The sequence below is a fragment of the Macrotis lagotis genome, chromosome 5, assembly GCF_037893015.1.
Source record: "Macrotis lagotis isolate mMagLag1 chromosome 5, bilby.v1.9.chrom.fasta, whole genome shotgun sequence".
NCBI lineage: Eukaryota > Metazoa > Chordata > Mammalia > Peramelemorphia > Peramelidae > Macrotis > Macrotis lagotis.
Window position 1 is genome coordinate 232,725,676 of NC_133662.1, and position 59,291 is coordinate 232,784,966.

At 40.0% G+C, this 59,291-nt stretch overlaps 3 protein-coding genes across 5 annotated transcripts in view; 1 reads left to right on the forward strand and 2 right to left on the reverse strand.

Annotated features, from left to right (window-relative positions):
- Window positions 1-485: 485 nt before the first annotated feature.
- Window positions 486-11,977, reverse strand: SLFN11 (schlafen family member 11). Its single transcript, XM_074190095.1, is given in 8 exon segments — window positions 486-1,183; window positions 1,185-1,593; window positions 2,346-3,072; window positions 8,129-8,257; window positions 10,782-11,351; window positions 11,354-11,675; window positions 11,677-11,804; window positions 11,965-11,977. Coding segments are annotated over 8 exon segments (2,712 nt in total). The 3' UTR covers window positions 486-769.
- A 10,582-nt stretch (window positions 11,978-22,559) lies between these two features.
- Window positions 22,560-51,169, reverse strand: UNC45B (unc-45 myosin chaperone B). Its single transcript, XM_074188916.1, has 20 exons — window positions 51,066-51,169; window positions 50,008-50,169; window positions 49,419-49,455; window positions 47,852-48,027; window positions 46,222-46,311; window positions 43,900-44,067; window positions 42,766-42,934; window positions 41,747-41,917; window positions 40,181-40,352; window positions 37,314-37,614; window positions 36,692-36,786; window positions 36,242-36,383; window positions 34,119-34,259; window positions 32,602-32,729; window positions 31,822-31,888; window positions 30,361-30,474; window positions 27,395-27,510; window positions 26,756-26,873; window positions 24,168-24,323; window positions 22,560-23,261 (listed from the first exon to the last, which is right to left on the reverse strand). The coding sequence occupies exons 2-20, from the start codon at window positions 50,167-50,169 to the stop codon at window positions 23,001-23,003; spliced, it is 2,784 nt and encodes a 927-aa protein (XP_074045017.1). The 5' UTR covers window positions 51,066-51,169; the 3' UTR covers window positions 22,560-23,000.
- An 8,061-nt stretch (window positions 51,170-59,230) lies between these two features.
- The window catches only part of NLE1 (notchless homolog 1), a 10,069-nt gene continuing 10,008 nt past the window's right edge, over window positions 59,231-59,291 (forward strand). For 2 of the 3 annotated variants that reach the window (XR_012468749.1, XM_074188917.1), the window contains exon 1: window positions 59,232-59,291. This exon is cut by the window's right edge and continues 27 nt beyond it. The gene's annotated coding sequence lies outside the window, so the exon portion shown is untranslated. The other variant, XR_012468750.1, reaches the window with a different exon arrangement.

Here is a 59,291-nt window from a genome sequence, read left to right on the forward strand (position 1 = left end):
CTGAGTGACCTTGGGTAAGTCACTTCACCAGATCACCTCACATCCAGGGCCATCTCCAGTCATCCTGATTCATATCTGGCCACTGGACCCAGATAATTCCAGAGGAAAAAGTGAGGCTGGTGATTCATCAGAGCCCCACCTCACCCAAATCCAATTCCTGGCATCACCTCCCTCATGTCATGGTCTTCTTTAAGAACAAAAAAGAAAACACGATCAGTAAATGATCTCCAGAATGGGACCAAATTCAGTCTATGGGAAAAATTGATGATACCTTTTGAGGATCCCATTTGCATCTTGGCATTCTATTGAAGTCATGAACTGGCCTTGATTCATTTGCAAGGGATTTCAAAATTATATCTTACTTTATTTTTCAATTAGGAAAAAAATCAACCTTTTCTCCTTAGCCTTCAGTAGGCATTTAATGAACAGTTGTTGGCTAACTGACTTTCTATTTCAGTTGAAAGGTGATTTCCTTATGGATATTCTTTTTATTTTCCTCCTTCTTATTTTGCTTAAACTTCTGTTGTTGTTTTTTTTTTGTTTCTTTTTGTTTTTTGCAAGGCAGTGGGGTTAGTGACTTGCCCAAGGTCACACAGCTAGGTGATTATTAAGTGTCTGAGTTCACATTTGAACTCAGCTCCTTCTGACTCCAGGGCTGATGCTCTATTCACTGCATCACCCAGATGTCCCAAGGTTCTGTGTTTATATGTTTCTCTTTATATAACATTGGAGAACTAAGCTCTATTGGACTTCTTGCGCAACACTGCATCTAATCCCACTCCATTAGGTCTTGCTCAACTACTGCATCGAATTTCATTCTATACAGTATATAGAGGTGTGTTACTGCTCTGGAGGCCAAACAGACCAAAAGATTGAGTGAAACATCTGGAAGGTTTGTAACAGGATGAAGTCCGAACACGATGTTCCTTTCTAATCCTGAAAAGCGCCTAATACTGTCAAGGATGATGCAACTGCCTTTTTCATTAGGATCAGTGCTGATCCTGAGTCCCCTGATTTTCTTAGTTGCTTGTTTTAATGGTTCTTTATAGTATTCTATATCCTTGCATGTGCTGACCAGAATGGCAATATCTTTGGAAGAATAACCCATTCGGAACAGTTTTTTGCGCTCTTCTGCCACATATGTCACAATCTCATCCACTGTCAAGTTCTCCCTAATCTCACAAGAAACCCTTAACCCCTGAAGACCAACATGCTTCATCCAGAATCTCCAAAAAGGCTGGATGGATACAAAATGGAGGATTTCTTTTGATCATTTCCATATTTTCTTTAATAAAGTCTGCTATAGGATCTGTGTTGCGGACTATTCTGGTGAGCTGTTCTCGGGGATACTGCTTAGAGATATTGGCAAGGCTGCTAAAATCTATATGACTAGTCTGAAAATAATCCAAGAAGATCCAAAGCATCCTGGGGGAACCCTCTCTTTCCTGAGTGATCATCTTGGCCTTCACATACCAGGACTCCTCTTTCTGGCAGAAATTCTGAGCTTCGTCAATGATAATGTGCTTAATTTTCTCAAACTTGGATGGGGACAGGAAAGCTTTTCTTGTCACAGCTTCACAGATGTTTTTTGCTCTGTGGAAAATAAAAAGCCAGAGGATAGGGGAATATGGAGCAAAATCAACTCTCATCCAAAATCTATCTTTCTTTTCCTTCATCCTCTGCTTGCTATGTCCACACATTGGCATAAATTCCATTATGTCCACCTATTGAAATCCCTTCTTTGAGATGTTAGGGCAGCTAGGTGGTTCAATGGCTAAAGCACCAGTTTAGGGGGATTCGGGTTCAAATCTGACCTCAGACCCTTATTAAGCCTGGTCACCCTGGACAAGTCACTTAACCCCAATTACCTCCCCCCCCAAAATGATGTAATTCATTTGCCACCTCCTTTCTTCTAACCCACTCCTAAGTGCTCTCTCTCCCTCTTGAAATTTTACCAACCCCTCTGTGACTATAGAGTCACTGAGTATCTGTGACCACAATGTCCTTAGGAGAACACATACCTCCCATCCTGGCCAGCTCTCTTCCAACAACTCTCCATCTGTGCTAATGAAAGGAAGTGATGTGGGTATCAAATATGCATAAGTGGACTCCTAACACCTTGAATTTCCTAAAGCTGTCACCTTAGACTAGTTTAATTCATCTCCTTTCTCTTTCCTGTACTTGAAACATTTCCAGAAAACAGATAACAGGAGGGGTAAAAGAAGAGAAATAAAGGGCACTGACAATTTAAAATGAAAGAATCAGGTTCTGAATTACCACAGTCACTGCCTGAAATAGATTTTTTTTTTAATCATAAGACACGAGCTCAAGACATAGTGACTCACCTCACAAAATCCCTTAGGGGCTGATTTTCACAGATGTAGAGGATATCTTTTCCTTCACAGTTGAACACATTCTTGATTTTCTCTATGATCTTCATGGCTATAATTGTCTTTCCTGTTCCAGGGAAGCCATGGACAAACAATTCTGGAGTCTTACGAAGATTCTTTGAAACCACATTATACTATTCGACTGTGAGTAGGTTTAAAACCTCATAGCCAAGCCGGTCACTTAAAAAGAACCGGAAACTCAACAAGACTATGACCAGCGACTGCAGCAGACCTGTCATGTCCTCATCAATCACTTTGTAAGATGAAGGATAAATAATGGGCCAGCCTGAGCTTTTGGAGACCTCTGTATCACTTCCAGAGTTCAGGATCAGAATCTTGGGAATAATACAAACTCTCTCAATGTAACCACCAATGTTCACCAACTTCTGTTTTAACATAAGGGCAGTATGAATGGAATAGTCCTCTCCATCAGGAGATAGCTCCCTGAAGACGGTATACAGAACTGGGAAGCTATTGGCAGCTATTAGAAGAGCATCACAAAGGACTCTTGGATCCTCCTGTAAACCAATATCAACGGCCCAGCTTCTAGAAAATATCAGTATTCCTGGGGAACACTCTTCCTTATACACTTGTTTATTCATGAATTCTTCCAGTCCTTCATGCTCTGAGAAAAGCTCCTTGCAGAGGGAATCTGGGTGGTGTTTTATCTCTTCTGATGGTACTAGACATGGAAACAATGAGAATAAAGAGAACCACTCAAGTGTTTCAAGAGAAACATCATATACTTAGAGAATCCTGAAAGATCATCTAAAAAACTTTTAGAAAAAATTAGCAACTTTAGCAAAGTCACAGGATATAAAATAAACCCTAATAAATCCTCAGCATTTCTATATATGACTAGCAAGATACAGCAGTAAGACCTGGAAAGAAAAATCCCCTTCAAAATAACTTCAGATAATATAAACTACTTAGGAGTCTACCTTTCAGAAACTCTAGGAAAACAATTACAAAACACTTCTCTAACAAATAAAATCAGATCTAAAAAACTGGGCAAGTATCAACTGCTCATAGATAGGATAAGCTAATACAATAAAAATGGCAATTCTACCTAAATTAAATTACTTAGTGCCCTATCAATCAAAATTCCAAAAAATTACTTTAATGAGTTAAAAAAATTGTAAGTAAATTCATATGGAGAAATAAAAAGTCAAGAATTTTCAGGAATTTAATGAAAAAAGTGCAAAGGAAGGTAACTTAGCCCTACCAGATCAAAAATTATATTATAAAGCGTCAGTCATCAAAACTGTCTGGTATAGGCTAAGAAATAGAGTGGTGGACCAGTGGAATAAACTAGGTGCATTAGCAGGAAGTGATTATAGTAATCACTATTTGATAAACCCAAAGAATCCAACTTTTGAGATTAAAAACCCTCTTTGATAAAAACTGTTGGGAAAATTGAAAGTCAGTATGGCAGAAATTTGGATTAGACCAACACCTCACACCCTCTACCAAAATAAGATCAAAATGGATACAGGATTTCGACATAAAAAGACAACATTATAAGCAAACTAGGAGATCAAGGAATAGTTTATCTGTCAGATCTTTGGAAAGTGAAGCAGTTTATGACCAAGGAAGAGATAAAGAATATCATTAAAAACAAACTAGATAATTTTGATTACATTAAATTAAAAAGCTTTTGCGCAGACAAAATCACTATAACCAAGAGCAAAAGAAATGTAGCAAATTGGGAAACAATTTTTACAATTAATATTTCTGAAAAAGGACTCATTTCTAAAATATACAGAGAATTGAGTCAAATTTATTTTTTAAAAAAGCCATTCTCCAATTGACAAATAGTCAAAGGATATGCAAAGGCAATTTACAGATGAGGAAATCAAAGCAACCCATAGTCATATGAAAAATTGCACTAAATCATTACTTATTAGAGAAATGCAAATTAAAGCATCTCTGAGGTACTACCTCACACCTCTCTGATTGGCCAATATGACTAGAAAAGACAATGATGAATGTTGGAAGGGATGTGGGAAATCTGGGACACTAAATACATTGTTGGTGGAGCTGTGAACTGATCCAACCTTTCTGGAGAGCAATTTAGAATTACATCCAAAGGGCAACAAAAATGTTAATACCCTTTGATCCAGCAATACCATTCCTGGGTCTATACCCTGAAGAGATCATGAAAAAGGGTAAGAACATCACCTGTACAAAAATATTCACAGCAAGCCCTGTTTGTGGTGGCAAAGAATTGGAATTGAGTGAATGTCCATCAATTGGGGAATGGCTTAACAAACTGTGGTATATGTATGTCATAGAACACTACTGTTCTATTAGAAACCAGGAGGGATGGGAATTCAGAGAAGCCTGAAAGGATTTGGATGAACTGATGCTGAGCAAGATGAGCAGAACCAGAAGAACATTGTATACCCTAACAGCAACATGGGGTTGATGATCAATCTTAATGGACTTGTTCATTTCATCAGTGCAACAATCAGGGACGATTTTGGGGTATCTGCGATGGAGAATACCATCTGCACCCAGAGAAAGAATTGTGGAGTTTGAACCAAAAACTATTGCCTCTAATTTAAAAAAATAACAACAAAACATTATCTTATTATGTAATATTGCTATCTCTCATATTTTATTTTTTTTCCCTTAAGGATATGATTTCTCGGGGTGGCTAGGTGGCACAGTGGATAAAGCACGGGCCCTGGAGTCAGGAGTACCTGGGTTCAAATCTGGTCTCAGACACTTAATAATTACCTAGCTGTATGGCCTTGGGCAGGCCACTTAACCCCATCTGCCTTGCAAAAATTAAAAAAAAAAAAAGACTAACAGACTGCCTTCTATGGAAGGTGGGGGGAGGGAAGCGAGATTGGGGGGACATTTTAAAATTCAAAAATAAATAAATAAATAAATAAATAGAAATTTAACAAAAGAGAGAAACCTCAACATTTGAATCTTTTTCCAGTATCTTTCCTCAATGAGAACAGTGTCACGAATTGTATAAATAATTTCACCCTTCCCTCTCATTACTCTTTAGCTAGAAGGGATCCCTGAAGTCATTTCATTCAACCCCCTCATTTTATAGATGAGGAACTGAGCCCAAAGAGGTTGAGGAGTTTGCACAAAATTACCCAAGCAATAAGAGGAGCCAGAATTTGAACCTGTTAATTTCTGATACAGTACACTTGTGATTGTATCGCTCTCAGCATTGCCCAATTTCTAGCAAATGGAAAATGGGGTGGGAAGATCACCAGTGACCTTCTACTGCCCAATCTAATTTGAGGCAATGACTTAGGCTGACATTTTAATTATGTTTGAGGAAAATGTTAAAGTGTGTAAAGTTCTTTAAATTATAAGCTATACAGAGGTAATACTATGCAATGGGAAGAGTCCTGAGGCTGGAAAGAGACAACTTGAATTTGAGTCCTACTTTGGCCAATAGTTATGGGAAAACCATTTAGCCATTCTGGGTTTCAGTTTGTTCATCAGAAAAATGATAGGGTGGGGGGCAATTAGTAGTGCATTGGATGGAGCACCAGTCCTGGAGTCAGGAGGACCTGAGTTCGAATTCAACCTCAGACACTTACTAATTACCTAGCTGTGTGGCCTTGGGCAAGTCTCTTAACCCCATTGCCTTGCAAAAAAAAATGGTGGGGTGGCAGGAAGAAATAAACATTTATTAAGTACCCACCATGTGGCAGATACTTCACAAATACTATCTCATTTTATCTTCCCAAGAAACCTGGGAGGTAGCTGCCATTATTATCCTCATTTTATAGGATGAATTAACTGAGGAAAACAGAGATTAGGTGACTAGTCTAGAGTCACATGACTTGGGAGTATCTGAGGCTAGCTAAATTTGAACTCAGGACTTCCTAATTCCATTTCTAGCTCTCTATCCTCGGCACCACTTCATTGCCTTTAGAGACTTCTGTCTGACTCAGTTTCTGCATCTATAAAATGGAATGATAACAACTCTTACCTTACAAAGTGGCTGTGAGGATGGAATAATAATTGTAAAATGCTTTGCAAATCTTCAAGTGATATATAAAGGTTAGTTATCATTATTACTGTTATGGCTGCCAGGGACAATAATTATTCAGCAGACATTTTTCTGAAATCACACTCTAGGGATTTCAAAATGTACATTCAACATATCCATGATTTCACAGGCAAAAGTATATTTCCCTCATATAAACAGAATACAATTCCTTGATACATTAGTAGACTCAACTTCTTTTACTATTGAAAAAAAATCAGAACCTGTCTAATAAGTCTCTCTAAACGTAGGAGGCTGGTCATTGGCTTATAGCTGCCTGGTTGGCCATGAGACTCATAATCAAAGTTTCCCATTTAGGTTGGAACTACCAGAATGATCACTAGTTCATCCTTTCTTTGTCAGCCTTGGATCACTTCCATCCCAAGATTATCCATCAGAGACATACATAAGTAGAGGATAAAGGAATTATATTGGATACCATGATTTTAAGGAATATTTTTAAAACATCCCAGAATTCAATAGGAATATACCAATGAATAGAAAATATGTTTAAATATAATTTTTTTAAGGAGCACATTCAATTGAGAAATGCAGAATTTCTTCCCAACTTTATTTGTCAAGTATAATAATTTGCTAATATTTGAGAAGGCCAGCTGAGACAGCATCAAGGGTTCTGATAAATTCATAAGACTTTCAGAAGTTTATAAGAGGAACTGGGGATGCTCTGGATTACAGATCTCTGGAAAACACCCTCAGGGAGGACAATAACTATAATCCCTAAAAAAACTGTAGGAGAAAGAATAATATATTGATGGGAACAATTGGTCTCCCTGCTAGCACAAATTCTTATTTGTGCATGATTGTGGCAATAGAGGAAAACCAACATATTTATGAATTGAAGTGTTATTTACACTTCTAATATGAAAGCTATTCATTTGCTTGCTTTGAACAAAATACCTGTCTAGTTCAGTGGGATTTAATCCATTTTTATGTGTCCAGGACCTCTTTGGTAGGGTGTTGAAGTCTAAGGAAATTTTTTTAAATGCAGCTATTGGTTAGAGTTCTGAGTGCAGTTAGGAAGGCCTAAGTTCAAATCTTACTAGCTGTGTGACCCTGGGCAAGTCACTTAACCTCTTCTGCCTCAGTTTCCTATTAGTTAAAATGGGGACAGCACCTATCTCAGAGAGTTGTAATGAGGATCCATTGAGATAATAATTGTAAAGTATTTGGTATATAGTTAGTGCTACATAAGTGTTAGCTATTACTTATTATTATTAAAAGCACAAAATGAAGTATATAGGATTGCAAAGGAAATCAATTATGTTATATTGGAATAAGGATGACTTCTTTTGCCATTCAAAGTCATAAAACCCCGGAAATCTATTCACTGACTCCTTAGGGGTTTATGGGTACCAGAGTAACAGTCTCATCTAAAAAAGTTCCTATTAATAAACAAAAATATATTTTAATTTCCACAAATTAAATTTGCAACTTAAGATGCAACTTAATATTCTGCAATAGATCAGTAAGATTCTTATGGGATGAGAGCAATATGTAAGATAGCAAATTTCTTTGAAATAATTATGTCTCAAAAGAACAGAATTGAGAAAACCCTGATTCATTCATTTGGTTGCTACTCTCCCTTGTTTTTTGTGAGCAGCCATGTTTTATAGATCTATACGATCTCCAAATACATTGAACATCTAGATATATCCTTAAGAAGAATTCGATTTCTTAAACTTGGACTAATTACCTTGGAACAAATGTTTCTGAAGCTCCTCTTTATGTTCCAAGTCCTTCTGGCAATACACTGGTCTGCTGAGGGGAGGGCAATTGCCCAAGTTCAACTGAGAATCAAAGTTTTGATCCAGGAGTGAAAGATCTTAACAAAGAGAAAAAAAACCATTAGCCTTCTCTAGTCCCTTCCTCAAAGAATAATAGAATATCAGAGTTGGAAGCCATCTCAGGTCTAACACATCTGGATGAAGCATCCACCTTACAACGTGTGGTCAGTCAGCATTTGCTGGAAGATCCCAAATGAGTGAGAATATACTGTTGGGACACCTATCCAATTTCAAGATAGCTCCAATTCGGAAGTTTTTCCTTAGAGCAACCAGAAGTCATCTCTAGAGCTTCCATCTATTCATCTGGCTCTTGTCCTCTTGAGCTAAGAAGAAGAAATTGTTAATTAATCAATCCATGAATTTGATTATTTATGCTGATGATCCACAAATCTACTTATCTGGTCCTAACCTTTCTGCTGTCATCCAATTTCACATCTCTAACTATCTTGAACTGAATACCATGAGGACATCTCAAACCCAACATATCTCAAACTGATCCCCAAACCATCTCCTCTTCCTGACTTCCCTATGTAGAAGGTGGGTGCATCACCAGTGATCTTGACTTTTGTCTTGCCCCTGGACTCCAATGACTTTGGAGGAGAGTGAGACTGATGACTTAAATCCAATTCATTTGCTACATAAGACCTCAGCCTCAAATTGTCATTGGTCTTCTTTGAAAGTGAAGGATAGGAGGGGCGGCTAGGTGGCATAGTGGATAAAGCACCGGCCTTGGCGTCAGGAGTACCTGGGGGTTCAAATCTGGTCTCAGACACTTGATAATTACCTAGCTGTGTAGCCTTGGGCAAGCCACTTGACCCCATTTGCCTTGCAAAAACCTTAAAAAAAAAAGAAAGTGAAGGATAATTAACTGTTGAAGGTAACACCTGGTCACCCAGGCCTAGGTATAACCTTAACACCTAATGATCTCTCAGTCCCATGGTCAGTCTGTGTCCTCTGACACTGCCACTATCCTGATTCAGGCCCTTGACACATGGACTATTGTAATAGCTTGCCAGTTCATTCTTTACTCAGTTGCCAAAATCAACTTCCTAAAGTGCAGGTCTGACCATGTTCCTTCATTCTCAAAATTAGTAGCTCCTTATCATCTCCAGGATTAAATATGAAGTCTATTTGATGTTCAAAGTCCTTCATAATCTGGCCCTCTCTCATCTTTCCAGTCTTCTTATACTTTCTATTTCTCCCACATTTTCAGTCTAATGACACTGGCTTTCTTGCTCTTCCTTGAACAAGAAAATTTTTCTCTACTCTAATTTCATTGGCCATCTCCCATGTTTGTGTTTCTCTCCCTCCTATCTCTACTGCCTAGCTTCCTTCAAATTCCACCTAAAACCTGCCACCTACAATGTCTTTCTTAAGCCCCTGAATTCTAGTGCCTTTCTTCTATTGATTATTCCCATTTAATTCTTGTTATAAGATCAGGTCTAAAGGTCTTGAGTTCACCCTTTAAGAAAATCTGTAAGTTTTTATAGAACACACTCAGAAAAAATAGTGACAATAACAGTTAGTGTTTATATATCTGTATTCCCCAGTTTACTATAATTGGGCTCCTTTCCTAGGATTTCTGAATGTCTTAACTGAGAAATGTAATTCTAACTGAATCATTTATATTTTGACCCTAAAGTTTCAGTCACTACCTTGAGATTTTTAAGCCCACCCCATATCAACTATTTACTTAATAAAGAAAACTTTTTTATTTGAAAGAAAGGCTTTTAATAATTAAATTCATTATTAAATTTATTAAAATTGAAATGTCAGAGGAGCAGTTAGGCAGTTAGACTTGGAGTCAAGAGGATCTGAGTTCAAATGTAACCTCAGATGCTTACTAGCTGTGTGACCCTACACAAGTTACTTAATTTTGATTACCTCAATTTAAAAAAAATCCAAATATAGTGCTCTCACTACATTCTGCTTATTTACAGTGATCTTGCTCTGGGAGTAAACTAAGACATAAAATCTGATTTCATAAACTTGATTCCTTAGGGAGAATTGTAACTTCAAGAGGAATTTATAAAAAGAACCAGTAGTGCTCCTCCTTCCAAGTTCAAGACTGTTATCAGTTCTAAAAGAATAGCTAGGGGCAGGTAAGTGGCACAGTGGATAGAGCACCAGCCCTAGAGTCAAGAGGACCTGAGTTCAAATCCACCCACAGATACCTAATAATTACCTAGTTGTGTGACCTTGGGCAAATCACTTAACCCGTTGCCTTGGAGCTCTTACACTACAGATTTGCAGTGAGAAAGGTCCAAGTTCAAATCCTTACTCAGATATTTACTTAGCACTTACTTAACCATTCTCAGCCTCAGTTTCCTTAAGTTGGGAATAATGGCATCATTTATCTCATACAGTTATTATAGGCTTCAAGTGAGATGATATTTGTAAAGTGTTTTGTAAACCTTAAAGTGGTATGTAAGTGTCAGCTATTTTTAATTTTACTATTACTCTTCATGGACAAGTACAAAAGATTGAAAGAGTCAGTGGAGAACCATAGGAATATTCTGAAAAGGCAGTGAAGATGAGAAATAAATCTTTTCTTTTTCTTACCTAAGTCAGCATCCAATATCATGTTCATCCATTCCTTAGTTGATAATCTGTTTATACTCCCATCCTTCATAATCCATGAAATGGGGCTCTTTGAAAATACCACACAACAAAATGGCTCCACCCTGATGGCACAAACATAACCACAGAGTTTTCCATTTTCATACACTTCCAAAAATTTGATTCTATAACTGATCGAACACCCAGAAGAGCAGAAGTGGAAAACAGGCAATTTGTCTATCTTTCACTTTATTATTTTCCTCAAGGAGTCAGGTTTCACCTTTTCTGCCGAGAATCCCACAACCTTGCAACTGCCGTTCTCCACACCAATGAAGAGGTATCCTCCTTCTGTGTTGGCAAATGCTGAAATGAGCTTTGGTATGTTATCTTTTACATAGTCAACGATATGTTTGCTTGAGAATTCTTTATATTCTACTGTCAGTGATTCAGAAAATGGTAGCACTTCCCCTCTCTCAAGGTGATCTCTTTGGAATATGAAAGCAACAGGGTCCCTCTCCTCAATGTTAGGATTCAAAGTCTTTAATGTTCTTTTAGAGGGTGGTCCTTCTCCTCTATCACACTTTTTTTTTTATTTTTCAGGAAGTTAACAGCCACCATTGGGCTCATATTAATAGTTTGAGTACTGCTCCTTTTGAACAGAAACACACTCTGACTACAAATACGGGGTATGGTAGAGTTATTCTCAGGGGAAACTCCATTGCTCCATGATTTAACAAAAATCAAATAACATTGCCCTTGTGACAATATTGTGAAATGAGAGGGAAATTGGAAAGGATCAATTAAGCCCTTCAAGGCCTTTTCTAAATCCAGTCCCATCTCCATGTTCTTCCCAAGGTTATCTTTGTCATCCATTTCCATATAGATCACTCCTCCCCCCAGAGTTCAACAAACAACATGCAGCCATGATGATTTTGTTTCTTTCTTGTTTCCTCTGATTTTCTGTCAACCTTTCCCTGTTTTTTTCACCAAGAGTGACTCTTCCCACATCAATAACCAAGTCCACAGCTGATCACTCCACCTGTACATCCATATTCTTTCTCAAGGAGAAATAATTAAATTATGATCACCTGTTGAATGGAAAACATATAATTACACAGTGAATACAGCGATTATCTGACTTAGAGTCTCTTTCCCTGAGGAGATAGAGCATATTTCTGTTCTCTACTGTTGCCTTTCATGTGCCTACTTCCCTCCTTTCCAAACCAAAAGTAGCCAGTCAACCAATAAGCACTTATTAAGCATCTACAATTTGACAGAAACTGTGCTTAACAATGGGAATACAAAGAAATCAAAAATAACGCCTGCCTTCAAGGAGCTGACAGTTTGGGGAAACAATAGGCATGCAACCATGTACAAAAGAAGATGTAGAAATTGGAGATCATCTGAGTGAAGGCACTAAGATTAAGGAGGACTGGGAAAAGCTTATTTTTAATATTATATTTTATTTCCCTCATTATATGTTAAAACAATTTTTAAAAGTTTTAGTTTCCACACTATTGTTCTATTAGAAACCAGGAGGGATGGGAATTCAGGGAAGCCTGGAAGGATATGCATACACTGATGCTGAGTGAGATGAGCAGAACCAGAAAAACATTGTATACCCTAACAGCAACATGGGGGTGATGATCCACCTTGATGGACTTGCTCATTCCATCAGTGTAACAACCAGGGACAATTTGGGGCATCTGCAATGGAGAATACCATCTGTGTCCAGAGAAAGAATTGTGGAGTTTGAACAAAGACCATTACCTTTAATTTTTTTTTTTAGGGTTATTTTTTTGTAAGGCAAACGGGGTTAAGTGGCTTGCCCAAGGCCACACAGCTAGATAATTATTAAGTGTCTGAGACCAGATTTGAACCCAGGTACTCCTGACTCCAGGGCCGGTACTTTATCCACTATGCCACCTAGCCACCCCTGTTACCTTTAATTTAAAAAAAAAAGTTATCTTATTATGTAATTTTGCTATCTCTTATACTTTATTTTTTTTTCTTAATGATATGATCTCTCTCTCATCACATTTGACTTAGATCAGTGTATATCATGGAATCAATGTAAAGACTAACAGGCTGCCTTCTGTAGGGGATGGGAGGAGGGAAGCAAGATTAGGGGGGAAAAATGTAAAATTCAAAATAAATAAATCAATTTAATTTTTAAAGAAGAGAAAAAAAGATTTTAGGTTCCAAATTCTAAACCTCCCTTCTCCTCCCCCTTTCCTAAAACAGTAAGCAATTGGATATAGCTTACATATGTATAATCATGTAAAACATTTCCAAATTGGTTGTTTTGTACAAGACAGAGGAAGAAAGAAAAAAATGAAAGGAAGGAAGGAAGGAAGGAAGGAAGGAAGGAAGGAAGGAAGGAAGGAAGGAAGGAAGGAAGGAAGGAAAAGAAAAAGAGCATGCTTTGGTTTATTTTCAGAACTTTTCCTGGAAGCGGATAGCATGCTTCTTCATGAATCCTTTGGGATTGTCTTGGATCATTGTATTACTGAGAATAATTAACTCATTCACAGTTCTTCATCATACAATATTGTTGTTAATATGTATAGCATTCCGGGGCAGCTAGGTGGCGCAGTGGATAAAGCACCAGCCCTGGAGTCAGGAGTACCTGGGTTTAAATCTGGTCTCAGACACTTAATAATTGCCTGGCTGTGTGGCCTTGGGCAAGCCATTTAACCCCATTTGCCTTGCAAAAACCTAAAAAAAAAAATGTATAGCATTCTCCTGGTTCTGCTCACTCAACTTTGCATCACTTCATATAAGTCTTTCCAAGTTTTTCTGAAATCATCCTGCCTGTCTTATAGCATAATAATATTCCATTACAATCATATACCTCACCTTCTTTAGCTATCCCCTCAATTTCCAGATCTTAGTCACCACAAAAAGAGCTTTCATATTTTTTGTACATGTAGGTACATTCCTCCCAATACCTTTTGGTGTCTTTGGGTTATAGATCCAGAAGTGGTATTTCTGGGTCAAAGAATATAGACATAGTTCCTTTGGATGTAGTTCCAAATTGTTCCCCAGAATGGTTGGATAAGTTTAAAACTCCACCAACAGTTCATTAGTGTTCCAATTCTCCCATGTCCCCTCCAAAATTCAACATTTTCCTTATGTCATATTTGCCACTCTGATAGATGTGAAGGACTACCTCAAAGTTACATTTCTCTAATCAATAGCAATTTAGAGTATTTTTCATATGACTTAAGATAGCTTTGATTCCTTTGTCTGAAAACTCCTTTGACCATTTAGCAACTGGCAATGACTTGTAATTTTGTAAATTTGAATCAGATCTCTACATATTTGAGAAATGAGACCTTTATCTGAGATACTTGTCATAAAAAAAGTTTGAAAAAGGCTTCTTGAAGAAGAAGGACTTGAAAGATTTGAAGAAAATCAGAGGAACCAGGAGGAAAAGATGAAGAGGGGAAGCATTTTGGGGAGTGGGGAACATCCAATGAAGATATCTGAAGTCAGGAAATGGATATCTTGTTTGAGGAATAGCAAGATCAGTCTAACTGGACTGTAGAGCTTGTGCTGGGGAGTCAGGTGTAAGAAGACTGGAAAGGTAGAAAGGACTAGGTTGTGAAAGGCTTTAAACACCAACTGAGGATTTTAGATTTGATCCTGGAGGTGATAGGGAGTCAAAGAAGTCTGTTGAATGGAGGACGGGTGTGGAGATAATGGGTCAGATCTTGACTTCAGGTAAATTGCTAACAGTTGAGTAGAGAATGGATTGGAGTACAAAGAGATTTGAGGTGGGGAGATCAATCATCAGGCTATTGTCATAGTCTGGGCATGAGATGATGAGGACTTGTACCAGGAGAATGGGTAGTGTCAAGGAAGAAAAGGAAGTAGAGAAAAGAGATGTTACCAAAGCAAGATTGACAGAATTTGGCAATAGATTAGATATGGATGGTGAAAGAGTATGAGCTGAGGATGATACCTAGTTTGCAAGCTTGGGCAACCTGGAGTATAGTGAAAGGGAGAAGATTTTGGGGAAAAGATAAGGAGATCTACACTGTACATGTTGAATTTAAAATATCTACAAGACATATCTCCAAGTTGAAGACATCTGAATGACAGAGAGGCAAGCTTAGAGGTCAACAGAGGGATTAGGGGCTGGATAAGTGGATATGAGGATCAACAGCATCCAAAGGAGTGGATGAGATTATCAAGAGAAAGAGCAGAGAGGGAGAAGAAAAGAGGTCCCTAGAGATCTGAGAGATACCCAGTTTTAATGGGCATAACCTAATCAAAGATTTAGCAAAGGAGAATGAGAAGGATCAATCAGACAGGAGAACTAAGAGAGAGTGGTTTCCCAAAACCCTAGAGAAGGGGAAGATAGGTGGTACAGTAGATAGAGCCCCAGCCTTCAATTCAGGAAGATCTGAGTTCAAATGTGACCTCAGACACTTGATACTTACTAGCAGTGTGACCTTGGGCAAGTCACTTAACCCCATTGCCTTGCAAGGACACCACCACCACCAACAAGAACAAAAATGAACCTAGAGAGAAGAGAGTATCAAGGAAAGGGTGATCAATAGTATGAGGGGAAAGACATGAATGAAGAAAAAATTCCTTTAGATTTGACAGTTAAGAGATTGTTAGTAAATTTAAAGAGATCAATTTTGTTCAGATTATGAAGTTCAAAACCAAATTATAGAGTTAAGAAAAAAGTGAGAGGAAAGGCTGAAGAGACCTTCTCAAGTGATTTGACCATTAAGGGAAGAGAGACATGGGATGATAACTAAAGATGATGTAACGATATGGAATTTAAATGCATAGTTGTAGGCATGATTAAAGAAATAAGTAGACAAAAAATGATTGAAGATGGATGAGAGAGTGAGGATGATAAAAGGAGTAATCTCCTGGAGAAGACAATGGAATAGGATCATTTGTACAAGGAAATAGCTTTGCTTCGCCAAAGAGAAAGGGTATCCTTCTCTATGAGATAGGAGAGAAGGAGAAGATAGTTTGTAGAAAGCACCTGGAGGTAGGAGATTAGGAAGAAGAGAGAAAGGTGAACACTCAAAGGATGGATTCAATTTTTTCAGAGAAATATGAGACACAGTTCTCAGCTGAAAGGGTGTGGGAAAGAAGAGACATGGAATATTTGGCTTGGGATAAAAAGGTTTGGAAGTGTTAATATGTAGAGAAGGATAGAGAGTTCATAAGGGAGATTATAGAAAGGTTGCCTAGCAGCAATGAGGCCTTAAATGAGGCTCTGTAACATAAATTTCTAGTGAATCCAGTTAGAACAGTTAAGTGAATTTTTTTCACCTTCATTTAGCAGTGGGTGATAGATGTGACCTAAGACTAAGGCTTGGCAGGACATAATCAGCAACAGGACTCAAGTACTTTCTTGAGAGAGAAGAAAGCAAAGGACTCAAGAAAAGAGGATTGTATAGAGTTGAATTGGTTTACCAAGCGGTCAAGTGAGGAGAGTGTAGCTAGTGCTAGGGTGATAGCTTAGGAAAGAACTGGGAGTCAAAGGACTGGAGACCACACAGGGTCTGGCATTGCAAGGCTGAGGGAGAATGAACAAGAGATTATTATCAGATAAAGGCATTTAAAAATTCATGAGGGGCAGCTAGATAGCAGAGTGGATAGAGGACTGACCCAGGAATCAGGAGGACCTGAATTCAAATTTGACCTCAGACTCTTTTTTTTTTGACCTCAGACTCTTTTTTTTTAACCTCAGACTCTTAATATTTATCTATCTGTGTGACCTTGAACAAGTCACTTAACTCCATTGTCTTGTGAAAGAAAGAAAGAAAGAAAGAAAGAAAGAAAGAAAGAAAGAAAGAAAGAAAGAAAGAAAGAAATGAATGATGGCAGCTGAGAATTCAGAATAACTGAGACTGGGGAATTTGTTCATCTTTGAGGAATGAGTTAAGGTAGGTAAACAATATTCCTAGGACTCGTATTAGAGTCCTTTCAGATTCTTTGGGAAGTTCTGATGTAATGACAAGGAGGAGAGCTGAAGGAATGGTGTTACTACTTCCCTTTCTCTGCCCTCTAGAAGAAACCTGGCAGGTACGAAATGAAATCCATACCTGAAAATTTAGGACACTTAGAGCTCAGGCAAATAGTGACTAGTAAATGGCAAAACTGAGAACATTGTGGATACAAGTTCTCCTCCCCCTAAATTTTCAGTCTGTTACAAACTTTTATTTTTTAGGTTTGGACAAGGTGATGTATCCTTTTTTCCCCCCTTAAAGTATGAAACACTTCCTGTAGGAAAGCTAGCTGTCTGAGGGAAATAAAAAAAGAGCTACAACAGCTGTTCTGAGTTTGGTTTCATTTTGTGTCTGAAGAATAAGACAGACTGTTAAATCTGTGCTAATGTAATGCAAATGATGAAAGTCTCCAGGAGGGATTTTGCAGCTGATAAGTTATGAAAATTCACATTCAACCTTCTAGGTCATAGAACTACTTTGTCATTAGCTGTTCAGTCTTTGATAAGTTATATGACTCTTGCTAAACCTGTTTTGTGTAAAATAAGGAGGTTGAGCTAGATGATCTCATGGGTCCCTGCAGTTCTATTTGAAGTAAATAAAATTCTTCAGTTTTTATCTACTTGTATATCCCAAATTTCCAAATATTAAAAATTCAATTTGTGGAATATTTTGGGTCGAAAATACATAGATTCTATCATTCTATCATTAAAGTGTTGAAGATAATTATATCTGAATAGTTGAGTTTTCAGTAATAGTATAAAAATAACCTAGCATTTAAATCTTGTAGCAGAAAAAATTTCTCTGATAAAGGGCATTATAGGAACACACTTATCTGGAGGAAAGCTCCCTGTTGGATTAGAAAGAGCCCTGAACAGGAAGGTTCAGGTTCCAAGTTTTTTCATTTACCCATGATTTTTAGGAAGTTACTGTTTCTAGTCTATCTGTAAAATGGGGACAACCCCATCAACCTTGCCTTCCTCTTGGGAATGTTATGGGGAGCCAATAAAGTGAGATCATATAAAAATGCTTTGAAAACCTTAAGACTCAATATAAATGAAAGGAATTATTGTTTGTATAGACATTTCTGCCTTTTAAGCTGGTTATAAATATTCTACTCAGGTTTCTAGGTGGCAAAGTGGATAGAGCTCAGGGCTGAAGTCTGGAAGACAAATCAAATCTCAGACACTTACTGTTTGCCTCAATTTCCCCATCTGTAAAATGAGCTGGAAAAGGAAATGGCAAACTTCTTTGGCATCTTTGCCAAGAAAACCCCAAAATGGTTTCACACAGAGTTAGACATGACTGAAACAACTTTACAACGACAAATGTTGTATTCAAAGTCCTGGTTCGTCCATCTGCAGTGCCCCAAGGAATGAAACTTCTGCCTACTACTCTGCACTCAAAGAGAGTAAAATTCCAATACTATCTTTGAAGCAGCATTTTGGATTTGGTCAGTGTTTTTCTACTGATGAAGCTTTGAATTGCTTTTTTTGTTTAATTATCATTGAAATTCTATCAGCTGGGATAAACTTTAACTCAAATCCTAGAAAGTAGTTGTATAACCCTGGGAAAGTTGTTAAATTTGACTCAGTCTGCTCTATAAAATGGAGAGAAGGATAGCATCTATCTTTCAGAGTGTTGTGAGAATCAACAGAGTTAATATATGTAAAGTATATTGCAAGACTTAAATATTCATAAATATGTATAAATGTTTTACATATAAATTATTTACTGTATCTAATAAATATAAATGAATGTTCTATAACATATAAATGTTATATCATGTTATTCATATATCTGTATATAGCTATATATGGACAGACATCTATACATGTATTATGTATATTCATATATACATTTATGTAATATTATATAAATGTTAGCATCCACAGACATAGTTTTCAATTTAATCAGCAATCAGAAGACAGAACCAAGATATTGGAGGAAAGGCAGGGACTCTCCCCAGCCCTCCCCCAAACCCCACCAAATGCCTTTAAATAATAACTCTATCTGTATTCTAGAATAACTGAACCCACAAAAAGCTGAAGTTCCAGTCCAAGACTATTTAAGAAGGTGGACAGGAAAGACCGGTTGCACCTGGGTGAGAAAGGAACCGAGACCACACCTATGTATTGCAGGCCAGCTAGGTAGCGGCCTCCAGGTGACTAAACAGCTGCAGTTTGGGGAGTTTTCTGACTTCTCAGCCCACAGAGAATAAAAGGGATGGATGGTGGGTTAGGAGACTGACAGGAGTCCCTTTGCTGGGGAACAAGGGGCCTGGTCACAGATCCAGGGCAGATAATAGTGTGGTGGCTCCCAATCCTGCCTAGGTAACATTACCTTGGAAGAGATATAAACTTACAGGTTCCCAGGATTACTTCTGAGTATGAATAATTTAGGTTTTCTCAGTTATACAATGATCCAAGACAGTTCTATAAGACTTATTTTTTTTTTAGATTTTTCAAGGCAATGGGGTTAAGTGGCTTGCCCGAGGCCACATGGCTAGGTAATTATTAAGTGTCTGAGGTCAGATTTGAACCCAGGTACTCCTGACTCCAGGGCCGGTGCTTTATCCACTGCACCACCTAGCCACCCAGGTCCTCTTGATTCTAAGGCCAGTATTCTACCCACCGAGTCACCCAGCTGCCCTACTTGCCTTCATAATGGAGGGAAAGAAGAGAGGGAGCAAATATGGAAATTTTAAAGAAAAAATGTTAGAATTGTTTTGACACGTCTATTAAATAAGATTAAAATAAACTAAATCAGCATTATTATTAACATTTTCTTCATCATTTTCAAAGTCTAGACAGTCTACAAAATAATAAATCAAACTGATTTGTAGTCTGTGCCCATTTTCAAAATGATAATAAATTCTCACACTGAAAATTTAGTACTCTGGAACTGGCAAAAGTTGGTTCAAGATTAAGATGCCTTTTCCAAAAGCAACGACTTATGGTAGAAAATAATGGGGGGGGATGGGAAATTTGAACTTAAAAGATCTGAATTCCCATTGAATCTGTGAGACCATCACCAAATCTCTTCCTCTCTCTAGGTTCCAGTTTCCTCTGTAAAAATAAGGGGGACAGATTCCCTCCCAGAAAACAGAACTTCTTAACCAGGAGTCTGTATATTTTTTTATGACTGATAGACAGATAGATATAGATGATATAGATACTACAGTCATATATTATATAGATATTGTATATATATATATATATGATACTGTATTTCAATGTGCTTTGTAATTATCCTTTGTAATCCCTTGTAATCTTGTAATCTTATCCTTTTATCTTATAAATTTAAGAAGATTATTCTGAGAAGGGATTCCCCCACATGGCCACTATAGAAAGAAAGTTAAGAATCTCTGCCATAGTCAAAGGTTTCTAAATCTCTCAGCTCTAGGTCCCAAGAGAAGAGCTCAGTTTCATTTCTGAGACCTCAAGAGTTCAAGGGCTAAAACACACTTACCTAGGAAAGTATAGAAATGACTTTCTCCTTCCTGTTCACTTTCCCCCGTCTGGCTCAGAGTAGAACCTATGGTTCTGTCAGTTGCAGGGGGGAAATGGCTCTTTTATATCTCAAATGCCCGCCAAAATGACTTCCATCACTGCCAAGTTTACTGAGACCGCCCCTCTGCTAACTGGGGGAAAAAACCAATCCATGACATCATTCTTATCAACCACATAAGAAATCTGAGCTTCTTAAAGCAGTACTAACTAGAAAGAACCTGATGGAGATTGGCTGAAATATGACTGATGAAAAGGTTCTCACCATTAGAAAGGTGGGTTTTCCAGAGGAGCAAAGGTCATTCTCATGTCTCTACCATTGCTTAGAGAGAATACATCTCAAGATCAGCCAATGTTCTAACCAATTCCTGTGGTCACCAATTCCTCCCCTCTGCCTTTATAGATTCTCCACACACACACACACACACACACACACACACACACACACACACACACACACACACACACACACACACTGGTCCCCTTCCACCTACCTAGTGGATGATGCCAAGGTTGACAAAAGAGAAACTGGTTAAAAGGGTAATTGTTGTTCACTCCGTTTTGTGTTGTCTGACTCATCATGACTCCTTTTGCCATTTTCTTGGCAAAGGTTTGACATTTTCACAGGGATTATTAAACTCTGATGGGAAGCCAGAATTTACAAGGTAGAAAATGAAAGATTTTTGCTAACAGCTACAAGATTTTTAAAAAGGCAGACAATTGAAAAGAGTTAACTTGCTCTAATTCCTGCTAAAGGACTGACTCCGGAGACAAGGCACAGTCTCTCTCCAATAAGTGATTTAAAAAAAAAACTACAGAGGATTTTTTTGAGGTAGTAACCTGCTTCCTTCATTCACCTTTAAAAACTTTCTCTCTGTTCATAAACCTTGAGGGAAAAATTCTCTCCAGTTGGGCGCTTTTTTTATCTTAGAATGGATTGAAAGTCTCTTCAGCTTTGAGATATTGGAAAGAAGTAAAATCTCCCAGAATTCTGGAATTTGGCTATGAGGGAGCAAAACATTGGAAGGAAATGTTTCAAGACAAATGAAACTAAGATTTCTCTGCCTTTCTTGTATTCATTCCCTTGGTTTTCCCCACAAAAAGTGGAAAAGTTAAGAAGTTTGCTTTCTGGTGAAGAGGAAGAATTCCTTTAACATTTAGGACTAAATGAGGAGCTAGAGTCAGGAAGATTTATCTTTCTGAATTCAAATCTGACCTCAGAAGATTACTTACTATCTGTGAGACTATGGATTAGTCACTTAATTCTGTTTGCCTCAATTTCCTTGTCTGTCAAATGAACTGGAGAAGGAAATGGCAAGCTACTTCAGGGTCTCTGCCAAGAAACCCCTAATGGGGTCAGGAAAAGCTGGATGTGATTGAACAACAATAACTTCCAAATTCTGTGATTTAATAATGGGACCCCTTAATGCTATCATTTTTGTCCTTTTTGAGTTGGCTTGTCTTTGCTTTTGCTAAGCCCTCGTGATTTACTATGCACTGAGGCAGTGCCGTACAGTATATATAGCACAAGGAACAGCTGGGTCCAAGTTGAAGCTCTGCCGCTTAACTACTGCATGTGACCTTGGACACATCTGTAAAATGGGCGTGATTATAATTACACTATACGCTATAATTATAATAGAATAAGCTTCTTTAAGTCGCTCTGTGAAAATTAAATGAGCTGAAGTACAGTGAGTGCTTTAAAACTAACTCTTGAAAAAGAAATGTGAACTAACTCTTGAATAATAAATGTGAACTGCTATCATTATCATCCTGGTTCAGAGCAGGGAATGGATATATATATATATATATATATATATATATATATGCATATACATGTAGAATGTAGTCAATTGAAATTGGTGGGTTTTATTATACCATCATTTTTTTTCAAAAATAAATTTTGTTGCTATATTTTGTTTTTACATTAAGACATCTTTCAATTGTTCAATTGTCATAGTAGTCAGAATAAAATACTAAGGTGTCAAATCATGTCTCATCCTATTGGAAAAAAAAATAACCAGGAGTCTACGAAAAGTCAATTTGGGCTCTGAACTGAAGGATCTGACTGGGAATCCTGCTTGCCATTACTCCTTAGGTGTTTTTGGGCAAGGGACTTCACTTCTCCAGGTATCAGTTTCTTCATCTGTAATTTGAAGTGGATACCATGGATGTCTTCTATATTTCTTTCTAGACCTAGAGTTATTGTGCTGTGGACTGTCATTGGGAAAGAGCCTAAGACAAGACCAGTGAGCTGCCCTAGATGGAGAGCACAAGAAAGATGGATTCCATTTTGTCCAAAAACAAAAGCATTCATCTTTATTTAAACAAATTTATCATGTTCTTTGCCAGCTCCAAACTTACACACTTCATTTGCAAATATAGAACAAAAAACTCAACCAATTTCCTGATTTCTGGAGTTGATGGAGAAGAGCCTATTACCTTTCTCCAATTATTCCTCTCTGTCCCCTGTAAGAAGGGAGATATCTTTTCAGATAGCCCAGTGGTAAGAAGTGGTGGGGTGGCACTGGGTCAGCCAGGACTTCTTGGGGGTGCATGGTGCCAATGGGGTACAGCTCAGAACGTAAAGATGAAAATATTCAAGATACCATTTTCTCATTGATGATAGGAATGAGAACCTGGTCTCCACTGCCAGCTGATACAGGGGCCCCCAATCTAGTCCCATACCCAGGACATGAGCCCCAGTGACCACCCTCCTCCTGGTCCCTGTCCTAAGAGAAGGGTTTGATGAAGCCATAGTCCATACATTTGATGAGGCAGTCCCTGGCAACCTCCACCACCTGTTTTCTCTTCTCATCTGGCTCCTGTTTGCCCACAAAGGTCAGAATCTCCAGAAGCTCACTCTCCACCAGCTTCTTGGCCAGCTCCTGGTCAGCTGCCAGCAGGTTGAAGGCAATGACAAGGCCCCGGTGTTGGACTGATAGACGGTCATGAAGGCAGAGACGTTGCAATATCTCCAGCCACTGGGATGTCTGGAAGGAGAGCACCCCACCCCCCAAAGGGATTGGGGTAACACTGTTTACTTAACTGGGAAAAATAAAGGAGGACCTATAGACCCCAGTCAAGTCTGAATAAATTCTAAACTCTCAGAGAATAAGGGTTGTGACTATGACACCCAACAACTGAAGTAATCAATACCAAATAAAGTTCTTGGATCAGAGAATAAAGTCATTCTTCTGAACAGAGGTTGGGCCAGATAAAGCCCAGTGAGAGATCTGAGAATAGTTCTCCACATTCTCCACTCTCCCCATATCACAGATAGGAAAGCCAAGTCCCAGGGAAGTAAGGGTATTTATCAGAGTTCACACAGTGAACCAGAAGGGCAGCAGAAGGATCTCCCCTCTGAAGGTTCAGGCCTTGTCTCCTTTTTATCCCCTACATAATTTCCTTGCTTCTGTCTATCCAGATGCCCCAGATGTGGGGGTGGGTGTTGGGGGAATAGGGTAGCTTCCACCCTCCTAGGTCCTACTTCATCTTCATTGGCTTCTTCTATTGTCAGCTCCAATGGTACCATACAAATAACACCCTTCTCTGAGCCCAAGGGCTCCCCAAAAGTCAGAGTCCAGGCTGGGAAGAGGACCAGCAGTCTGAGTGTCTATCCCGAACTCTTCTGTGGCCACAGTATACTAAGTAGAGAGTCCATGCAGTACAGTGGAAATGGTGCTGGGTTTGGAGTCAGAAAACCTGAGTTTGAATTCTGCTCTACACTTTCTACCTGTATGACCTCAAGTGACTTCCTTCACCAATCTGGGTCTTAGTTTCCTTATCTGTAAAAATGAGAGACTATGTCTAGGTCCCTTTGGTTCTAGGAACCCAAGGGAACAGAGTGGAATCAGGAAGGCCCCTGCAGCTGAGTTGTCCACCTCCCATTTGCTTACCACTTGGGTCATTTTGTGACAGAGCTTCTTATGGGCAGCAGTCAACATGGCCAAGGCTCCGGCTGCTGCATTCTGGACCTTGTCATCATCCTCCCCGCACAGTAGGACCACCAGCTTCAGTCGGTCATTCCCATCAGCCAGGAACCGTTCCTGCACCTGCCAAGGATGGGGAGAGGGGAAGAGGTAAAATACCCACAGAAAACCACCCACTGAACTGCGCTACAGGTGTGACAGAATCATTTATACTAGCCAGCGATACAACTGTTGGGCACTGGACCCCAAGGCAGAACAAGAGAGAGGCAATGCTCCATATACTCCTAAAGTGGTCAATGTTATATTGCTTTGCTTATAAATGTTCTTATTTGTTGCAAATTAAGTTTCTTCCTGTGCCTGTGCCATTTATTAAATAATAACATTACATTTTTGGTAAAGTTAAATATAAAGCATTTAATAAAAAAATTTAAACTAACAACAGATTAAAGTTCTCTTAGAAGGGGTGAGCATTGGGAAATAACACTAATATAAAACAAACAAACAGCAACTTGCAAACAAAATGCTAAAAAAGCAACTAGGGAGGAAAGGGTGGGACCTGCATCCCTTTCCCATATCTAGCCTCTCTTCATTCAAGTAGACAGCCTAAACAGCACCGCTTTCAGAAGGCTTTACCTGATTTGTTAGGAAGTAGAGAATAAGCTCCCCTAGTTTCAACATGCCACCCCAAACATTATTATCCATAATAATGCAGGGGAGCAGAAACACAGAGAATCCCCAATAGAGCAAAATTCCAAGACAATTTATTTGCCTTTTGCAATCCATCCCAGAGGGTGATGGGACTAAGGAGAAGAGATCAAAGGTGTGCTAGATGGTAGGGGAAATTCAGCCTGGAATTAAACCTTTGAATCACACAATGATTTGCTATTATGAGCTGAATGACTGAATGACTTCCTCTCTCTCTAGATCTGTTTCCATATCTTTAAAATGAAATGTGTGAAGAAAGATCAAAAATGCAGAAGTCCTTTGAAGTCCTCTAATCTGCTCTACTCTATTTTGCAATTAGAGGCAGCAGTAGACTTGTCCTCAGTGAGACCTGAGTTTGACTTCTGCCCTAGGCACTCACTCCCTGTGGGACTACAAGTCACTTCCATAAAATGAGAATATAATGCCATCCAGTTCCTTGTTGTTTCAAAGATAAAATGAAATAATTTTTGTAAATCACTTAAATCCCTAGATAATGCTAATGATTGTTATCACAATTGAAGAAATGAAAATACAAAGAGACTGTAATTTTTCCAAGGTCATGTAGGCAGAGTCAAGATTTGAACCCAGACCCTTTGACTCTAAATTCAGTGCTCTTCTCTCTCTAATACCTCTTATTAGGATCTATCTACTTGACTGTAAGCTCCTTGAGGGCAAAAACTGTCCTCAGATGCTTACTTGTGTGATCCTGCGCAAATCACTTATCCACTATTTCCTTCACTTTCCTCTTCTGTAAAATAGGGATAATAAGAACACCTTCTCCCAAAAACCCTTGTTATGAGAGTCAAATGAATTAACAATTGTAAAGCAATTAGCACAGAACCTAACACAGAGGTCAGCACTATCACCATTATCACTATCATCACCATCATTATCACCATCATCCTCATCACTATTACCACCATCACCATTACTATCACTATCATCATCATCATCATCATCCTTATCACCATCATCACCATCATCATCACATTTTGATTCCTTTTGTACCTTAGTACATGTACCTTAGTACATCTCCAGCACATTATGGGTACTTAATAAAAAGTTTATTGATTGACTGATTGATAAGTCCTCCAGTTTTATGTCTCCTATTCCAGTGTGAATTATGTAATTCAGATTCTGGTCCCTTGTTCCTCGAGAGGAAAAAATCCATATGAGCATTGCGCCCGGGCATACTGTTTACAATGCCACCATGCCCTGTTAGTGACCTCTATGACCATTATTTAGTTAGTTAATTGATGATCAGCAGTCAGCAAGCATTTATTAGTCAGTAACTATTTAGTAAGTGCCTACTGAGCCCCAGGCACAGCGGATACAAAGAAAGGCAAAGGACACTCCCTGTCCTTGGGAGTCTAATGAGTGGGACAGCACGCAAACCAGGATGAATCGGAAATCCTCCAGAGTGGGCAGTCACTTATTCTTTGCCAGGAACTAAGTTGAGTAGCTGTAGTCAGTCAACCTCTTCCAGGAGTGTGTGAATTAAGCTAGGCTGATCCTTAATACAACCACCTGCCAGCATTTACATTCTACTGACCCAGCCTTCTAGAACCCCAGCTTAAAGTCTTTCAGATTCACTATACTGATTTTCTTGGCCAACTATGTGCCATCATATGGTTCTCTCCCAAGTTCCAAGTCAGACTATGGGCAGGCTATGTCTTCCCTAATTCAACTGGGAGTTCCCTAAGGTAAAGGACTAAAAGAGGTAATATTTCAAAGGAGATGATGACCTCCACCTTCTTGAAGAAAAGGACAGGTTTCTTCACTTACCCATCTCTGCCTTGTCCTTAATTTGTTGATCTTAGTCCCAGCCCTGCACCCCGAGCCCCCCATACCTCTTTGTTGACCACCATGTTGCACATGCATTCAGTGGCTGCTTGCCGAAGCTGGTCGTGGTTCTCAAACATGTAATTCTCAATGTCCGGCAGAGCCTTCTCCTTAATGATCTTCTGCCTGATTGATCGAAAGAGAAACAAGTCTATCCCTATCTCTCAGCAGGTCTTTATCTTAACTCTTCCCAACTATCTCAAAAACCTTAGGAAAAAGGGATTTCCCCAATCTCTTTTGGTATCCTAGGGTCCACAGTCAGGATATTCTTTTTTTCTTTTTTTTTTTAGGTTTTTACAAGGCAAATGGCGTTAAGTGGCTTGCCCAAGGCCACACAACTAAGGTAAATTATTAAGTGTCTGAGGCTGGATTTGAACTCAGGTCCTCCTGACTTCAGGGCCGGTGCTCTATCCACTGCCTCACCTAGCTGCCCCAGGATATTCTTTTTAATGTAAATTCTTCCTGCTGCTACAATTTATGTCTGTTGCTTTCAAATCTATCTTTAGTAGGAGAGTGGTACCTTTAGGAAAGTCTGGGGTGGGGTTAAGGGTTAGAGAAATAGCACCTGACTAAGAAGGATTAGAAAAGATTGAACCTTTTCAACTACAAACTTTGCTTCTCCTCTTCCCCTCTCCTCCTCTACTCACCGAAGTTTATCACTCCTCCCTGACAGATTAGTCAGACCCAAAAGGGCTTCATAGTTCTGGAGTCCATCCCTCTGGGTATCCAAGAGTCGTACCAATGGACGCACCACCTCATACACCTGGAGGAGATGGAGAAAAGCAGAAAGAGATGGCAAAGGGTGGCTATAAAGAATAATGAGAATTCATGGGGGAAAGGTCCATATATACAAAAAAGTTTTAGAGGCTAATTTTTATTTTAATTTAAATAGTTTATTTATTTGTTTTTCCAACTACATGCAATAGTAGTTTTACCAGTCATTTTCCCTCCCTCCTCCCTGATAGAAAGTAATCTAATATAAAAATAGATCCATATTAATCATGTTGTAAAAGAAGAATCAAAAACAATGGAAGAAAAAATATTAGAGAGGGGGAAATGACATAATATACAAAACAATTTAAAAATTGAAGACAGTAAGCTTTGAATTTTACTTAAATTCCACAGTTCCTTCTGTAGCTATAGATGGTATTTTCCATCACAAGTCTTTTGAATTTTCTTTGATTATTGTACTGAGCAGTTAGTTTTTGAAGTGACAACAAATGGAAGGAAGGTAGCCAGATGGAAAATGGCCAAAAAATATCATATGTGAACTCTAATGGAATGTTAGCAAATCCTAAGAAATAACAAAAATGTTTATGTAAAGGAAGAGAGTGTTGTTCCCCCCACACACATACACCAGTTCAGAAGACACAGTATAGTCACACATGATGAATGTTCATGTATTTTCAAGGTATAATACATCCTGTGATTTCTTTATTAAGTAAAAACATCTCTCTGATTTAGTGAAGAAGGGAATGTTTAAATTAGCTAAGCAAATTAGCTACATCCCTAGAACTTTAAGTAACTAAACTCTAGAAAAATTTCAGTATTTGGAGAATGGAGAGATTGCCAGATGGGTTTTACCTAGGAAGAAAACCCCTGTAGAGAGAAAGGAGGGGATTTCTTACTCCTTCCTCACATCAGCTTTGAAGGGGGGCCAGCATAAGATTGGCATCCATCAGGGAGCAGATACATATACTCCAGATGGACATAATTACAAAGAGACAGTCATTCAAGGGACAAAGCAGTTTCAAGAAGAAAGACCCCTAGAAAGAGAAGAGTGAGAATGTGGAGACCAGACCCTAGGAATGAGCAACCCACCAAGGAACGACACTGTCTCCAGGGGAAGCTGTGAGAGAACCCTACAAAGAGAGGAAGGACTCCCAGATCCTTCAGGGCTAAGAGTTGTAAATTGCCTTTACATCGATATTCTACATGTGTCTCACTAGCATCATATTCTCAGTCTGAGCACATTCTTCCTATGAATGCTATGTATAATTGTGGGGTCGTATAATCCAAGTTTTTAGGAAGAATGTTTTGTATTCTTGCTATGCTATCAGAGATGTCTTTGCCAAGAGCTTGTTGTATCTTCTGGCTGATTTTTAATGGTGAAAAATATGGGTAGGAGCTTGCTGAGTGTTAGTAATAGGAGTAACCACCCACAAGATAGCCCTAGGATTTGAGGTAGCAGTCATCTTCTGGGTACCAAACCCAGAAGTGAGGATGTAAATTAAGGGAGTTGCCAGAGATAAAAAATTCATAGAAAGCTAGGAAAATTTGTATACACTGATACAGAACAAACTAAACAAAACCAGGAGAATAATTTACATGATGGCTAAATTAATGCAATGCAAAACAACACTGAAAGAACTTCAGAGCTATGATCAATGAAGTGACAAATTATGACTTCAGGGAACCAATAGTGAAACATGCCTCTGGCTTTTGTCAGAGGTGGAGGGACTGTACAGGTGCATCACTATGGACCATGGCCAACATCTTCATTTGCTTTGCTTGACATCTTTGTTATAAATATATACTCTGTTGTAAGTAGAGTAAGTAACTGGGAAATGACAGTTAATGGGGAAAATACCATTAAATTTTTTTCAAAGGAAGAAAGGAAATAATTACTTAGCATGTGACCTTGGGCAAGTCACTTAACCCCACTGCCTTGCGAAAGCCAAAAATAAAAAAAGAGGAAGGAACCTATAGGAACCTATTATATAAATAAGAAACTTTCATGAACCAATTTGTTTTTTTAAAAATACAAGTTCATACACCCAAAGGGCAACAAAATGAGCATACCCTTTGATCTAGCAATACACTACTGGGTCTATACCCTGAAGAGATGATGAAAAAGGGTAAAAACATCACTTGTACAAAAATATTTATAGCAGCCTTGTTTGTGGTGGCAAAGAATTGGAAATCAAGTAAGTATCCTTCAATTGGGGAATGGCTTAGCAAATTGTGGTATATGTATATCATGGAACACTACTGTTCTATTAGAAACCAGGAGGGACAGGAATTCAGGGAAGCCTGGAGAGATTTGCATGAACTGATGCTGAGTGAGATGAGCAGAACCAGAAAAACACTGTCCACCCTAACAGCAACATGGGGGTGATGATCAACCTTGATGGACTTGCTCATTCCATCAGTGCAACAATCAGGGACAATTTGGGGCTGTGTGCAATGGAGAGTACCATCTGTATTCAGATATAGAGCCGTGGAGTTTGAACAAAGTTCATGGACTATTCTTTTTAATTTAGGGGAAAAAAAGATATCTTATTGTCTGAAAAAAAAGAATAGTTGCCTTATGTATATGTTTCCTTACAAGTATTAATCATTTATAAAACCCAGCCCAGTTCTTGTACTTGTAAAAAAATACAAGTTCAAAATGTTGCATTGCAAGGCAAAGTGAGAAAACCAGAGGGGTGGGGGAGAGAAAGACAGACATAGATAGACAGAGATAGAGTCAGAGACAGAGAGAAGAGAAAAAAAGTTGAGAATTAATGAGAAGGGAAGAAAGACAAAAATCCAAGGATGAGAAAACTTTTGAGGTAGAATAAAATCCTCCAATTCCCTATCTTCTCCCAACTCCTCCATTGATCATACCCACCCTTTCCCCAGGAAAAGCAATATCAGGGTTGGAAACAGCTGCAATCTTTGCCAAAGCATGGGCAGCCTTCACCTTGCCCACATCAGTGCCTTCGAGAGCCAGTGGTATCAGAGCCTAAGAGACAGAATGAGAGTCAGAACTATCAATATCCTAGAAAATTGGATTTTATCCTATAGAACATTGAATTTGTCAATCTAAAAGACCTGAATTCGAATCCTAACCTTGCTATTTATTTCCTATGCACCCTTAGGCAAGTCAATCACCTTTCTGGTCCTCAGTTTCCCCATCTATAAAATGAGAGGGGATCTTTGTTCTTTCCAGGTCTATGCTCATGTCATCTGTTTTCCAAAACTCAGGAACATTTGGGCATCCTATATATAAATCACTTGATTATATATGGAAAATATCTAACCCCAGTCTGCCTTATATTAGGCATCCAAGAATACTTCCAAGGTCATTTTTCCAGACCTTATAATAATAGTTAATAGTTAATAGCACCAAGCACTTTATAATCATTATTTCATTTGATTCTCACAACAATCCTGAGAGATAGGCACTCTTGTTATGCCTATGTTACAGTTGAGAAAACTGAGGCAAACAGCTGCCGAGTGATGTGCCTAGGGTCATCCAACTAGTCAAGTTTGAGGTTAGATTCGAACTCAGGTCTTCCTGACTCTGGGCCAAGTTCTTTATCCACTGTAAATCCATCAATCAATAAATCCAGGAAACACATTTTTTTTGTCTTCTTGAGCTTGTACTAGTAAGATCTGTGATTCCATTGGTATTGAGAATTCCCAACAATGAAGATATTCCCTCTACTAATACATTTTTCTTTAACTTAGTTTTTAAATGCTTGGTAAATCGTATATTACCAAGTATTTGGTGAAGGTCACACAACCAATGTTTCAGAGTTTGGACTAGAACCCAGTTCTTGACTCCGAGAGCAATTCACTCTCCACTGTACTACAATGCCTTAGTATGAGACTAATAATAATAATAATAATAATATAATAATAAATATATTCTATCACACTTAAAAGTTTGCAGAGAACTTCCTCTACTACAAACCTGTGAGGGAGGCAGTATAAGTAAGTACTATTTCCATTTTCCATATGGGAAAACTGAGGCTCAAAAAAATGAAACAATTAACCCAAGATATAATGCTAATGGTGATGTTTTACCTGTCACTATCACACTGCGTTTTATCTAAAGCCCAAAATAGAATATTTTGTATTCCTGTTTCACTGTTCCCTTCTCTTAGCACAGATCACTGAGGAGTTAAGCAAATTCCTAGGGGAGGTTAGAGGTCCAGTCTGTGCTATGCACGTATATTGCATCATAGATGCTCCTCAGGACATACCAAGAGACTGTTCTACACATTCCCTGTCAGAGCATCTTCTTAGTGTGCCCCCTCCAGTTATAATCCCCACAAGTTCTCCTCAGCCTGTTCCCCACCCTTACCTTGCCACCACCTTGAGCCACAATGGTGCCCCGATCCCTTGCATTGTCACACAGCGCCAGGAATACCCTGTTAGGAGTGGAGATTAAAAGAGTGGTCCCTAAGCACTAAAAAAAAAAAACTCTCATCTAGGTTGTTCTTCAGTCCCTTGAGGTTTGAGGATTAAGAGAATCTGAACACAGGCAAAATCAAAGCATCAAAGGAAGGATAGTGAGGAACAACAGAGAATAGAACCTGAGAGGATCAATACAGTGTTGATGCAAGGAGCCTCAGTCCCCAGAGAATTTGATATTACATCACTAGTTTTCTTCCCTATTAAAATGTAAGCTCCTTGAGGGCAGGAACTGTCTTTTGGGGGGGGGGGGCTTGTACTTATAACCCCAGCCCTTAGATGAGTCCTGAATAAATGTTTGGGATTTTTTCATTGTGTGATTTAGTTTAAAAGAGGTGGAATATGGGGCAGCTAGGTGGTGCAGTGGATAGAGTACTGGCCCTGGAGGCAAGAGGACCTGAGTTCAAATTTGGATCAGTCACTTAATAATCATCTAGCTGTGTGACCATGGGTAAGTCACTTAACCCCATTGCCTTGGGGGAAAAAAAGAGGTGGCATATGGTTTGGAAGAAGAAAGAAAATAATTCCCAGCCCCTTCCTTAGTTCCTCCTTTTAAGATGGAAGTGGTGAGAATCTATAGTGACCCCATTTCCCCATGTTGAGACTGTGTTTCATTACCCTCATACTCTGACCTCCTTCAACCCTCTTCCTATTCGCTTCTCCCCAGTACCTGGCCAATAACTCTTTGGTCTGGTCAGTAAGGATCGCACTGTCAGCTTTTACCATGCAGGTTAATGTGGAGACTACCCCAGTCTTCAGCAGTCGCTTCACCCGTTTTTCTACAAAGTCCTTCTTGTCCTAGGGAGATAAAGGGCTGGGTGAGGTGCTTTGCAGATTCCTGGTTTCATACAACAGCATCCTGCCCACAAGTTGCAAACCACTTTCTTTCAGCCTTAAAATGGTGAAAGGGCCTTCAGGTCTAAGGGTGATCTCTAAGGTCCCTTCCAGCTCCCCTCCATGTTCTATTGTTCATCTATGATTCAGACTCTTCTCAAAGACCCCTTCGGCAGACCCTCTACACATCTTCTCCCCCCCCATCCCTACTATAACTAGAAACCACGGGTCTAGGTCTTTGATTACTGGAGAAAAATTCCATTAATTTGAATTATCCACGCACAGAGATACAGAAGATCTGAAACATTGCCATCAGCCTTTTTATTTGACCTGGCCTTAGGATGCTTTGAAGAAACTCTTTTAATAGGTTTGCCTTCCTCATCCTACTTCCTCATGCCATGACAGAATTGTTCCAGAAAATCAACTCTATAGTTAAAAATCCCAGCCCTAGAACAAATTCTGTGAGCTCACATTTACATAGCATTTTACAATTTACAGAGAGTTTTCATTTCCTTACAACAGCCCTAAATGCTAGGTAGTATTTTCATATTTCAAACCCTCCAAAGGATCAATGAACTCAGTTTTGATTTTTTTCCCTCCAACCCTGCAGCTCAAAACCCTTCTGTTTGGGAGGCAATGTGGTATGGTAGAAAGAGAGATAAATTTGGGACCCAAGTTCAGATCCTGCCTCTGGTTGTGAGACCTAGAGCAGGTCATTTATGCTCTCTGAGCTCAATTTCCTAATCTATAAAATGAGAAAATTGGACTGGATGAGGACCTGAGACCTCTTCTGGCTCTAGGTCTATGATTTAATTTCACTTCTCTGGCCCTCAGTGTCCTCATCTATAAAATGAGAGAATTGGGTTAGACTGCTACAGAGGTCTCTCCCAGCTCTAAATCTATTTACCTATGAGCTCTCTGAGTACCAGTATCTTCATCTGAAAAAGGAGGATAATGATAGCTGCATTTCTTATCTCTCAAAGTCACTAGAAGGATACCAAACATTATATGTGTGAGCTATTATTATCATCTCTAATTTATAGAGGAGGAAATTGAGGTTCAGGGGGAGTCTACCCTGGTTCTGACTTCAAGCCCGGTGCTTGTTCTGATTCCCCAAATCCCCAGATCTAGGGATAGCTGAGAGCTGACAGAGGACCCATTAAACTCAAAACCATCTCACAATAGACTGCACAGACCAATCATACTCTAGTATGAAATGACAGAAGGCCTGGCAGGGGCCTGTGTGACATTTAGAAGGCACTCATTCTTCCAGAAACTACAGAAGATCATAGTTTTCCAGCTAGCAGGGGCCTTGGAGGCAATCTCCTTATTTACAGATAAGATAATCCCTACCTTGGGATGCTCCTCAGGTACATGCTGCTTGGAGAACTTGGCCAGCTGCACCAGCTCAGGGATGACCTCCTTCACATCGTAACTGTTGGTGCAGTTCACCAGGGTAGTAGCCACAGAGTACAGAATGGTCTTGTCACTGGTCTGGAGGGGAAATCAGGAAAGGTCAGAATTGGGGCCAGTTAGAGAACTCAGGTTGTTCAGGATATGATGTTATTGTTTAGTTGAATCCAACTCTTCATGACCCCATTTGAGGTTTCTTTGGCAAAGAAACTGGTTTGCCACTTCCTTCTCCAGTTCATTTTACAGCTGAGGAAGCTGAGGCAAATAGGGTTAAACGAATTGCCCAGGGTCACACAGCTAGCAAATATCTGAGGCTGGACTTGATTTCAAGTCCTCCTGACCCTAAGCTTGGCACTCTATCCAAGGACATAGCTGATATATCTTTTTAAATGGGGTTGAAGATGGAATGCTGAAAAAACATGAAGATCAAGAAGCCTGGCCTTGGAGAAGAATTAAACAAATGTACCTCTCTCTCTCTCTCTCTCTCTTCTCTGAAATGGTGGAGGATTCTGGGTGTGGTGTACTACATAATTTCTCAGACTGTAATGATGTAATATTTGTTTTTTTCCAGATTGATTTTTTTCCTTTTTTCATATTCATGTTGACTGGGTAGGAAAGGAAGGTATATTTAATTGTGAAAATGATATTAAAACAAAAGATATTAATTTTAAAAAAATTAGCATGATTGAAGACTTCTTATGAACTCTTTTTTTTTTTGTTTTTTTAGGTTTTTGCCAGGCAAATGGGGTTAAGTGGCTTTCCAAGGCCACACAGCTAGGTAATTATTAAGTGTCTGAGACCGGATTTGAACCCAGGTACTCCTGACTCCAAGGCCGGTGCTTTATCCACTATGCCACCTAGCCTCCCCAACTTCTTATGAACTCTTAATGATACCTTGAAAGCATTTATTCAAAGTCTCCAGTAACTGGCATGGTGCTTGGACTGGGCACTAGGATTTAGAAAAGTGGAAAAGAACTAAATAATCCTAACCAGATATAAACTAATCCTCTCCTCCATATTATCTCTCAGTCTCCTTTGCCCATATAGTCTTTCCCAATTCCCTTTGCCTAATCAAATTTATTATAATACTAAGTAACATTCATATATCAATTTAAGGTTTACATAGTACTTTTCATGTTACTTCATTTGATCTTCATGATAGCCCTATAAGGGGGATGCTTTCTTATTCCCATTTCATAGATAAGACTTTTCCAGAGTCACCAAGAAAGTAAGTGTCTGAGATAGGATTTGAACACAGGTCTTTATGACTCTATGTCCTGCACTCTAAACCCTACCTCAAATGTGATCTCTCAAATTAGCATGTTTACTACCCCCTCCCCTTACCCTTTTATTGGGAGAGATGAGGGACTCAGTTGACCCAGGGTAGGTGGAAGGTGAGGTTGGGGGAAAGGATGGGAAAAACTAATATTTAATAAAGAGAGAAAGAGGGGTTTCTAAATGGTCCCTTCTAGACCAGTGAGTCACCTTCTCTGTTCCCCTAACTGAACCGAATGGCCTCTCCACGTTGAGCCCTAGCTCTTCAAGTTTGAGGGTCCCAAAACCCTGGGAAACAATGTTCTGGTCTTCCATGATCATTCTTAGATTGTTACTTCTGTCTTCTATTTTGTTTGCTTCACTAAAATAAGAAGACTATATCCATCCTACAGAAGACCACATCCATCTCTCAGAGATGGGAAATAGGGATCATATTGCAGACCTGGAGACCCACTGGGATGAGAGTCCTGCTAGCTGGGCTTCCACACCTGGGCTGTGTATTTATCCCTGGATGAGGAGTCTGTTTTCCTGGAATTTGGTCCTAGAACTGGAGCAAGAAGGGATTCAATTAGGGGCAGTTAGTTTGCATAGTGGATAGAGCACCAGCCTTGAGGTCAGGAGAATCTGAGTTCAAATCCAGCCTCAGAAACATCATAATTACTCAGCTGTATGACCTTGGGCAAGTCACTTAAATCCATTGTCATTCAAAAATCAAAAAGTAAAAGAAAGGATTAAATTGAATGGATGTCTTAGGAGTCAAGGGTCTGTGATGTCAGGACCACACATGCCTTAGCTAGCTCAAACATGGCCTGTAAGGCAGGAATGTCCTGGACAAAGTCATCTTTCACATCTGCATCCAGGGTGAGGTAGGCCAGACCCTCCACAGCCCAACGCCTGGTCCTTGCATCTATGTTTGCATTACACAGCCACCTAGGAACAGGAAGGGGGCAAGTTAGTCCAGAAGAAGACCCAAGTGGGGAATCATGATCAGACCATTAGAATTATCCTGGAAACGGATAGGCCTCCATTCCAAGGATATTGTTGAATATCCTTTCCATTAAATTTAAAACAATTTCTTTTTTTTAAATCATATTTTATCACACCTTTCCTCTGAATTGACTTCCCATTACCCATAGTATCAGGTCCATACAAAGTCAACTTACTGAGCCCCTATCACAAGCACAAGGCCCAAACCAAGAAGGGACCCAAGGACCCCCCCCCCAATCCAGCCCTCTTACTTCCGACACTGTTTGGCAAGCTTCTCTGTAGACCCTTCAGCAAACTGTCTGAGGCCATAATCAGTGCCCCCTGCAGAACCAAGTTTACAGAGACCCTAGAGGGAAGATGAGACAGAATGGACCTGAGCATTGATGAGGCCCATTGGTTTTGGGGAGGAGAAGGATGGTTAATGTTGCTGTTGTTGCTGTTTGTCCTTTGTTCTCTAAGAAGATCATGGCATCAGGGAAGTGATGCCATGACATGGAAGTGAATTGGATATGAATTGGGGGGTGCTAAGTCACCAGCCTCACTTTCTCCTCCAGAGTCATCTAAGTCCAGTGGCCAGATCAGGATGACTGGAGATGGCCCTCATGATGGTTAAACCACAGATTTAGAGCTGGAAGGGAATTTTCAGGACAAGTCATTTAGCTTCTGTTTGCCTCAGTTTTCTTAAATGTGAATGAAGATCAAAACAGCGCATAGTTCTCAGATTGTTGTGAAAATCAATGAGATAAAATTTGTAAAGGGCTTAGCATGTGGCAGATACATAGTGGGCATTTGATCAGCACTTGCTTCAATTGCCTTCAGGAGGGAGGTGAAGGAGAATGTGGGTAGGGGTTGGGAAAGGAACCTTTGTCTCACCACCAGAGTGCGGATCTTTATCTTCTCATTTTTGGTTGTCTTGTAGATCTCTTTGAGCAAGCTCACGCCATTGGTGATGATGAAGGTGGCTCGGCTGAGTTTGGTGGAAGCATGAATCAGGGCTTCCACTGCCACCAGTTGGTCCTGCTCCCGATCAGAACCACACAGGGCCACCATCATCTCCATCACACCCTTCATCCCCAACAACTGGTTGCCCAGGTCAAAGGGGCCCTGGAGGACCCCTGACACTGTCTGGATGGCATGTACGTTCTTGTCCATGTTCTGGGGATCAAATTTGCCCCTTAAAACCAAGAAAAGGATCCATTATAAAGGGACCTCAGATGAATTCCTCTGGAGAAATTTAGGATGACAGCATTCATTCTGTTACTAAGAGTGACCATCCACCTTTACTAAGGAGTCCTTTCTTTATAGACCCCCCCTTCATGAATCTATGGATCCCTTCTCAGAATCATAGTTAAAAGCACAAAATGATATGCAAAGGATAATAGAGATTTACAATGATATTGAAATGCAGGGATCAAAATTTATTTTTAAAAGTTCATAGATGGGGGGCAGCTAGATGGTGCAGTAGATAGAGTACCAGCCCTGGAGTCAGGAGGACCTGAGTTCAAATCCAGATACTTAATAATTACCTAGCTGTGTGGCCTTGGGCAAGCCACTTAACCCTGTTGCCCTGCAAAAAAAAAACCTAAAAATAAAAAATAAAATAAAATAAACCTATAAAAAAGTTCACAGATGGGGGCAGCTAGCTGGCACAATGGATAGAGCACCAGCGCTGGAGTTAGGAGTACCTGAGTTCAAATCTGACCTTAGACACTTAATAATTACTTAGCTGTGGCCTTGGACAAGCCACTTAACCCCATTTGCCTTGCAAAAAAAAAACCTAAAAGAAAAGTTCATAGAACTCAGATTAAGAACTCTCATCTTAGATCAATGTCCCAAACTAGAATAAATTGGGGACTTGGATCAAATTGACATGGAGAGAGATTCATTGGCATTTGGAGCATATTTGTTATATAATGAAAAGGGCAATGGAATGGGAGCCAAAAACCCTGAGCCATACTTCAAGGCCATTTCTCTGGGTCCCAGTTTCCTTCTCTATAAAATGAGATGGTTGAACTGGTTGATCCCAAAGTTCTTTTCCGGTTCTGAGACTTGGGGCTTCTTTGACTTGACAATCCAAACACTTTCATGAACTTAATTAAAACAAGGACTCAGTATGAAAAATTCTATCTACTTCCTGAGAGAAAGAACAGATAATTTCTGAGTGCAGATTTCAATATAACAATATGGAAATATATTTTGTATGCCTCCACATGCATAATGGTATCCTATTGCTTCTCTTTTCAATGATTGGGGGAGGGGCTGGAGGGAGATAGAGAATTTGTAATGCAAAGGTTTAAAAAAAACACATGTATAAAAATAAACTTTTGGGGGCAGCTAGGTGGCACAGTGGATAGAACACCAGCTCTGGAGTCAGGAGGACCTGAGTTCAGATCCGGCCTCAGACACTTAATAATTACCTAGCTGTGTGGTCTTGGGCAAAAGCCTTGCAAAAGCCTTAAAAAAATAAAATAAACTTTTTAAAGTGAGAAAAAAATTATTGGATGGCATTAGTTGGAAATGCCTAAACAAGTTATAATATATAAAATATACTCAATAAATATTTTAGGCACCTAAAAAAGTGAATATAATATAAAAGAGTATTTAAATATTTAATATTCAATAAATGTTTAAATATCCATTCAATAAAAAGATTATAATTGAATAAAAACATTTTATGTTCATTCAATGAAAAATAATTATATTAATGAAATAATTTAAATGTGCATTCAAAGAGAATAGTATTAATACAAATATTTTAAAATAGTCCTTCAATGAAAAAGTATAATATTGACAAAAATATTTTTTAAATGTTCATTCAAAAAAAAAAGAATGGTATTAATTAAAAATATTTCTAAATCTTTGTTTTATGAAGAAGTAAAGAGTGTAGTAAGGGGAAACCAGGATGATAAGCCACATGATTCTGGCAACAATGTCAATGGAAAGACCAGACAAAACAATAACCAATCCCCACCCCCCAATTCTATGGCCAGCCTGGCTAATGAATGGGCAGCCTGGACACTGGAGAAGAATAAAGGAAAATACAACTCCCTCTTTCCCTCCCTTGCAGTGGTGGAGACTAGCAACAAGAAAAGGAAGAACTAGCTAGATAGAATGACCTGCCCAGGAAATATATCTCAAGATAGTAGTGGGGAGTATGGTTGATTGGGGGGGAAAGGAAATGAATTTTCTTAACTAATTTTTGTCTCTCTCCCTCATTTAATTTTTATTACTAAAGAGATAGGAGCATTAAGAAATGAGGTGATGCTTTTTTTGCAGAGTATTGCAAATATTGCTAGATTTTCAATGTGTTGATCTGTTCTGCTGACCTCCCCCCCAACTTCCTCTTCTTTTTTTATCTTTTAAAAATTGCATTCTATAGAAGGGCTCTCTGAAAAGAGGCAGAGGGAAAGATACAGGGGAAATTTAGGGATGTAAAAACAAGTTATCAAAACAAATTTACTTTTTAAAAAATAAGTAAATGCAATATAAAAGCAAAAAGTGGACATTTAAAAAAGTCTACCACTTTAAAAAAATGTGTATCTCTGAGCAAATCACTTCATCTCAACCTTCTCATCCTTAAAATGTAAATTTGACTCCAATCCCCGACCCCCTCCCCAATTCTATTCCACCCTATGCTTGGATTTTCTCCCTAAGTTTCTCATTAATGCTTGGAGTTTTTAATTACTATTCTCAGTCATAGGCAGAGCCACCCCAACCCATTCCTGGGCCAGCAAGCTTACGTGATGTACTCCTCACAGATCTTGCGGAAGTGGTCCCTCTCAGGGTCACAGCGGAGATCATCATAGAGTTTATTGAGAAGGATGGAGGCCAGCATGCGGGTGTTGTCGGTCAGTGGCAAGCAGGAGGGCTGCTCTGGTACCTGCCCCACCACCTTCAGGATCTTTCTTAGGCCTAGAAAAGAGAGAAATGAAAGAAGGGAATCAGTTCTCTTAATTCTACCTGGGGCTGCCCAAGGCAGCCTCTCTCCTCTGAGGCCTCATCATTGAACACCTGAATCCCTGTAACCTCTACCTCCAGTCTTCCTGTGCTTTGCTATATTGGATCAAAAGAATATTGATTCTTCATAGTCATTTGCAATCTCTCCCTCACAATTGTCTGATACTTGGTGGGCACTAAATAAATGCTTGTTACTTGATGGACAGACCTACTCAGGAGTCTTCAGTGGCTCCCTATTGCCTAACAGATCAAATCCAGAGCCCTCTACATCCTTCAGACCCCAAGGGATTGTCATCTGGGTTCTTCTGATGACTCTGAAGAATCTTGGGGTCATTCTATTTACTCTCCCATTGCTCTTGCAGGTCATCCATCCTCCCTCTAATGGAACTTCCTCCAATTAGAATATGAACTCCTTGGAAATGGAGGCTATCCTGCTTTATTCTCTTTGTGTCCCTAGCCCTTAATCCAATTCTTGGTGCATAATACATTTTTAATAAATACTTTTTCATTTATTTATTCACAATTCATTTACATGTACATTAGCTCAAATATTCATTTATACTTATAAACATATTAGTTTATATGTTCATGCACATATTCCTTCATACATTTATTTTTACATCCATTAATCCATACATTCATTAATTCATTCAATATGTATATTCATTCATTAATTCATCTATTCATTCATACATGCATACATTAATTCATATATAGCTTCTATTCATATATTTGTTCATACAACTATTCATTTATATATTTATTAATTCATATCTTTATTAGCATATCTATACATGTTTATTCACATAATTTATTTGTATATTTATTCATTCATGATATATATTCAATTTGTATATACATTCATTAATTCATATATTTATTCATGCAGACATCATTAATTCATATGAATTATCCATTTATGTATTTGTTCATATATATTCACTTATATATTTATTAACCTATAGATTCATGCATATATTCATTCGTTTATCCACATATTCATTTATTCATTTATAATTCATTTGATATTTACATCATTAATTCATATATTCATTCATGCATACATGCATTCATTAATTCACTTGCATTATTCACTCATATAATTGTCACATACACAAATATTCATGCCCATTCATTTATTCAAACATTTGTTCATTCATTCATTCACTGGTGGAAAAAACAAATCCCTGAAGTACCAAAATAAGTCTGCACCTTTACACACCACAAGTATATACCTCTACAGTGATTAGTAGAAAGGAGCAGATAGAGTGGGCCCCCAAATGAATGAATGGCAGTGACTTATGACCAAACCTGGGATCACCTCTACCTCGCAAAGCCTGGTGTCTCACCGTTCTCTATCACATAGATAGTTGGGGAATTGTCATGAATGGCCAAGTCCTTCCTGGGGATGTTTTTGTTGAGCAGGTTCAGGGCCTGGTCTCTGCCCTGGCCAGATACTTTCTTATTGACCAGCATGTCCAGTAGGTGGCTAGTAATGAGCTTCAGGTCCTTCTTGGTGTCTGGGAATGAGAAGGAAGCAGTGATGTGGCTGGGGCTGAAGCTTCTGTTAGCTGAGGGCTTGTGAGAGGGCAGGGGAGTTGTGATGATGATTGGGCAGGACCTTAGAGATAACCAGTCATCTAAGGTGCCAAAGAGGAACAATAGAGTGCTGAGCATGGGATCAAGAAGACCAGAGTTCAAATCCAGACTCCAACACTTACTAGCTGTTGTGACCCTGGGCAAGCCACTAAACCTCTATTTAACTTCAGTTTTCTCATTTTTAAAAAATGGTCTTACTAATAACACCTACATCCCAGGGTTGTTGGGACATTCAGTTGAGGGAATAGTTGTAAAAAAGTGTTATCTGAATGTTAACCACATGTAATGTTCAAGTTACATGTAGCTTTAACTGTGTGAGCCTAGGCAAGGTATTAACCTTTATCTAACTCAGTTTCTCCTTTTGCAAAATGAAAATAATAACAACAGCACCTACATCTCAGGTTGTGAAGATAAAATAAGACATTTGTAAAGCTCTTTGCAATCCTTAAAGTATTACATAAATGATAACTATTTTCATTATTGGTATTATTTTGGTTATGGTAACCAGGCTCCCTTCAGTCCCTAAGCTTGATCAAAAAAGTCTGTTCTTTCTTCCACCTTATCTGGCTTCAGTCATATGAAGGGATTATTGTACTCATTCTATGGTAACTGGGTTGCCTCAGAGAGGAGGAAAATTATTTGACCAATATTGTAAGGTAAATTAGAATTAGATCAAAAATAAAATATCCTAGGAATTCACAGATCCACATCGGGAATTAATATCAGAGGCCATCCCAGGGGTTTCTGAGGGTCTCAACCTCCATCTTACCAAGAACCAGAGCCTCTTCCTTCCCACGATGCTCTCGTTTGTCTTCCCCAGATAAGGCATCGATGATGGTCTGAAGGAGATTGCAGACTGCCCGGGAGATCTCCTCCTCCTCCACTGCCATCCAGCCACAAATACGATCCATTTGAATGGAGTGCAAGATTGCCATTGCCTGGAAGCCCCTCAGGAGATAAAGCCCCCAGATTTCCCCATCAACTTGGCCCAGTGTCTTTGACCCAGACCCTCCCAAGATTGAAGAGAAATCCACTCCCCCCTTACCTTGTGATACTTGAGTGATCCCCATAGCATCCCCTTACCCACCTGATCTTTCCTGCTGCTCCCTGTTCTGAAATGGCTTTATATTTATTTTAAATCTTATTATTCTTTATTTATAGTATTATATATATTTATATTTATATTATTATTTACATAAATAATATCTAACACTGAAAAAGTGCTTCAAGGTTTATAACACATTTTATGTTATCTTGTTTGATCTTTGTAAGAACTCTGAGAGGGAGATTCTATATTATTTGAAGCTGAGAAAGGTTGAATGATTTGCCCAGGGTCACTCAGCTTAGTAAATATCTGAGGCAGGATTTGAACTCAGGTCTTGAATTTAACTGTAGCCCTCTTTTTACTACACCTATAAAATTTAGCTGCACCCTTTTATAAAATATAAGCTCCTTGAAGTTTTGAACTGCTTTATTTTTCTTGCTGTTTCTCAAACATTTGCATAGTTCCTATCTAGAGTAGGCAGATAATAAATGCTTGCTAAATAATTGACTGATTGGGATAATTCATCTCAATGTAAATGCCCTCTCCTGTTGTTGTTTCAGTCCTGTTCTATTCTTTGGGTGCCCATGGACAACAATATACCAGTACTGTCCACGGGATTTTCTTGGCAAAGATTCTCTAGTGGTTTGCCATTTCCTTCTCCAGTGGATGAAGGCAAAGAGAGATTAGGTGACTTGTCCAAATGACCCAGCATTTGAATTCGAGTCTTTCTGACTCTAGGCCCTGCATTCTATCCGATGAGGCACCTAGCTGCCCAAAACTCTCTCCTAGGCAATCCAGTTTGGGCTTTCTTTAGGCAAGAACTCAAAGGGTCAAGATCCCTGCAGGGCCCCTACTCACCCTAGCTTGATGCCCACCACACATGCCAGATAACGTCCGGATAGCTGCCAACACTAGCTCTGGCTTCTTGGTTTCCAACAATTGCAAAAGGAGGGCCACTCCATTGTTCTGGAAAATTTTCTCAGCTCCAGCCTCTTCTCGGCCCAGGACAATGAGGTTGTTGGCTGCCTTTGAGGGGAACCGGAAGGATAGCAATGTTTATACAGAAGCTATGGCAGCTGTGGCCATGGTCATGGACCAAGTACAGTAAGAACTAGTTCTGATGATGGGCATTTTGAAAGTGTGTGGTGAGAAACCTAGCCTTCAGTAAGTCAACTGCAAGCATGTTTAAGCGTTAGGATTTGTTAATATTAATAATTTGTTGTTATGATTCAGTCACTTGTATCTAACTCTTCATCACCTTATTTGGGTCTTTTTTATTTTTAGGTTTTTGCAAGGCAAATGGGGTTAAGTGGCTTTCCCAAGGCTACCCAGCTAGGTAATTATTAAGTGTATGAAGCCAGATTTGAACTCAGATGCTCCTGACTCCAGGGCCGGTGCTCTATCCACTGCACCACCTAGCCGCCCCTCCTATTTGGGTCTTTCATGGCAAAGATACTGGAGTGGTTTGTCATTTCTTTCTCCAGTCCATTTGACAGAAGAAGAAACTGAGGTAAATTGAGATTAAGTGACTGGTCCAAAGTCACATAGCTAATAAATGTCTGAGAAAGGATTTGAATTTGGTTCTTCCTAATTCCAGGTCTGGCAGTTTGTCCAATGTGCCACCTAACCTTCCATCTATTCTATTCTTGCCCATGGTAATCTCTCTGGTTATCTTATAAAACTGATCTCATAACCCTTCTGGGCCTCAGTTTCCTCCTTTGCAAAATGAGTAGGTTAGACTGGATGATTCCTAAGGTCACTTCCAACTGCAGAACCTATGAAACTATCTAGTCCCACCTATTCACTTTACAGAGGAGGAAACTGAGGTCCAGTAAACTAAAGCAAGCCACCATGCAAGGTCAGATAGGTAAGGAATAGCCCATATCCCAACTCCAATCTGATACTCTTTGCACCATACCAGATTGGACTGGGAAGCCAAGTACCAGAGATGGTAGCTCGGATTTTTTTGTTTGTGTTTTTTGGAGGAGAGGAGGAGAGATGGAATTCTACTGAATTTGCCAACATGTCATTGGCTTGCAGAAATAACACTTTAGGCTCAGCACTGGATATCCTCCCATGTCCTTTCATAAACATGATATTATTTGGTCCTCTTGCATTTTTAAATTACAAACCGTATTTACATGCTGCCAATTTACTTTCCCTACCAATCAATCAACACAATCTCCAAGACTGACTTGGATTTGCAGACAGAAGCCCTTGATTTGAATCCTAGCTCTGCTTCAAGATACCTGTGTAACACTAGGCAAATCCTTTTCACCTTCCTCATCCTCAGTTTCCTCATCTGTAAAATGAAGGGGTTAGGCCAGATGGCCTCCCAGCTCAAGATCTCTGCTCCTATCACCTATTACAGACTTGGAAGGTTTGCAAAAATTCTTTTTTATTTTTGTTTTTGCAAGGCAAATGGGGTTAAGTGGCTTGCCCAAGGCCACACAGCTAGGTAATTATTAAGTGTCTGAGAGCGGATTTGAACCCAGGTACTCCTGACTCCAAGGCCAGTGCTTTATCCACTACACCACCTAGCCGCCCCCCAGCAAAAATTCTTTATAGAAAAGGTCCGTTTGTAACATAACATTGTGGGAGGCAGGTGTTTTTACTATCCTCATTTCTCGGATGAAACAGAATCAGAGAGATTAAGTGATCCTACATCTAGTTGGTATTGGAGACAGCATCCAAACCCAGGCCTTTCCTGATTCCACATCTGATTTTTCCTGTCTTTTTAAAAAAAAATGTGTTTTACCTTTCTGGAGAATTCCTCTCTTAGGCCCATGGCTCCCTGTGATATAGGTAGTGCTAGTTCTGTGACCCTTTGCAGGTCACAATCTTATTTGCCTCAATTTCCTGATCAGTCAAATGTGCTAGAAAAGGAAATGGCAAACCATTTCAGTTTTCTCCAACAAGAAAACTCCAAATGGGGTCACAAAAAGACAGACGCATCTTAATAACAAAAAGGGAGATAGCAGGATTCTGCCCATTTTACAGATAAAATCTCTTTGCTTTTGGTCAGAAGAACAGGGGTCCCTGGACTACACAGTCTGTTGTTGGATGGACATTAGAGAGAGAGGTTCCTCTGGCTTGAGTCACAAGGTGGTGAGGACAGTAGCTAGGAGGATTCGGGGGGGACACAGAGAGAAGATGGGGGGCCATGAGTAGGGACCTTACCTTCTCACGCTTCTCAGTCTCACTATTCTCATCCAATAAGATCTCAAACATCTTCTGCACCCTAGAATCTGTGGAAAACTGGACATGGAGCTGAGGAAGGAGAAGGGGAAGGAAGAGGAGGACAATGAGAAAAGAAAGACCTTCAGCATCATTGTAAGAGAATAGAATCAGACATCTCGAACTGGAAGGGACCCCAGAGAGCATGGAGTCTCACCCCCTCATTTTACAGATGAACTCAAAGAAGTTAAGAGACTGACCTAGGTCAAACAGCCTCAGGAGTGTGATTAGACAAAGTTTCTCCAATTCTTGTTCCTTTTATCACTGAGCTCAGGTAGCCACCAGGGGCATCAGATCCTTTTTCAATTAAATTCAAACTTCAGCCACAGATTTTCACATCATCACTGCCCTCTCCTACCTCCTCCTCCTACCAGCAATGGAACTAATTAGTAGCAATTATTGAATGCCTACTATTTGTCAAAAAGAATAGATGGTACAGTGACTACAGGGCTGGACATGGAGTTGGGAAGACCCGAGGTCAAGTCTAACCTCAGACACTTACCAGCTGTGTGAGCCTAGACAAGTCACTTAACTTTTGTCTGCCTCAGTTTCCTCAAATGTAAAATGGGGTGCACTATTGTCTCTCCCTCCAAGGGTTGTTGTAAGGAGAAAATGAGATAATATTTGTAAAGTATTTTACTAGTCTTCTACTGGAGTCCTGTCTTCTACTCCCCCTCTCCCCTCCCCAAGCTGTCAATGCCTTCCCTTTCAAATTACCTTCATCTTCTCTGTGTATATATTGTACACAATGGTTATCTGCCTGTTATTTCATCAAAATACCAGCTTTTCTTTGTCTCTCTGATACTTAACAAGTGGCTAGTATACAGTAAATGCTTAATAATTCCTTGTAGACTAGTGTCCCTGGTGCTCATCATACTGCCTAGAACATAAGATAGAAATTTGAGTTCTAATTCCATTGGTATAGAAAACTCTCTAATGATAAAATTTCCTCTGCCAAGGTAGGATGGTATCTTTTCTATAATATGTAGACTTTGAAAATTACCCAGAACCCTGAGAGATTGAATTTTCAGCTTCTAGGGATACTCTTTAGCCACTATACACAAATGGCACTCAATAAATACTTAAGAAATGCTGAATTAAATTGAACTTAGCATTAGGACCTCCATTTACCCCATCTATTGTTCAATCAATGTACCAGAGATCAATCTCTTTTCATGGACCCCTAAGCAATGAAGGAACCTCTATGCTTAGCAACTTTTTGTCAGCGTTAGGAACAGAACCAAGTATCCTGAGGCCCAAGTCAGAGGTCTTTCCATAAAAGTGGAAGCAAACCCATGCTATAAGACCTGCTCAATGATGACACTGCCCCATAATATAGACGCTATATTTCTATACATGAATTTTTATTCTCTGAGATTTACAGTAAATCTATAGGTAGAGGCCATCTGTTCAAGATGACCACTGAATTTATATTTCTATAGGGATTTGAATGATAAAATAATCTTACAACAATCCATTAATGGAGAAAGACAGAGATTATTATATCCCTCTTATAGATGGGGAAAATGAGGTCAACAAAGAAGAAGAGGAGGGAGGGAGGGAGATATCCCACCTTCTCATGGATGCTGGCATTGAGGCGCCTTAGAGTCTCTTGGAAGTTCCGGTTTTTGGGTTCGAGGGTAGCACAACGTTGCACATCCTTGAAGGCCTGGTCCAGCTTACCCAACTGCTCCAGAGCCTGGCATCTGCGGAACAGAGCCTTGACATCTGAAGCATTGATGTCGATGGCTGGCAGGAGGGAATAAATGGAAAATGACCTCAGAAATAGGCTCTCAATTCTCTACACCAGGCCCCAACTTTCTAACTGTAGAAACATTGATATTTATTTATCTTTTTGTCTGAATTATCTGTGTCCGCAGTCCATGTCTAGGTGAGCAACTGTCTTCTTTGTACAAATGAACCTCGTTTTACAAAACCTAATATTGAAAATCTAAACTTACAAAACTGATACATCAAGATGTAATTATCAACATTATAAAAAGATTCAGGATCTGACCACTGAATAATTATAATAACCAAGAAATTTGGCCCTGAAGAAGAATTGAGAAAATGTAGCTCCCTTCTTGTTTTTCAGTGGCAAATGAATGAGTAAAGAAAGATTTATTAAATATATACTCTGTGCAATTCATCATACTAAAAACTGGTAATACTAATAGAAAAGTAAGCTAGTCCTTGCTCTCTAAAAGCTCACATCCTAGTGGGGAAGACAATACATGGTGGGGAGCTCTGGATATGAAATATGAACTATACTTTTAGACTTGGCTGATATGGTGGCTGGTTTTGCTGATCTGCTTCCAATTAGGAAAGAGGGAGATGAGGGATATATATTCAGAATAAAGGCATTGCAAAACAAAAGAAAAAAAATTTAAAAACTTTAAAAACTATTCACAGAGCAAGGTTTCTTTAATAAGGAATTTCTTTGGTACATTGCCTTCACAAAAAGTTCTTTCCATATAACTTCTCAGGATTGTACGTATAGGATAAATTGAAATGTACACTCATTTCTTTCCATAGCACCTAGTATACAGTCAATCAATAAAGCAACTTTATTGATCATTTATTAAACAACTACTATATGTTAGGCACTGTGGAGGTGCTGGGAATACAAAGACCAAAATGAGATAGTCCTTAACTTCAGAAAGTTTACTTCTATTTACTAAAAGGAAACAACATGTCTACAGAAAAATATAAAACAAATATAAACCAAATAAATAAAAAGTGAATGGGAGTAGAATCAAACAGGGGAATCCAATAAAGTCTTTTGAAGAGTTTGGTTTTGGGGTTAATGAATAGAGACACAGGCAAAGCTTTGGTAGTGGAAAATGCACCATCATACCAGGGGGAATGGCAGGTAGCGCAGTTTTGCTGAAGCTATGTGATATGTGAGGGGGAGTGAGATATAATCACCTAAAATGAGCAACTAAAGACAGATTTGAAAGGTCTTTAAATGCCAAAGAGAGGAAGTATTTGTAAGTATTACCAAAGGCATGTGAGGAATGTAGGGGATGCCCTATCAATGGTACTGACTGATTCCTATAAATAAAGTTGAGAATACCTTGGGGAAAAAAGAATGAGGGTTAGGGCCAAGTTGCTGGGCCCAAGGAGAGGAAACCACTCACCTTTGGATGCATCTGATGCTGCTTGAACATAGCTCTCCTGCAAATCCAAGAGATATGAAGGCTCATCAGTAAGGACTTCATAGAGAAATGAATTTGATGATCTTTCAAGGTCTTCCTGGTCCAAAATTCTAAATTCTAGATACTTGAGAGTAATCCACCCAGGAAGGGGAGGAGGAAGGTTACATTGAGAGGAGGTGGGAAGGGATTAAGTCAGCAAGTAAGACCAGGAAAGTTTCCTCACTATCCCAAATTTGTGTGATCAGCTTCCATCAAGAAAAGTTAGCCTGATACTTCTTGGCTTCATTGGCAAAAGTTAAAGAGCACAGAACTCTGATCCTTGGTTTAAATACACCTAAATCAGGTCTTACCCCCTCAAAAATAAAATCCTACAGTGCTCTTCTTGCAAGGTGGAAAATGATAGGCCCTTCCTCCTTCTAGGAGTCAAAGTTGGCCAAGCCAAGAGTCCCAGGATGAAGGAGACCCACAAGGAAGAAGAAGACCAGACAAGTCCAGACTTCCCTGACAATTCCACAGGCTCCCCATTCCATAACCCATAGCTCTCCCCCTCCCTCCAGCTGGCCCCCCTGACCATTTTCAGACCGCAGGCTGCTCTGTTTCGGTACAGAGTTGCCAGCAGGGCCTTGTCCTTGGTCAGTGTCAAGGCCTGGCTGTAGCTTCTGGAGGCCTCTTCATAATTCTGGTTTTGAAAATATTTATTCCCTTCCTCCTTCAGCTGCACAGCATCTTCCATCTGTGGGGAGGAAAATAGTGAAGAATAAAAAATAATGAGTATTTATACAGCTCTTTCAGGTTTGAAAGCACTTTACAAACCTTATCTCACTTGATCCTCACAAGTGGAAGGTAGGAACCATTATTATCCCTACTTTACAGATGAGGAAACTGAGGCAGAGAACGGAAACATGGCTTTCCCAGAGTCACACAGCTAGTGAGTGTCTAATGCAGGATGGACTCCAAATATAGACCCTTATTTGGGGAGAAAAGAATCATTCCCACATTCTCCAAAGCAGTTTTGGTACCACTTAGGACTGCTCTACTGTTTGTGTCAATGGGGCAGACCTATTCCTTAATAACAAGGGAGGGATCTTTCCCACCGGGGAATGTTATGAAGTACCCAGAGGCTTCCACAGCTCACTGAAGAAGCCTTGGTCTTTCACTGGGAGACAATCTACTACAGTGGACAGTGTGATGCTGGTGGAATCTGAAGACCTGGGTTCAAATCCCAGTTCTGTTATTTACTCCCTGTATAACCCTAGCTCTCTGGACCTTGGTTCTCTTATCTGTCAAATAAAGGGGATTAGATTGGGTGGTCTCTAAGGTCCCCTCCATCCCTAAATCTATGATTCCAACTAGCCAAAGGTAAAATGACAGTTTCCCACAACGCAAATCCCTTCAATGTAAAGTCTAGATTAAGCTCTGGTGTTCTTCTCCCCATCCCTCTCTGAACTTCCCTGCCCCCCCCCCATCACTTAGCCCTTTTTCTTCATCCCAACCCAAGACCTGAGCAGAGGCTTTTCATAAATACAAATGCTCGTTTCTTTCCTAAGACTTAATAAATCTTCGTGATTCCCCCCATCTCCCTCCTTCATTGCTAGCCCCACCCCCAGCCCCCCAACAAGCACCACTAACTTTGTCCGAAGTAGACACGGTCAGGGATACTTCCTCCCAGAAACCTCTCTCCTCTGTCCCCAGAAGTCCAGTCTGTGTGTGACCCTGAAGCCAGCCCGCCTGGATCTGCTCTTCCCAACCCCCCACCCCGGAGCCTTTATCTCTTCAATCCAGTGGCTCCCAACCATATTTGGTCTATGGATCAGGTGTCTCTGGGGCCTGTCACTGACACTCATGGGCCCCCCTCTCTCCAAATGGGACAGCTGCAAGAAAACACAGCATTCCCCCTCCCCAATTCTCCCAGTTTAGGGGCTAGTTCAGATGACAATAGATGGGGAGAGATGTGCACTCCAAAAGGAATGCCACAAAAGTGAGGAAAACTCCCACTGAGCCCATTCCAAATCCAGAATCCTAGTGCTCCGCTCTTCACCTCCCCCTCCCCACCCCCAATCACACACAGATACTCATGGCTGCTATTTTCAGATATTACCGACAGCTGAGGTAGGTTGAGACACACATGGGACAAGGATTGCAGCTGCCCAGAGCAAGAACCAACTGGCAGCTTCTAGAAAAACTTTGGGAAGGTGGGGATGAGAGAGGAAGGAAAAGTCCTTCAGCTCCTCCCTCCCCCCATCCTTCCTCCCAATATTCCCTCCATTCAGGACAGAGTGTAAATATGACATCCTTTGTTTGAAAGGTGCATATCAATGCCCCCCCCCAACCTCTTCAAGTTCAAATCATTGCTAAGTCATTTTTTAGTTCTATGACCCTGAGAAAGTTATTCCAGCCCTTTGAGCCTATCTGAGTACTATCAGTACTTATATATATTTGAAAAATATTACTACTTATATATGTGATACATATATTCAGTCTACAGAAGAAATAATTGCTTCTTTATAAGGTTCTAAATATTTCTGAACCCCATGTTGTTCACCTACTCCAGAACGAATATAATAAAAAGAGTACTGGAATTGTACTCAGATGATCCAAGTTCAGATCTTGGTTCTGCTGCTAAATGTGGAACTCCAGGCAAATCACTTAAATCTCCCTGAGCCTCAGTTTCTCCATTTGTAAAATGAAGGTATGGGTCAACTGACCCCAAATCTATGTTCCTAAAAAAGGTGATGAAAATGATCCCATTCTTTAACCTATCAGTCCCACTGCCAGGTATTTACCCCAAAAAGGTGAAAGATAAAAATAAAGATCTCATATTTACTAAAACCTGCATTGCAGTCCTTCCCATCGCTCCTTAAGGGCAAAGATTCTTTCATGTTTTACCTTTGTACTCCCATCACTTAGCACAGTGACTGGTATATGGTAGATTCTTAATAAATATTTATTGATGTAGTAATAGTTGTATAACCCTGAACAAATCACTTAAATTCTAGCCTCCATTTACTCACCTGTAAAATAGGGAAATTAACATTACCTAATTCCCAGTGTTGTTGTCAAGATAAAACAATATTTGTAAAGAATTTTGCAAATCTTACAGTACTATATACAATGCTACCTATTATTATTGATAGATTGTGGGAAGGAAATAATGAAAATCTGGAAACAAATTAGGGACCTGTTAGGGACTGTTGTGTGTGGTGGAAGTACTTGGAGACCTTGATGTAAAGGGAAAACTTGACTTCCTTGTCTCCTGCCCCTCCAAAGCTCACCTGGGGAAAAGATAAGGGAGTCCAGAAAGGGACTTAACATATGACTTCCAGAACAGGGACTCAACAGGGACCCATCAGTTGAAGAAAGGCTGAGCAAATGGGGTACATGAATGTCAATGGATTATTTGAACCATGATAAGAAACATTATAAAAAAAAATTCAGAAAAATATGGGGAGACTCATATGACTTGATCTTTGCTACCAAAAAGAAAAATCAAAGGCCATCTAGTCAATCTCCCCTCACCCAGTTTTACAAATGAGTAAACTGAGGCTAAGGTTAGTTGTTATTTGTCCAAGGTCATACTGATGGTAAACCTCAAAGATTGTATTTAAAGTCAGATTTTCTGACTCTCAGGCCATTTATTCCAACCCCATTATTTTACATTTGAGGAAACTGAGATTGAGGAAAGTTAAATTACATGTCCAAGGTCACATGAGTAGTAAACCTCAAAGATTGTATTTAAAGTCAGATTTTCTGATTCTCAGGCCATTTGTTCCAACCCTATTATTTTACATTTGAGGAAACTGAGATTGAGAAAAGTTAAATTACATGTCCAAGCTCACATGAGTAGTAAACCTCAAAGATTGTATTTGAAGTCAGATCTTCTGATTATCAGATCATTTATTCCAACCCTATTGTGAGAAAATTAAGGCTGAGGAAAATTAAATTACTTGCCCAAGATCACATAGGTAGAAAGCACCAGAAATAAAATTTGAATCCAATTCTACTATTCTCCTACTGGGTCACACTGCCTCCCATTCTCTTCCTTCCCTATTTCTCATTATTCTTGAATGTAAGTAAGGATTATTTCATTTTTGCCTTTATATTTCCAGAACATAGCAGAGTGGTATACAGTAGGTGTTTAATCAATGCTTGTTTCCTGACTGGTTGATTACTCTTGGGACACTCTTAGGTCATGATCATGTCTTCTTTTCCAGTAGAAAGGAAGATACCTGAATGGGGTGGTGGCCGTGGTAAGAGGGAAAGGGAGATGCATCTGAGAGACCTCCTGGAAGAAGGTTCAAATGATTCTGACATTTAAAGGTGGAATCACCAGGGAATAGAGGAAGTTCAAGTAAGATGTAAGGAAACAGAGACCCAGAGAGGTCAAGCAACATACCCAGTCACACAGCTAGTAAGGAACAGAAAAGGCATCTGAACCCAGATCCTCTGATGGCATTTAACATAACACTATGGTATATATATATATATATCATTTCATCTGATGTCCACAATAACCTAGGTAGGTAAGAATCACAGGTCTCATTGTGCTCATTTCACAAATGAGGAAACTGCACCTGAGGGTTCATGATTGCATGATTGGCAAGCTTCTGAAGTAGTATTTGAAGCTAAATCTTCATAAAACCAAATCCTCTCTATCTACCAAACCACATCTTCCACACCCCTCTGCTATTTCCAGGAAAGACCATTTAATAGCTTGTATTGTGCTTTAAGATTTGTAAAGTATTTTATAAATATCATCTCACTTGATCCTCATCACAAACCTATTGGGGAAGAAGGGTTCGGACTATTATTATTCCCATTTTATAGATGAAGACAACTGAGACTGGAAAAGGTTATTATTATTAGAAATAATAACTAACATTTATATAGTGGTTACTATGTGCCAGCACTGTGTTAAGCTACTAAAAAAAAAATTAAAGGCCCCATTTGATCATCACAATAACACTAGGAGATAGACATCATTATCTTCATTTTATAAATAAAGAAACTGAGGTAAACAGAGGTTGTGACTTGTCCAAAGTCACACAGCCAGGTAGTGCAGGGGATAGAGCCAGACCTGGTGTCAGGAAGACCTAAGTTCAAATTCAACCTTAGATATTTACTAGCTGTGTGATCCTGGGCAAGTCACATAACCCTGTTCACCTCAGTTTCCTCATCTGTAAAATGAGCTGGAGAAGGAAATGGCAAACCATTCTAGGATCTCTGTCGACTTTTGTCCATGGGGTCACCTAGACTCAGACATGACTCAACAATGACAAAAGGGTTCCACAACTGCTTAAGCTCCTGAGGAAGAATTCAAATTCAGGTCTTCCTCTGTCCAAGTCTAATGCTCTAATCACTGTGCCTCTTAGTTCTGAATACTGATCCTAGAATTCAGTCCCATGTAGCCAATAAATTGCAGTGGTGTCCAGTTGAAAGGATTCTGAGAGAAGACATTAGGTTAATTCCACCACCTAGTGACCAATGTTATTTTTGCAAGTTTTCAGTCTCTGTACCCAGTACCTTAAATATCAAGAGATAAGACCTTGAGTTCCTTTTGTTCTTTTTGTTTTCATTCTCTTATTTTATTTTTATTCAACAAATACCAAATGAAAGGAGCATTTCCATGCACATAGTAGAACTGAAGGAAGGGATTTGATTGCCCATGAAAACCATGAATTTTCATTACATGGAGTTGGCTTCTTCTTTTTAGTTATGTACCAAGTGGCAAAGCATCCGGATTCTTAGAGAAGTTGTGAGTTACAGGAAGAAATGGAAAGCAAAACTATACTATCCCACTCTCAGAATGTGATAAATCAAATAAAACAAAATAAACAAGAAAGAAGTTAAGAAAGAAGCTTGTCTTCTGAGGCACAAATGAGGAGGAGGGAAGGTGAGTAATTTGTGCCTCATCTCAAACTACAACTTTTTTTCAATAAAAGATTTTTTTTCCTTATGAATTTCTCCCCCCTTGAAAATTAACTTTAGGGGTGGCTAGGTGGCACAGTGGATAGAGCACTGGCCCTGGAGTCAGGAGTAACTGGGTTCAAATCCGGTCTCAGACACTTAATAATGACCTAGCTGTGTGGCCTTGGGCAAGTCACTTAACCCCATTTGCCTTGCAAAAACCAAAAAAAAAAATTAACTTTAAAAATGAAAAACAAAACAAAATAGTGTTCTATGAATGAGAAATTTTCAGATAGTTGCTGCATATATCAAAAAAACCCACACAAAAAATATCCATACCTTACCACCTCCTATATGAGCATTTTCATTTTTGTCTTTGTATAGAAGAGCCAAGCAAAGGTCCTTGCACTAAATCTGTCCCTGGGCTGATCAGATGCTTACTGCCTGACCCACACTAGTTTGTTGTTTTTTTTTTCACTTTTTGTTGAGTAGTATGGTTGAAAAGAGTGACTTAGATTTTCTATAGTGGACAATTTTTTTTGTTTTTGTTTTTGCAAGGCAATGGGGTTAAGTGACTAGCCCAAGGCCACACAGCTAGGCCATTATTAAGTGTCTGAGGTCGGATTTGAACCCAGGCACTCCTGACTCCAGGGCCGGTGCTCTATCCACTGTACCACCTAGCCACCCCTGGATAATTTTTAATAGTAAAAGTATTCTGATATAATTCTTATCAATTTTAAGTCATAAATAAAAAGTAACACTTAAGTGCTTTCTATGTTTTTTCTCAGATTTGAAATTTATTATTTCACTCAAAAGCTTGGATCCTATTAGACTAAATAATGGGGCAACAAAGGTTTCAAACAATGAAAGCTTATTACTGCCCAATGAATCCATTTATGTATACATTCACACCAATATTTGAGCAAGATTTTTTTAAGTTGGCCTACAACTTGCCAACACTAGAAACCCATTTAAAATAAATGTTTTACAAGTTTTGAACTCTGCTTTGAGACTGAATTTCAATAGAAACAAAGAAATTGTAAATGCTCTTGAGAATTCCCTTTTATTGCTTTCTCCTTTAACACACATAAAAATAATTGTACTTTTGCAGACTGCATAAATTGCACTTTTATAGTTTGTTGTCAAATTACAACTTTTGAAATATTATATTTTAAAATATCGAAGTAAATGCTCATATTTTTAATCCCAGGAAAACCAATTCTCCTTGGCATAGGAGCATTTCTTTTATAAACCATGCTACAGTTATTACATATTTGTTTCAATGTCACATTATTTTATTCTTTTCCTCTCTCCCATTGTAACATTCTCAGAACTTCAGGAGCCGTGAGGAGGGATGGATTTGGAGTCCTGGCTGGTACTAGCAGTGCAACCTTGGGCAAGTTGCCTCAGTTTCCTTCATTGTAAAATGAGGATGGGTCAGTTAGTAAGTATTTGATAGCTCAGGGACAGCTTTGGTGTGAAGAGCTTTGCTTGACTGCTATAAAAAGACAAAAATGAAAATGCTCACATAGGAGGTGGTGAGGTGTACATGTGAGAGTAGTCCTGGACCTGTTTGATGTTTGCCCTTCATTCTTTTTTTATTTGTTTATTTTTTTGCATGGCAAATGGGGTTAAGTGGTTTGCCCAGCTAGGTAATTATTAGGTGTCTGAGGTCGCATTTGAACTCAGGTCCTCCTGACTCTAGGGCCACAATGATCTATCCATTGTGTCAGCTAGCTGCCCCTCTTTTTTTTTTTAAGATTTTTCAAGGCAATGGGGTTAAGTGACTTGCCCAAGGCCACACAGCTAGGTAATTATTAAGTGTCTGAGACCGGATTTGAACCCAGGTACTCCTGAATCCAGGGCCGGTGCTCTATCCACTGCACCACCTAACCACCCCCATTACCTTTAATTTAGGGAAAAAACCTGATATCTTATTGACTGATCTTGCTATCTCTTATACTCTATGTTTCTTCTTTAAGGACACAATTTCTTTCTCATCACATTCAGTTTGGATCAATGTATACCATGGAAACAATGTAAAGTGGCAAATTGCCTTCTGTGGGGGATGGGGGAGGGGAGTAAGATGGGGGAAAAATTATAAAATTCAAAAATAAAATCTTTAATTAAGAATGAAGGACAAGGGGCGGCTAGGTGGCTCAGTGGATAGAGCACCGGCCCTGGAGTCAGGAGTACCTGGGTTCAAATGGGACCTCAGACACTTAATAATTAACCTAGCTGTGTGGCCTTGGGCAAGCCACTTAACCCCATTGTCTTGCAAAAAATTAATTAATTAATTAATTAAAGGTAATAAGCTTTGGTCTTTGTTCAAACTCCACAATACTTTCTCTGGATCCAGAAGGTATTCTCCGTTGCAGACAGCCCAAAATTGTCCCTGACTGTTTCACTGATGGAATGAGCGAGTCCATCAAGTGGATCATCACCCCCATGTTGCTGTTAGGGTGTACAGTGTTTTTCTGGTTCTGCTCATCTGGCTCAGCATCAGTTCATGCAAATCTCTCCAGGCTTCCCTGAAATCCCATCCCTCCTGGTTTCTAATAGAACAATAGTGTTCCATCCTGTCCTTGAAGAAAACCATGACATCACCAGCCTCACTTCTTTCTGGTTTGAATCAGGAGGACTAGAGATGGCCCTGGAGTAGAGTCAATCTAGGTCAAGTGACTTGCCCAAGATCACACACAGTTAGTGCCAAGTGTCTGAGTCTGGATTTGAACTCCTGTCCTCCTGACTCTAGGTCAGCGCTCTGTCCACTCCACCACCTAGCTGCCCTATTTATCAGCAGGCACAGAGAAGTCTGGGATGAGGATCTGCCCTCCATTTAGGAAGGGTTCCTATTACTCTGGCTTCTTCTCAGGTGGTATAAATCCTTTTGGGAAGGGTTCTCTCTGCCACTTAGGGAGCTGCTAGGGGTCCGGGGACATTAAGCCATTTGTCCAGGGCCACAACAGCAGTCTGGGCCAGAGGAGGTCTCGGCTGGGGGAGGGGTGGAGGGGTAAGGAGAGAAAAGGAGTGGGGGGCTGTCTGTTAGAATGCACACAAATATACCCATACAGAACAAATAAGAACAAAGTCACTTTTCAGGAAGCCACTAGCAGGGACAGGCAAGCTTCAGCTGAACTTTGACCTAGGGGTCAAAGGCTCTGGGAGACCCTGACATCAGAGCGGTGATGCCAAGAGAAGCACGTGCATCGGCTTGTGCCCGTCCGCAGCTTCACCCTCGCCTCCAGGGCCGTGTGGACGCAGTGCCAGCCCGGGGATGGCCCCGGAGGCGAGGCCGTCGGGGTGAGGTGGCTGGCCCGGGTCCGCGGCCGGGCTGGCACTCCTGCCCTCCAGAGCTGCTCCGCAGCCGCGCTGGGGCGCAGGGTCCTAAGAGGTGGCGGCTCGGGGGTCTTGGCGAATGTTTAACGATCAGCTTTGGGGGGCACACACAGGACACACCCTTCTTCCTTCCTTGCTTAGGACTAGCCGGTTAACACCAGCTTCTGCGGAAATTTCCGCGCCGAAAGGAAGCGAGCTGCGGATGGGGGAGGGGGAGGCGGGCGAGCCTGGAGAGGTCAAAGGTCGCTGCTTCCTCCCGGCCCCGGCTCCCGGCTGCGCGCCCCGCCCCGGCCGAGCCGCGAGGAAGGCGCAGGCGCGGCCGCGGGGGAGGCGGGGGGGGCGGAGGCGCGGGCGCAGGCGCGGCCGCGGGGGAGGCTCCGGCGCAGGCGCGGGCGCGGCCGCGGGGGAGGCGGGGGCGGAGGCTCGGGCGCAGGCGCGGCCGCGGGGGAGGCGGAGGCGGAGGCTCGGGCGCAGGCGCGGCCGCGGGGGAGGCTCCGGCGCAGGCGCGGGCGCGGGCGCGGCCGCGGGGGAGGCTCCGGCCCCGCCGCGCCGGCAGGGGGCGCTCCGCGGCGGCGCTCTAGGCCTCCGGCCTCGCTTCGCTGCACGTGGGGA

What these genes read in the sequence shown, in the direction of transcription:
- UNC45B (XM_074188916.1), bottom strand. Translation starts at nt 50,169, where the DNA reads ATGGAAGATGCTGTGCAGCTGAAGGAGGAAGGGAATAAATATTTTCAA. An exon ending in CCATGTTTGAGCTAGCTAAG is followed by an intron (nt 34,260 to 36,241) that starts GCATGTGTGGTC and finishes TTTCCCCTCCAG; the next exon opens with ACCAGTGACAAGACCATTCT. An exon ending in ACATGGTGGTCAACAAAGAG is followed by an intron (nt 24,324 to 26,755) that starts GTATGGGGGGCT and finishes CATCCTTGGCAG; the next exon opens with GTGCAGGAACGGTTCCTGGC.